The sequence below is a fragment of the Crinia signifera genome, chromosome 2 (genome assembly GCF_055691185.1).
Source record: "Crinia signifera chromosome 2, ASM5569118v1, whole genome shotgun sequence".
Taxonomy (NCBI): Eukaryota; Metazoa; Chordata; class Amphibia; order Anura; family Myobatrachidae; genus Crinia; species Crinia signifera.
Genome location: NC_139218.1, coordinates 188,013,192 through 188,085,280, shown reverse-complemented (window position 1 = coordinate 188,085,280; position 72,089 = coordinate 188,013,192). Strand labels below are relative to the sequence as shown.

Sequence of the window (72,089 nt, the reverse complement as noted above, 5' to 3'; positions counted from 1 at the left end):
GGTTAAATAATCACTTCCACCCTTTTGCTGGTATAGGTTCAAGTCGTGCACTTGGTACAGCGTTCTAGAGTGTGAAACGCTTGGACGAAAGCCCCCAATTGTTAATACAGATATTTATATAACCAAAGAACAATAAGTGTAATGCGCAGTTTACGTACTTATTCCGTAACTTGCGTACCCTTTATTCCTAGCTACGTGCGAACAAAACGTAGCGTACCTTTTCCGTGTATTGTACACGCTGAATCAATAGCAGTAATGGGAAATCCCTTCACAGTACTTAGTCTCTAATCTGCGAATACCTTTTAAGGACAATGTCCGTGATATACGTTATCGCTAGATGCGAATAATAGACTAGACCACGATATAACATGTGAGGAGATAGATTCTCCAAAATAGTGTATTTAGTCCCTAGCGGACAAAAGGGGATTACAGAAAGAAGAAAATACAGGATTACACGTGATACAATTATCTAACAATAACAAGTATACTTTAAAACACTAACAAAGGAACAGAAACAGATACAATTATAATCAGCCACATTACACAGAACAGAAATACAAATGTTACCGTCATGGAATAGCGCAGCGCAGTCCGGTCGGAGCTCGCTATATTCAAATAGAACTACAGTATAGCCCGGTCAATGGTGAGGGGATAACAGCAGTGCCAAAGTGCCCGAGCCAGCCCAGGGTTCGCTATCTTTATAGGGTCAAAAGAGGGAGGTCAAAGGCCATTCCTATTGGTCCAGTGTTCGAATGTCCAGTCCTCAGTGATTGGGGCAAAGTATTACACCTGGTTTGGATTGGTGCAGGGGGAGTGTACTTTGGTGTCCTTTGTGTGTTGGCATCGTCGTCGGGGGTCGTAAACAGCAACAAGAACCGGTTATAACTGGATTCCTTTGTCTCACACAGTTTAGCAGAAATAGTCCTTGAAATATGGATTATGTCCGTAATTATCAGACCATATGAGTTGCGAAGTTTTCACAATGACCGGAGTGCTGCGCATAAGAAACGGAACATAACGATACTAAACATTATACAGACATAGTGTGTATTGCTGATTAAAATATGTGTAGTGCTCTAAACCTTTAATTAACTATATTTTATTTGGTGTAAGTATGGTATTATGAATTTATGTGTATTAGTATGGCTGCGCTTATGATCCACTTTGTTACACAGACTCGGGTATTTATACTTTATTTGCGCAACTCTGCGAACCAAAAGGCGGCCATACTATCCTAAAATGGCGTGTGTGCAACTCGACTTTAAAAATTTATATACATTTGGTCTATCTATAATACTTTAACTGACCCTGCATATACTGGATCACCTAAGTGCCCATCTCTGTGCTTTGCTCCGCCCCCTCTGGAAATCCCCTTCTGAAAATCCTGCGTTTGCCCCTGGACTTAAAGGCAGGTAGGCAATGTAACAAAGCAATGAAGAAGGCAAGTTAGATGCTTGGTTGCATAGGGAGAGGTATCAGCAGTAGAAAGAAAGAAGTAATAATGCCACTGTATAGGTCATTGGTATGACCTCATCTAGAGTACTGTGTTCAGTTCTGGAGGCCATATCTCCAGAAGGATATAAATACATTAGAGACTGTACAAAGAAGGGAAACTAAAATGGTGCATGGCCTACATCACAAAACATACCAGGAAAGACTAAAAGATCTTAATATGTATACTTTGGAGCAGAGAAGGGAAAGGGGGGACATGATAGAAACTTTCAAATGGGATGCGGTCATTTGGTCTACTGCATTATGGTCGACAGTCATTAGGTCGAATCCATTAGGTCGACATGCTAAAAGGTCGACATGACTCTAGGTTGACATGGGAAAAGGTCGACATGATTCTAGTTCGAAAGGTCATTAGTTCGACAGGTCATTAGTTCGACAAGGTCATTAGTTCGACATTGTCTATGTCGACATTCACAAGGTCGACATGGAGTTTTTCACTGTTTTTTGAGCCAACATGTGCCGACAGGCGGTATTTCATGCCCTACCATCCACTAGGGCGTGGTGGGAGAATAAAATAGTGTGCCGAGCGTAGCGAGGCACCGTGCCCGACGCATAGCGAGCGCAGCGAGCGATGCGAGGGGATGCAGTGCACTTTAAACTGTGTCCATGTCGACTGTGTTGACATTCAGGTAAAAAAACAGTAAAAAACCCCATGTCGACCTTGTGAATGTCGACATAGACAATGTCGAACTAATGACCTTGTCGAACTAATGACCTGTCGAACTAATGACCTTTCGACCTAGAATCATGTCGACCTTTTCCCATGTCGACCTAGAATCATGTCAACCTTTTAGCATGTCGACCTAATGGATTCGACCTAATGACTTTCTACCATAATGCAATAGACCAAATGATCCCAACCCTTTCAAATATATCAAGGGCTTTGACAACATACAGGTGGGAGAGATTCTTCACAGGAAGAAAAGCAACAGAACACGAGGACATGCACTGAAACTCAGTGGCAAACGCAGGATTTTCAGAAGGGGGTTTCCAGAGGGGCGGAGCAAAGCACTGAGATGGACACTTAGGTGACCCAGTATATGTCGGGTCAGTTAAAGTATTATGGATAGACCAAATGTATATAAATAATAATAATAAAAAAAAATATATATATATATATATATATATACATACAGGGGCATCAACAGCAGTGTAGACCCCTGGGCATAGCAATGTATTGGGGCACTTACCGATCCTCCAGCGGTAGGGGTGGGGGAAGCTTTGCCCCGGGTGGTAGGGGGTATTATATCAACTGCTCAGCATGTAGGGCCTGGATCAGTAATTTCCACTAATTACCCCTTTAGGGAGATGGGGTGATGGGGTGGGAGAAGGGGGCATTGGGCTGAATGAAAAGTCCCTGATACATAACTTCCAGGGTGGTAGAGGATGTTTAATATGCAGAGGAGGGGTGTATAGTGGAGTGGGCTTATTATTCATAATTTTCTGGTGGGAGGACAGCTTGCTTGACTGCAGATATCTCCAGTTCCCAGAAATAGATTTCTTAGATTTTAATGGAATTAAAAACTAGAGAATCTCACCTACCAAATGGTATTGGGGACTAGGGGATCAGAATTCAGGAGGCAGAGCAATCTGCCAACGAGTATATAAAACTACATACCAGGTGTGTGGAGCTGGAGCAGTAACCAGCTGCTGGAAGGCTGATATCTCTGATTTTGGGAACAGTAGAGACAAGCTACTAGTGTCTATCAAAGGGGGAGAGTCCCAGCTTTTGGAATATACCCTCAAAAAACCTCTAAGTCAGACAGAACCTGAAATATCTGACTGGGAAGAGCAATTAATAGGCTTGGATGGGGACCACTGCTTTGAAGTCAGATATCTCCGGTTCCCAAGGGCCGATTTTTAAAATTCTTATACCCATGGAAAGAGGGGACCCTCAGACTCCTGGGGGGTTTCTGGGCACTCAGAAACCCCCCCTGCGTGCGCTACTGAAACTAGAGGGAGGAAGATTCAGGGGAAATTTAAGGAAGAATTACTTCACAGAAAGAGTAGTAGATAAGTGGAATAGCCTCCAATCAGAGGTGGTAGAGGCAAATACAGTAGTACAATTTAAACATTCTTGGGATAGGCACAGGGGCGGATCCAGGACAAAATGACAGGGGGGCACCATGATAAAAAAGGTTTGGGTGGGGGAGGGGCGGTGTTAGTGGTGCCAGTGTACATGCTAAGAGAGCGGCAGGAGAGGGTGGGAACGGAATTAAAAATAGGCCCTGGCATTTAAAGTACGCAGGCCCACCATGGTGACAAAAGTGAAGGATGTAGTTGTGCGCGCGCCGAAGGCGTGCTCCGGAAAAGGGTGTGTGGCCACTCAACAGGGGGCGTGTCAACACCATATACAACTTCTACACATTATGCAACAAAATACTAGACCCCATTATACTTGCCCCTTACACATGATGCCAAATTGAATGAGCCAAAATTCAAATAATGCCACATGGATTGTGTCAAAATTCACATAATGCCACATGGATTAAGCCAAAATTCACATAATGCCACACGGATTGGGAAAAAATTCACATAATGCAACACGGATTGAGCCAAAATTCACATAATGCCACACGGATTGAGCCAAATGCATAAAATGCCATACGGATTGAGCCAAAATTCACATAATACCACATGGATTGAGCCAAAATTCACATAATGCCACACAGATTTGGAAAAAATTCACATAATGCAACACGGATTGAGCCAAAATTCCCATAATGCCACATGGATTGAGCCAAAATTCACATAATGCCACACGGATTGAGACAAAATTCACATAATGCCACATGGATTGAGACAGAATTCACATAATGCCACACAGATTAAGCCAAAATTCACAATACACTTCATAAACAGGGACATTGTCCACCAAAGGCTCGCATTAAACATTTACATCATAATGTCCATTACACGTTAAGTTACACACCATTAAGTCCATTATGTGTTATGCCAAACACCATAATGCTTATTAAAAATTATGCTACATAAGTGCTGCTTCTCTACATGCTCATTGCCAAGGGTTCCATGCTCATTGCCAGAGGTTCCATGCTTGTTGCCATGTGGGATAACATGCTCATTGCCAAGGGGGAATACATGCTCGTGGTAAATGGGGGACAGCAGAAGTGATAGCCACTGACAGTGGCAGAGCCTGGCTGTATTCAGAGCACTGCAGGTCCCGGCTATTTGAAATAATACCCCTTTCACACCAGAAAATGCATTCCCAGGTTGGCCCCTTTTACACCAGCCTAGTCCCTGCATTTTCTGGTGTGAGGGGGAGAGAAAACCACCCCTCCCCCCTTTAACCAGTTATCTCATTTAACCGCCTTTATCTCCGGAACCAACTGACCCATTTACATGAGACAAGTATTATATTGAAGAACTTTTGAGTGGGATTTTGGTCCAGTGAAACTGGAACGTTTGGTTCCAGAGTAATTTGCCCTCAAAGAACATGAACAGCCATGAAATTACATTTCAAAAATAAAAAAATCGGTTTACACGCAATATCTCTGGAACCGATTGACTGATTTGGACCAGCCTGGTATCATATTGAAGGCCCAGCGATTTGGAATTGAATGAAATCAACCACAAGCTTCTGTGATGCCAGGGCGGGAACTGGTAGCCGTCGGAACCGGGTGGGGGTCGGAATTGATGGGTCCCATATTATCCTATGGGGAAAAAACGTTACAGGTATGCCAGGTGATATCTCCGGTTCCCGGGGGGCTAGAGACACTGGGCTGGGCTCGTTGGAAAGCCCTGGTCCTCAGCTACAAAATAAATGATAGGGGGGGCACGTGCCCGGGTGCCCCCCCCTGAATCCGCCACTGGATAGGCATATTGGTATCCTTACAAAAAATAAGGATCAAATATGGTTTGAGGTAACATGTTTAAAAAAGGGGCAGACTAGATGGGCCAAGTGGTTCTTATCTGCCGTCAAATTCTATGTTTCTATAAAACCAGCATCAGGCCCCAGGGCCGGTCCTGGTTCCCAAAAAACGGGGGACAAAACGAGTAGGGGTCCCCCGTATTTTGAGAACCAGCCCCAGGCCCAACCAGCCAGCAGGGTAATGCCACAGCCGGGGGGAGACTTTTTATACAAGTCCCCTCAGCCAAAGTATTCATCCCTACAGACCAGTCAGCCTGGACAGGGGTCCTGGGGGAGTGGGGACCCCCCAATGAAGGGGTCCCCGCCTCCAGAACTTACCTGCCCAGGCTGAAGTCTGGTGCTGTCCCCGGTACCCCTGCATGTGGGTACCGGGCTGTTTAAAGTGTAAAAAATAGAAAAAAACATGTGATTTGCCTTGGAACTATGAGTCCCAGCAAGCCTGGAACACATAATGGGACTTGGAGTAATCAGGCCAATCAGGAGCCGATAGGCTGCTAGGCGGCCAATAGCGCTATTTGGGGGGAGGAGCCGCAGGATGTAAACAAACTTATCCTTCGTCCCTTCTGTCTCTGTGATGGCTCACATATCTGCCTCTTTTTTTTTTGCCAAGTACGTGGATGCCTACATGGATAGAAGAGGACTGATCTATGCCTAGGAGATGTAAGTGTGCTTTTCCTCCACAGGTTCCTTTAAAGGATTTCTACTGGACTTTAATCAAGATAGATAAATATGTATGAATGGGCTATGTGTGAAATAAAGCTTTTTTTTTCTTGTGTCAGTGTGTTTTTATTTAACTATTGGTTTTGCTGTGGAACTAAGGGCCTTATTCTAGTTCACACTTTCTGACAAAATCCTTCTTAGATGTACAAAACCATGGCCCTTATTCTGATCGGTGCGGCTGGATCCGATTATGCGGCCAGGACCGTGCGTGCGAAACCCCGCCTTCCATACGGATCGCCAACTCCATCCGTACGCGGTAAGAAGCTGTCTGAACGGACCGCACGTGTATTTTTCACGGAATACGCCTCCTACATCTAAGGGAACCTCCCCCATCATTCGATGGTCGCAGAACATCGAATGCAGGACCGAGTGCTCCACCAGCTCCCGCAACCTCAGACCACACGGACATTTTTCCGTGCAAAAGCAGGGATCTGGGCGGGCAGCTGACATCCGGCGATGTCATATGTCCGCCCCCTACACGTGCGTCACGACTGCATTACCATACGTACGCCCAGCGTTTGCATGGGAACGCCCATGAAACGCGGGGCGTATGCATATGGTAATGAGCCCAAATAGCCCTTCACGCCCCTCTCCACCCCCTGTTCGGAGTGTTCACATATCATGCGGGATTTGGCCGTACGCCCCACTCGCACATGCGCAGAGACGCCTCTGCACATGCGCAGACACAAAACATCGGCGGCACGAACGCACGCGGATATTACCGCACCGATCAGAATAAGGGCCCATGTGCACTGCAGGGGGCAGATGTAAAATGTGCAGAGAGAATTAGATTTGGGTGAGTTATTTTATTTCTGTGCAGGGTAAATACTGGCTGCTTTATTTCTACACTGCAATATAGATCTCACTTTGAAGTAAAACCCCACCCAAATCTAATTCTCTCTGCACAAGTAACATCTGCCCCAACTGCAGTGCATATGGTTTTGTCCATCTAAGAAGGATTTTGTCAGAAACAATGAACTAGAATAAGGCCCTAAGAGTCCCAGCAAGCCCATTAATGTGCCACATGCAGGGACTTGTGGTTCTCCAAGTTCCAGTATGCGTTCCAGGCTTGCTGGGAATCATAGCTCCACAGCAAAACCCAACCTAATTTCATTGTTCCCCTGATTTTTGAAAACCAGGACCGACTCTTTGAGCCTGGTGCTGGTTACGTTACTGTGGGGGCCTGATACGTGCAGGCTTTTGCCAAATATGCCAGGAAAATACACTTCATTTGGCCGGCAATTAGCGGCAGTATCCCGCTAATTAGTGGCCGTATTGAATTTTTTTTTGAATGGTGATTCCTATATGTATTCTTCCGATGGTGTATACATTCGTCTTTTTAAATACAAATACGAATGTGCCATGAATAGGAATTATTGTACTTTCAGGATAGTAAATCCTGAAAATACGAAGACGCCTAAAAAAATATATCGTATTTTGCAGTGCAAATACGATTTTTTAGACGTATTTGCCTTAGTAAATTATTCCCCTAGTGTCTGTCTCAGGCAGGGGAGATTGTTTGATAGATTCCTGCCATCTGCTGCCCGTGCGGCTGTTTGGCTGATTGATGACTGCTGTCCTCTGCCTGCCTGGGTACCTGAGGTTAAGGAGTAATGGGGGGACAGAGACATTCAAGGGTGACTGGGGGACAGAGAGGTGATTGAGGGGTGCAAAGTGGATGGATAAGTACAGGGGGAATTCAGAGGTGCAGGGGGAAAGAGACGTACAAAGGGGGCTGGGGTTGGAGGGGTGCGGGGGGGAGAGGTGCAAGGGTGACTGGAGTATGGAGAGTTGCAGGAGTGATGGTAGGGTGCAGGGGGGATGGGGTGACAGAGAGTTGTCCCGTCTCGATGTGTGGAGGAGCAGCGGTGAATAGATGGTGTGCACTATTCAGAGAGGCTGGGGGCATGGCCAGCAACTCTCAGAGTGCAGAAAATGGTGGACGTGGCCTCTCAGGAGCACCACGATAGTAGGTCATGCCTCCCAATTTCGGCATGCGCAGATGTCCCTTCTCCTTCTCCTCTATCTCCAGTGTTGGGAGGTATGGATGCGGCATATTGGACATTGCAGTGTGGCATAATGTGTAAAGGGCATTTTTCGGTTATTATGCAGATTTTTTTTTAGTAGCTCTTCATGCAGATTATTTTGTCTCGAGTAGCTCACGCCCTCTGCTCTACAGCATGAATGCAGAAAGAAGGCCATAGGTTTATATAGGGTAACGCTAGCTTTTGCTGGCATTACTTTACTAAGCCCCCTGATGTTGGGGGCTTAGTAAATATGGGAATTTCACCCAGAGTCAGAAAATGGGCTTTTGTCTTAATTTTACCCTTAGTTCAGTACATCCCACCTGTATCTCTGCAGATTCATGACCACCATTGCACTTGTAGGGTAGTGGTGGGAACTCACCACTCCCGAAATACATGACATTTGGCAGATTCTGCTGTACTGTACTGGCCTCTAGCATGGTGCCACCATTCTAGAGGCCTCTGTTGGGCACTGACACAACAGCTGATGGGACCTGGATCTCAGAGTTTTTTTTCCAGGCCCACAGCAATGTCCAGGGCCTCCACCATACTATGATACACTTAGAAAAAGGCTGAATGCACTATTTAATTGCATTTGGATAGTAGAAAATCCTGTAGTGGTAGAAATCATCTATAATTATCTCTTGTATGTCAGTGTAAGGACACTTGCAATTAAAAAAAAAAAAAATTTCAGGAGATAAAAGGGCAAAAGGTCAGTACATGGGGCAAAGGTGGGACAGAGATAAGGGAATGGGGTGAGGATCTCATCCTATCAGTGACCATTAGACCGACCACAAAAGTGCATCAACTGTGCATTGGAATGGACATATAAATCAATAACTGTATAACACCTCCGTGTTGCCCAACATTTCCAACCTTAATGATTTATGCTAGACTACAAATCTCTGCATTTTACTGTTGAGGTGGATTTGTTACTGAAATTCACAGCATCTTGCCCCTAGAGGTACCCATGTGTCCCCATGTGTCCCCCACTCAAAGTCCTCAACTATATTTAGAACAATAATAAACACATAAAATAAGAGCAATAACCTTAAAAAAATAAACATGGGACTTTAAATAATAAGCCCCTGATATCTGACAAGTTTCCTAGCAAATGGTGATCTCTTTACAGACCTGATAGTTGTAACTCCAAGGTCTTATTTATACCTGCCAGACGCAGTGTTTCGTTAATCATTTACCTTGTCCAGGTGAATAGTTCCCGGGAATTAACACATTAATCTCAAGTAAACAATCAAAACATTAAAAAACATACATTTTAATCTAAAGTCCACTTAATTATAATATGTATTGCAAACTTTAATATCATTGGGGGCCGATTCAGAAATGTTCACACAGGTCCGAATTTGTCCCTGTCCCCTATGGTGGCGGTCTGGGCATGAATGATTATGCGCATGTACAAACCCCCACACCGAGCACCTTCGGAAATGTTTTAATTTGCCGGGGCACTCGCTGCCTGAGTGACAGGCAAGGGACTTTCTGACGGGCCCACCCAGCATTTCATGGGCGTGCCCACAAAAGTGGTGGTCGCACACATAGAAATGCAGGGCGGGCCCAGTCGGAACACAGATATGCCCCTGCCTGCTTGGAGCATGTGGATGACATCACATGATGTTAGCGCCCACCCCCAATTTGGCTAAAACCATTAATTTGAAAAGTCAATCCTGGCGTACTTTTGCTCCTCCGACCAGCGGCTTCTCCTGGCATTCAGCTCTTCCCCCATGTCTCTTCCCCCGGCAGTGTCTCATTTTCATCAGCAACCATCTCTGTGTGTACGGAGGGATTCGGTATGATATACCTACAATCAAAATCCCGACGGTCAAAATACCGACAAGGTCAAAATACAGACATTTAATATATACACAGGTCAAAAAGTATACACAAGTTATTCATATTTTTTTGGTCTGTATGTTGACATAGGTCGACATGAAACCTGTATGAGTGTACCGCGCCCCTCGCATGGCTTGCTGCGCTCACTATGCTGCGCGCACGATGCCTCACATGGCATGATATTGTATTCTCCCTCCACGCCCTAGTGGATGGTAGGGCATGAAATTCCGCCTGTTGGCACATGTCGGTGCGACATGGACAGTCAAACGTAGTACCGCGTCCCCTCGCATGGCTCGCTGTGCTCGTCAAGTTTCGGGCACAGTGCCTCGCTGCGCTCGGCACACTATTATATTCCCCCTACATGTCCTCTGGGATGGTAAAGTATGAACAAGTTAAATGTCGGTATTTTGACTATGTCGGTATTTTAAATGTCGGTATTTTGACCGTCGATCAATGGTTGTCGGTATTTTGACCGTCAGGAATATGATTGTAGGTAAATTGACTGCATTCCGTACGGAGCTATACTGTATCAGTACAAAATGGTAGAGTTATGTTAATCCTAAATGATAAAAGGCTAACTGTGTTCCTCACCTCTATGGGGGAAATTCAAGTGTTGTGCATGCTGATGATCATTAGATGGTGCCCAACAGAAGAATTCAAATGCTGGTCCATTCGGCGCGCATGGTTGCTGTAGCTAATAGTAATTTTATGTTGTTCCGTAATTTTTACATGTTTGTGACTAGTATAGAAAATAATACTTTCAGTATTTTCTATGTAACAAAAATGTATGCAATTTACTCAGGCTATGGTTGGGATACAGTATATCAAGCATTTAATTTTGGATGGGATATATCCCAACACTGATCACATGCACATTGGTGGTAATAATGCCTGTATGCATGTACAATTGTGATTAAATATGACTGCTCTTCCAGATTATGTGTGAGCTGGAGTGGACACTGGGAGGGATCTTATTGGATCATGCTCAGTGAAAAATGCTAAAGAAACCCAAAGGCTTCTACAATATTAATCATTGGTGTTGCTTATTGGGGGAGTGCAGATAAATCTTTGAAAACAGTTTTTTAGCAGTTTGATGGCATTTAAACTTTAATATATCCCGCCCTGTGTGGACTAGATAATATCCTTACACGTATCAGCTGCATGGTTGCACGGACTCTGTGAGCAATGCCAACAAACCTAAATAATATTTTTAAGTCACTTAAATTGGAGAAGCTATAAAACTCACGTGAACTGTTGAAAGTCTGATGGTCATATACATATTTTAATCTTTATCATATTGACTATACAAGGACCTTTCTAGGAAAAATGTAAAAATAATTCCCACCCTCACCCCCCCTTCATCATCTGTGCTGCATGCTCATTGTTGGCAATATATTGTAAACAATGAATGCTAGGAGCAGGGGGTGGATGACGTTACTGAAAAAAAGGGGTATGGTCAGTGCTGGAGGGGGTGTGGTCTTGCGGGGATGCCAGTCATGGTTGGGACGTGGCCAGTGCTCTGTGAGCTGCTAGTCATTTCTTGAGCTTTACTGTCTCTCTGAATAGACCCTGTGCGTATGCCGCTGGGGTTGGCACAACAGGAGGCAGAGCTACCACATTACTGGCAATACAAAGGGGGGGCTGAGTTACAATGATGCAACTTAGTCAAATTTTGGAATCCCTCGTCCATTTTCACCTGTAAGTGTGACGGGACTGTTGGGAGTACAAGCGGGCCCTAGGAGACAGGGCCACCTTTAAAGGGGAGGGCCACCTAATTTTCATTAGCCTTGTGGGACTCCAAACTTGCCTACAGGTGACTGGGATGAAGTTATGGCACTGGATTAGAGTGAGGAATAGAGGTGAGCTAATCTTTCAACATGACCTTTCTCATTTCAGCTTAGTTTCTGGCTTTTTGGCTTGGCTTCTATACACCTAGAACCATCTACTGTAAAAATCTCTCTGGAATGACTACTGTGAATGTGAGCGAGGGACGATGACCTTTGCCTTTTTGCTGTGCTAATGTTCCCTTATGGCTCATCAGCCAAATTTCATTAAAGTGGGTACACAGATTGTTTTAAAAATTGTAAGCTATATCAACTGTGATATTTGTTTGAATTAAAATGAAAAAGTGATCATAAAATAAATAATTGTTGAGGCATGGATCACATACAGCTGAGGAGTGCGAATTGTGGTTTGGGGCCCAAATTGGCACTCCCGAATGTATTATAGGATCCATGGTTGTCACTAGTGCAAAAAAGGGAACTGACTCTTCTGAGGTGCATGAAAATGGCAATTAAAAAGGATGGGCACTATTAGCATATTAGCATAAGGATATTAAATGAATTTAAGCCACACCTACTCTGCTATAAGAGTGAAAATGGGTACTTTTATACAGATAATTTCCTTTGACGTTATAAGACACGTAATAAAATTTATTGGAGTTACCAGTATTGCAATATGTACTCAGATAAAAACTGTTACCATTTGTGCTTGCTCTGGGAATTTTGCCATTTGCAATTTATCATTGACAGTTTTAAACTGTTTCCAAGCTAATGATTTTCTCATTGCCATGCGTTTCTCTCGCATGATATCATCCTCCTTATAACACTTGTGCTGCAAGCCTTGATGGAGCTTTTTAGATAATGCCTGTGGTGATAGATGGACAGATATCTGTAATTTATTTAGTGTTGTTTACTGTGTATTTAATATTGTCTACAGTTTTCTGGACTTTTACAAATTGCACCTGAACTAATACACCTTTTTGCAGCGGTTCCCAGACTTGTACTCAGGTGATGACTGCCAAGCCAGAGTGTAATTTTGCCCTATGCAATGTACACAATTTGCTGCAAATGAAGAGCGAATGTCTGGCGAATCGCCGTTTGTGATTCTCCGTGATTCGTCAGTGGTTTTCAATGGGGTTTTTAGTGGAATTCGCCCAGAGTGTATTCAATGCTAGGATGGTGAATTGCTTTCTCCCTGATTTTTGCCATGATTCGCTGTTTTGCATTCGGCATCTTTTTTAGGTGAACAGGAAAGTGATCTTTTGAAATAAAGGGTTTTGCGGGGGAAGTTTGGTGTCAAAAAATCTGATTTTTTTTTCTAAGACGGGGCATGCTATTTGTAATCATGTGCTTAATGCACATTAATATATATTTAATTTTATTTCAATTTTTTTTTTACTTTTGTTTTCTTATACACTTTGGCCAGCAGGGGGCCGGGAGCCGAGAGCAGCTCATAAATATTCATTTATTCACTGCACTCTGGTCCCGATCATTACATATGCACGATCGGGACCAGAGTGCAGCGGCTGATGATCCCAGCCCCCTGCCAGCTCTGGGGGGACTCTGCCAGTGTCCTGGCAGCCCTCCTTAGGCCAGTATTCAATGCCTCAGATTCGCCGTTTTTTTTCAGTGAATCTGGCAATTCGCTGGGTTTACGGCGAATTTTCTGTTAGAAAAAACAATTCGACATATTCAATGGAGGCAATTCGCCACAAATGAACAGCGAATGTCTGCCGATTCGCCGTAAATGATTCTCCACAATTCGCCTGTGATTTTCAATGGGGTTTTTAGTGGAATTCGCCGACAGTGTATTCAATGCTCAAATGGAGAACTGCTTTCTCCATTGATTTTCGTCATGATTCTCCGTTTAGCATTCGTCATCTTTTTTAGGTGAACTGTAATGTGATCTTTTAAATTAAAGCGTTTTTAATTTTTTTTTTGGTGTTAAAAAATCAGAATATTTTTTCCTATGAAAGGGCATGCTATTTTTATTCATATACTTGCAGCACATGAATATATTTTTAATATATATATATATATCTTTTTTAAACAATATATATATATATTTTTTTTTACACATTCGCCAGCAGGGGGCCGGGAGCCGGAGCCGCTCATTAATATTCATATATTCACTGCACACTGGTCCCGATCATTACATAGGCACGATCGGGACCAGTGAGTGCAGCGGCTCCGACCCCAGCAGCACCCTGCAAGCCCTTCTGCTGGGGGTGAGGTGAGGGGAGGGAGGTGAGGGGACGGGAGGGGGGAGAGATATGCGGAGGACAAGCTGACAGGGACGGCTCCAGCAGTAGCAGACCTCTGGCTCCAGCAGCCACAGCATGGTGATGTCAGTGCTGGGACTGCTTGAGACGGAGGCTCTGCTGCTGCTGGACCTGTCCCCAGGCTGTGCGGAGGCTCCCGCCTGCATCAGCGCGCTCCCCCGCCGTGACACCAGTCCCTCCCATCCCCCTGCAGACTCTAGACAGGCATGGAGCATCTGCGCAGGGGGATTCGTCACTCTTGACACTATTCGCCGTCAGGGGCAGCGAGCCCCTGATGCATTGAATAGTCAGGGCTGGCGGCGAATTGAAGGGGAGAGAAAAATCATGGCGAGCGCACTGCGAATCAAAAACAGGATTCGCTGCCATGCGCTCGCCATTGCATTGAATACTCCCCTGAGTGTCAGGCACAGGCAGGGAGACTTCCATCCCCCTGCCTGCTGCCGTCTCCCAGCTCACTGTGGATTCGCCGCCAGGGGCTCGCTGCCCCTGACGCGTTGAATAGGGTGACACAGAGGGCTGGCAGCGAATGCTCCAGCCCTCCGGAACCCTGCGAATGTGCAGCGAATCCTAAACAGGATTTGCTGCACATTTCGTTAATGTGCATTGAATACTGCACAGAGAGAGAGAGAGAGAGGGAATGCAGAGAAAGAGAGAGAGGGAACGCAGAGGCAGGTATTCAATACTTTAATTCCCCTTGTGCAGCGAATCCTGTTTTGGATTCGCTGCACAATCGCCGGGTTCTGGAGGGCTACAGCATTCGCTGCCAACCCTTCCTCACCCCCTATTCAACGCCTCAGGGGCTTGCTGCCGCTGGCGGCGAATTTTAACCCCCTGGCGAATGCCGCAGGGAGCCGGAGGACGACTGCAGGCAGGGAGATGGAAGCCTCCCTGCCTGCGCCGGACACTGTGGAGGTGAAGGAGGGCTGTCGGGGACACAGGGAGAGCCCCCCAGAGCTGGCAGGGGGCTGTGTTAGGGAGCCGCTACACACTGGTCCCGATCGTGCATATGTAATGATGTAATGAATAGAAAACAGGCAAATTGCCATATTCGCTGAAAAAAATGGCGAATCAGAGGCATTGAATACTGGCCAGAGAGGGAAGGCAGAGAGAGAGGGAAGGCAGAGAGAGAACGCAGATAGAGAGAAGGAACACAGAGAGAGAGAGAGAGAGGGAATGCAAAGAGAGAGAGGGAATGCAGAGATAGGCCAGTATTCAATGCCTCTGATTCGCCATTTTTTTCAGCGAATCTGGCAATTCGCCTGTTTTGTGGCGAATTTTCTCACAGAAAAAACAATTCGCCCTATTCAATGGACACAATGGGGAGTATTCAATGCAATGGCGAGCGCATGGCAGCGAATCCTGTTTTTGATTCGCAGTGCGCTCGCCATGATTTTTCTCTCCCCTTCAATTCGCCGCCAGCCGCCAGCCCTGACTATTCAATGCGTCAGGGTCTCGCTGCCCCTGACGGCGAATAGTGGCAAGAGTGACGAATCCCCCTGTACAGATGCTCCATGCCTGTCTGGAGTCTGCAGGGGGATGGGAGGGACTGGTGTCGCGGCTGGGGAGCGCGCTGATGCAGGCGGGAGCCTCCGCACAGCCTGGGGACAGGTCCAGCAGCAGCAGAGCCTCCGGCTCAAGCAGTCCCAGCGCTGACATCACCGTGCTGTGGCTGCCGGAGTCAGAGGTCTGCTACTGCTGGAGCCGTCCCTGTCAGCTTGTCCCCCGCATATCTCTCCCCCCTCCCGTCCCCTCACCTCCCTCCCCTCACCTCACCCCCAGCAGAAGGGCTTGCAGGGTGCTGCTGGGGTCGGAGCCGCTGCACTCACTGGTCCCGATCATCGGGATCAGTGTGCAGTGAATATATGAATATTAATGAGCGGCTCCGGCTCCCGGCCCCCTGCTGGCGAATGTGTAAAAAAAAAAAATATATATTGTTTAAAAAAATATATATATATATTTAAAATATATTCATGTGCTGCAAGTATATGAATAAAAATAGCATGCCCCTTCATAGGAAAAATATTCTGATTTTTTTAACACCAAAAAAAAAGAGATGACGAATGCTAAACGGAGAATCATGGCGAAAATCAATGGAGAAAGCAGTTCTCCATTTGAGCATTGAACACACTGTCGGCGAATTCCACTAAAAACCCCATTGAAAATCACAGGCGAATTGTGGAGAATAATTTACGGCGAATCGGCAGACATTCGCTGTTCATTTGTGGCCGTAAACCCAGCGAATTGCCAGATTCACTGAAAAAAAACGGCGAATCTGAGGCATTGAATACTGGCCGCAAATGAAGAGCGAATGTCTGGCGATTCGCCGTTTGTGATTCACCGCGATTCGCCGGTGGTATTCAATGGGGTTTTCAGTGGAATTCGCCAAGAGTGTATTCAATGCTGAAGTGGAGAACTGCTTTCTCCAGTGATTTTTGCCAGGATTTTCCATTTTCCATTCTTCATCTTTTTTAGGTGAACTGGAATGTGATCTTTGAAAATAAAGCGTTTTTTATTTTTATTTTGGTGTAAAAAAATCTGATTTTTTTTTCTGTGAAGGGGCATGCTATTTTTATTCTTATTTTAATTTTTTTTTTTTACATTTTTTTTTACACATTCACCAGCAGGGGGCCGAGCCGGGAGCCGCTCATTAATATTCATATATTCACTGCACACTGGTCCCTATCATTACATATGCACGATCGGGACCAGTGTGTAGCGGCTCCCTAACACAGCCCCCTGCCAGCTCTGAGGGGCTCTCCCTGTGTCCCCGACAGCCCTCCTTCACCTCCACAGTGTCCGGCGCAGGCAGGGAGGCTTCCATCTCCCTGCCTGCAGTCGTCCTCCGGCATTCGCCGGGGGGTTAAAATTCGCCGCCAGGGGCAGCAAGCCCCTGAGGCGTTGAATAGCGAATAGCGAATGCTGCAGCCCTCTGGAACCCGGCGATTGTGCAGCGAATCCAAAACAGGATTCGCTGCACAAGGGGAATTAAAGTATTGAATACCTGCCATAGATAGAGAGGGAACGCGCAGAGAGAGAGAGAGAGAGAGAATATGTAGAGATAGGGGGAACGTGCAGAGAGAGAGAGGAACTCTATAAAACCTTAGACTTTAGTGCATTTGTTGATTTCAGCTCGGCATTCAACACTATCATCCCTCACATCCTAGAGCCAAAACTCCGTTCACTAGTAGTCCCAGAACCTACATGCTCCTGGATCACTGACTTCCTGAGTGAAAGGAAACAGGCGGTGAAAGCAGGCGCATTCATGTCAAACACATGCACAATTAGCACCGGTGCCCCTCAAGGATGTGTCCTCTCCCCCCTGCTCTTCTCCCTCTACACAAACGACTGCACCTCAGCAGAACAGTCAGTAAAAATGATAAAATTTGCAGACGACACAACGGTTATCGGCCTAATCATGGATGGAAACGAGTCGGCATACAGACGGGAGGTGGATCGGCTAACTAAATGGTGTAGCGGAAACAACCTTGACCTCAACCCCCTCTTCCTGAGGCAACTCAAGAAATTCAACATCCCGCAGGAGCTGCTGCTCATCTTCTACACTGCCATAGTAGAGTCTGTCCTTTGCTCCTCAATCACAATCTGGTTCGGAGGAGCAAACGAGAATGACAGACGAAGGTTGCAAAGAGTGGTGAGGAAGGCAGCAAAGATCATTGGGGCGGAGCTCCCCACTGTCCAAGAACTATACCTAGCCAGGGTCAATAAGCGTGCAGGAAAGATCTTGGCGGACAAGCTACACCCTGGCCACAACCTGTTTGAACCCCTTCCGTCAGGCAGACGTTTTAGGTCCATCCCAGCAAAGACGACAAGAACTACAAAAGGCTTCTTCCCAATAGCTGTCCACCAACTAAACCGTATTGAACGTACCAAGTACTAAATACTAACTCGAACTGTTCTAGATATATGTGAAATGTATGTGATGTATGTTTATGCCTCTCTTCCCACCCCCTTTGTGTTTCCTGATTGATGCTGCACTATTACCACAAAAAATTCCAAGCATACGCAAGTATACCTGGCCAATAAAGATGATTCTGATTCTGATTTACCCCTAAGTAAAGGAAAACTAACATGGACACTTTAAGGATATCCATGCTTGAACACAGGTGACTTAATACTCCAGACTTATTTAATACCTAGAGAAAAAAGAACAAAACTGGACAAAGCTAAAGTCTTAATCAATTCATTAATTAATAATATTTATTAAAAATAAATATATACAATAAAATAGAATAAAATAAAGATAAATAATTGATTATTACATATCTGTCTTTGTGGGCACAATTAATGATAATATAAAACAACAAAATCAACACTTATAGAACTTAAAACCTAACCTCAACCTAAATCTCAAATCACCATGCCTAGATATTAGTAATCATTTTAATAAAGCAATCAAGTGGGTATTCCTAAAAAGCCAATTAATATCATATTTTCTATCTGAGGAAGCCACTGAGGCCTACAGCAGTCGGGGAAACGCGTAAGAGCTTGAATTATACCACTCATCTATGCACAGTGAGACTGACTTTATTTACCTTCAGAGATTACGGTACCTATACCAGTGCTCACTCTGAATAAAGTTGCACAAAAAGGCATTCAGCGCCAGCAACTGGGAGGCACAGAATAAGTTACTCCATTATAACCTGTAAGGCTTCTCCAGGAACCACCAGCTTTTGCTGGCGATTCCCCCCACAGCGCTGCCATTGCGGAGGAGCAATAGAGCATACAGAAATGCGGTAAAAACACGATAACGAGGTTTTTTTTCCCGCATTTCGGTGTTAGAGAATCACCCCCCAAATGAGCCATTGTATGCATTAAATAATTGCTTTTTTTGGGAATATCCAATTGATTGCTTTATTAATATTATTACTAATATCTAGGAATGCTGATTTGAGATATAACCTATTGAGGTTCTAAGTGTTGATTTTGTTTTTTTATATTGGCATTAATTGTGGCCACAGAGACAGCTATGTAAGAATTTATCTTTGTTTTATTCTATTTTATTGTATATTTTTATTTGTAATAAATATTTTAAAGATTGATTAAGACTCTGGGTGACATTTATTAGAGATCGATGTTGGGTTTTTGGCGATTTTTATCCCAAATCGACTACTTAATGGGTGTCGATTTGCGGCATAAATCGCACTTTTTGCCGCTAATTCGCACTTTCTGAAGTGGCAATTTACAACATCGCATCCAGATGTTTTCCCATTGAAAAAGATACAAATCGCTAATTTAATGTCTGCCGCATTGGAAATCGGCAGCAAAATGCGATTCCCCCCCCCCCCAAAAAAAATAGACCAAGTAGAGGGTGGCGATTTGCTCAAAATCACCAGCGTTTGAGCATAGAAAAGGTTAAATCTCTCACAGGTGACCCACATAGCACTTACTAACTCCCCTACATATACCCCCACATGATTAAGGACACCTGTGAGGCTGTTTGAGATGGAGATTTTGCAGAGTGGACTGGAGGTGCTAGTGTGTGAGCTGGGGCGTTTGGAGGAGCTACGCAGGAGGGATGATGCTGCCCACAAGATCCAGGTACCCCGACCACTCCGTGCTTCTCGTCGGTACCGTGCTAGGGTGTACCTGGACTCCCTCTCTGATCAACAGGTGGTGGACATGTTTAGGTTGAACCGACAGAACCTGTTGAACTTATATGAGCAGGTGAGAGATGATTTGGACCCTTGTGGGGGGGGCCAACTATGCAGTGTCTGGGCTGCAGAAATTAATGTGTGCCCCTCAGTCTGTGAGCTCATGGGCCTTGGGGGTGTCACAAGCCACTTTCTCTACACATTTTTCTCAAGTGTTAAATGCATTAAAAAAGCTGTGGCGCACATATATCACATTCCCACGTTGTGAGTCCGAGTGGCAGGACCTGAAGGTGGCATTCTATCGGCTCTCAGCATTTCCAAATGTGCTGGGAGCCATAGACTGCACCCACATTGGGATTCGGGCCCCGCACGTGAGGGAGCATGTCTATGTGAATCGCAGGGGCAGACATTCCCTCAATGTGCAGGTGGTCTGCGATGCCAACCTCAGAATTCTCAGTGTGGTTGCAGGCTACCCCGGGAACTGCCATGATGCCTATATCCTGCGGCACTCAGCTCTCTGGGACCGTTTCCACAACCACACCATGCCAGAGGGCTGGCTACTTGGTAAGTCACTTACCACTGTTTACATGCTGTTTGCTTACCTATGTCTTTCCCTTTAACATCCATGTGTGTAACCTTATATTCAAGAGTCATTTATGTTGTAATTGTTTATACCAGCCCAAACAATGTAGTATAGGCTGCTACTATTATGTGCAAATTACCCACATGATATGTGACCACACAAATCCCTTTACACGTTAGGTGACTCAGGATATGGGTGTCATTCTTGGCTCATGACACCTCTGCGGAACCCACAAAGCCCTGCACAGCACCGCTACAATGCTGCACATATTGCTACCCGCAATGTAGTGGAACGCACCTTTGGGGTGCTGAAAAGCCGATTTCGGTGTTTGGACAGGTCAGCAGGTACACTGCTATACCACCCTGCCAAAGTGGTTTTGGTTGTCCAGGCTTGCTGCATGCTGCATAACATAGCTTTGGGTCAACCAAATTATGTAGATGTGGCCACTGCAGCAGTCGTGCAGGAAGCTCAAACTACTGATGTTGTAGTGCAAAGTACACGGAGGGGGGATGTGGTTCGTACACAGATGATACTTCAGCATTTCACAGGTAATTTTTGTGTGTACAATGAATACTAAAGGGGAACCTGTAACACACATACATTGATAACATTACATTTTTCCCTGTCCATGTTAATTGCCCAGAAGCAGACCAACAATAATGGGCAACACCTGCAAGCTACCACACCACAGCATACTTTATGCCTGGCAACATGATAACACCTATAACAATGTCAAGTAAGTACAGTACTGTAGTTTTCTGTGTGTAAAAATGTTTGCAAATGCAAATTAACATAGGCTTAATGGATGGAGGTGACATGGATCATTGATCTGAGGTGGTTGAAATGTAGCAAAACAAGTGGCGCCTACATACAGTATGCAATTCCCAATGCTTATCCCCTTCAAATGTGACTATTTCCTTAAAATCCCATGACAAACAAGCACACACAACCCAAAGTCCCGTGTCTGCTAAAATGTCACTAGTTGACAATACATAATAGAACAGTGTGGGTAATCATTTGTAAAGAATGACAACAAGTTTGCTGGATGCAAATAATTTTTACTTGCTGAAACATTTAGGCATAGCCCATACCATATAAAAATTGAACATGAACATTCACTGCATGAGTGAAGGAAAAAAAAAAGAACATGATACACATGTAAATGCAAACAACATGAATCATTTTTGGCTACAGGCCGGGTATTAGCACCCTTACCACTAGTGGCACCACCATCCCTAGTACGGATACTACGCCGTGGGGGAGTAGTGGGGGACCCACTCATGGGTCTGGAGGACACACTACTACTTTGGGTAGATGTGGTTTGGTGCTGACCTAACAAACTAGTTGCACTGAGGCTGAGTTGCGTTTGTAGGGACATCAACGCAGTTGTTTGCCCATTAATAGCTTGGGTCTGTTCAACCATATTGGCATTTAGTGCTCTAAAATTAGTAGTTTGGCCCTGAATGGCTTGGCCAATTTCTGATAAGCGTGTGTCTAATGTGGAGACAAGACAAATTTGTGTCCCTACATTAGCACACACACTTTAAGAAATTCGTCTTATTTGCAGAGCTATGTTACGCACATACCCCTTAATGGTTTCTAGTTGGGTGGTCTGCACCTCCATAAAAGCTATTTGTTTCCCCTTGAAAAGATGGATGGATTGCGCCAACTCCTCAACTCCTCCGCACTAGTGGGGGTGTTGGTGGATGCAATTATTAGTGGTGTAGGAAGGGTGCTGGTAATCAGAGTCCCATTTAGTTTGCACTACTAAATGGGACTCTGATTATCAGCACCCTTCCTACACCACTTGGAGTTGGAAAACCAGCAAATATATCCTTCACTTGGGACACTCGTTTTACAAATTCCAGCCGACCAGCCCACAACCACTATCCGAGGCAAAGCAACATCGTAAAAGCACGCCACCTCCTAAAAGAAGCCCGGGAACCATTCTGTGGAGTATAAGCGGCAACAGTCCTCGAGTGTTCTCACCAATTTGGATTACAAAAATATTCATCTAGGACTACCACATCCTGATGGGATAACTCCCTAAAAAGTCCTATCCACACCTCTCCAAGGATTTGGGTGACTATTGTATCATTGTCCCTATTTTTAATCTAATTTTTTTTATCTAATTTTACATTTTTGCAATATGGTATAATAAATGTATTTTCTATCATATATCCACACCTGACCATTTTATATTTATTTTATTTAAATTTATTCCATTACAATTATATGTTCTAGCGCAATCACCCACTATTTTGCTCTCTTGTTTATTGTATTGGAGGTGACTCCCCCAACTTTAGATTGCTGCTGCAAGCCAAGCACACTCATATTGAAGCGCCTTAAACAATTGATATAGATTTCTATATCTCCTCCCTCTCTTGTGTCTGCTGACTGCATTTACCGCGGAGGTGATATTGTCCCACATCCCCTTCTTTCTTGCCACACTTGTGCGGTGATGGTGAGGACCAAGTAGGCGGTCATACAGGGGCAGGAGTGCACGCACCAGGGCCATATTCTCCTCATATGAGAACCTGACTTTCCTCCCACTAGCTGTACGAGCTGCATCATCCTCCTCCTCCTCAACATTTTCAGGCTCACCCTCTTCCTCCTCCTCCTCCTCCTCCTGTCCTGCTTCTTCCCCCAGCACCTCCAAGTCTGCTTCATCTTCCTCCTGCACAGGCCAGTCCACCTCTGAAAAATCACCCTCTTGCAGCTCCTCCTCTGTGTGCCTGGAACTCTGTTCCTCCTGTGAGGACACATGGCTTGTGCCTGCTTCCTCCTCATCCTCCATAGCCACCTGCTCAGCTTCCACCATGTGGCCTCTCCCTGGCGCAGCTCTTGCTGGGAGCATGCTGGCTCTCCCTGTCCTGCCTCTGGCAGTGCTGCCTCTCACTCCCCTACCTCTCCCAGTGGTTGGGGTATTTGGGCCCAAGCTGGCTGTCCCTCTGCCTCCTCTGCACCTTACCAATCCTCCTCTCCTCTCCATCTCAAACGCCTTACTCCCTTTCAAAGGGTAAAATGGCGTCTGCGCCCCTTTATATAGGGGGTGTGATGCGTATTGCAAGGGACTAAGGTGGGCCAATAGGTTAGCATGTTGTATGGGCTGATCAGGTGTATTGGTGTAAATTGCATTCCGGTTGGCCGCAAATGTGCACATGACCTAAACCGGAAATCGCACTTTTATGGCGTATTACATCGACTCAATTCGCACTATATCGCCGTCTATCGCCATCTATCGCACTTTTCATGCGGCATTACGCCAGCCATTCAATACGCGATTTCTGGAACAAAAATGCATATTAAAAAAACGGCGATACAGGGCGATTTGAGCAGAAATCGCATTTTCCTAAAAATGGTAAACCCAATAAATCTCGCCCTCTGTGTTTTGTTTTAATATTTTTTTGAGCAATCACTACCAAAACAGCGGCATTTGTCTAGAGCTATTTATAACAAATTTATGGTCCAGTATGATCACTGAAAACAATTTTGTCACCAGGTTTGCAGCGCTAGACTTTTTTTACTATTATTTAATAGCTCATGAAGGGGATGTTTAGGGGAGATAACTTGGAGAGATGGCAAAAAACACAGACGTGTCATGCTCATTTTTAGGGTCTAAATCTGCCTTTAGCTTTGATCATGTCCTTAAGAAAAAATGGCACCAGCACCGCTACTGCTGTGGTCAGTTTGTGTAGCCATAGATATATGTGAGCAGTTGATGTTTCTCGTTGTTACATCGGTGCTCCATATATGTTACTGAGAAATTTGTGATGGCTCTGGTGTATATCTCTATCCTAGCTTCACTAGCGATGTTTAGGAAGTCCATTGCCCATAGGATCCCAAATGGGGTCTCCAGGCAACCCAATGATCCAGGTTTTAACAAATGTATGGAAGAACATTAGCACTGGCTTGGTAGTGTAGATACAAAATTGAAAAAAAAAAAAATTGTGGTTCAGAGCATTTCGGATAAGGGATACTCAACTTGTATATATTCTCACACCCACACTCCTCCATTCTTTCTACTTGTATCATTTATGATTTCAACACACTTTTTGAGCAATTTTTGGCGGGGCAGTGGAGGTTCCATGGACAGCAGCACTGCTTTCCACATGCAGGAGCAGGGGCAGGAGCAGGGTAAATCCGGAGGCTGGGCGCACCTGCAGCGGCTGGGGGCAGTGACCTCAACTCCGTGACAAAATCTGCAGGTTCCCGTCACCTGGATACAAGAACATGAAGGGAGGAGGAGAGCCTCAATTAGTCATAGCTCCACCTGCAGAGCAGAGCTCCGAGTGTCGGACACAGAGGGGGAGGCCAATCAGCATCAGCTTGGTGCTCCCCCTTGTTTCCTAGTGCTCTGCTATCAGGTGGCACTGTAATTGGACTGGGAAGCACAATGCAGCATGGATAGGACTGCTGTCACTGGTTATAGCAGTCCACACATGCTGCAAGAACCAAGTGGCGCTCAGTAATACATAATACAAATAATCGAATAATAAAACACAATAAAAATGTAATACACATAACCTGCCTAGGGGTTAAATCAAAGCAACATAATTACAATATATTGCACATATAACTAAATATATATATATATATATATATATATATATAGGAAGAGATATAGGCCGCGCTAGTCCTTCCAATATTTTCAATATATTTTCAGACTGTACGGTGCAGCTTCTCCGATGGCCGATCCCACGGCACAATACAGTACATGCGAAGAAATAGGAGATACCCACAATGAGCAATAAATTCAATTCCTTTATATAATAAAACAATAGCTCACGTACAGATAGGTTTTAGTTTGACTCAACGTGGGAGAGACTGCACCTATACTACTATTTATGCTGGCAAGCTGATCACTAAAAACCTATCTGTACGTGAGCTATTGTTTTATTATATAAAGGAATTGAATTTATTGCTCATTGTGCGCATCTCCTATTTCTTCGCATATATATATATATATATATATATATATATATAGGTAGAACAGGAGAGAAATGGGAAGGAGCGCTTCCTAGTGTATTAAAAGAGTATTTATTGAACATAAAAGGAGATACAGACTCCAGGAATTGAATTTATTGCTCATTGTGCGCATCTCCTATTTCTTCGCATATATATATATATATATATATATATATATATATATATATATATATATATATATATAGGTAGAACAGGAGAGAAATGGGAAGGAGCGCTTCCTAGTGTATTAAAAGAGTATTTATTGAACATAAAAGGAGATACAGACTCCAGGGTACATAACAGTGATGCTCGTACCTAAAAATACAACACTGGTTACCACACGGCTTGATAATAATCAATCAGGCAAAACAGCTCACTCGTATGGGCGACCTCCGTATCCTGGGGAACTCCGAAACGACAAGCGCTGGATTGCGCTGCAGAAGCGGGGGAGTCCAGTGGCAGGGGCGACCGTCGGGAGAGCACAGCTGGTGGAGCGAGGTAGGCCACGCCCTGACGTGTTTCGTCACTGGGACTTCGTCAGTGGACGACCCGGCACTCACCCTCCTTGAGTAATTGCCCCGGGTGCCTGTGCTGATGAATGGATGCAGTGGGAAGAATCCGCGTCACTACAGGGGTCTTGGCAAAAAAGTCAGTTTAATGAATAAAGTGATACATCATGTGGTAAATGGGTCAACGTTTCAATACCATTTGGTATTTTTTATCAAGACCACACACGCTACACTATGGGTACACACTCGCCCAGCGGCGAGATAACAACACAGCGCACGGTGGCGCAACAACTGATATAAATAAATACCGGCATCTCATCTTCACTGAGTCCGGGTGTCACGTGCGCACAGTCCAAGACTGCTGACGTCATCCCGGCGACGTTGCCAAGCAACAGGCCAGAGCGGCGTCCCTGGTCGCAATTCAGACTGTGCAAATGAAGGCAAAGATACGCGCATACAAAACGATGACAAATATGAGAATATAGGCCAGCTCCCACAGTCAGGACCTGCCGAGTTGACGGCTAGTACACACTCACACGGAGGGCACACACCACTGACAGCGTCCCGACTGAGTTGCCAGGCAACAGAACAGGACGCTGTCCCCGGACTTAGGTCCATCCACAGGGGGGCGGCAACAAATAATACACATGATACTGGTATGTAAAGGATGTGGAACCCCAGGACTTCACAGGAATGTCTGCCAGCTAAACCTCTCATTGAGGCCTCCTGGTCTCACTGTTTGTAGGCAATAAATCCATTTAGATTCAAGACGAAGCAGGCTGCCATCACGATTTCCCCCTCGAAATGAGGTGGTTATATGGTCAATAAGGATAAATTTGATGTCTGCAATGGTATGGAATCTCTCCAACCAATGGCGGGCTACTGGTTGATCCGATTTTTTAGACTGTAAGGCATTATTAATAGACGATCTATGTAGTGCCATCCATTCCCGTATGGTTCGGATGGTTTTGCCTACATAGAACAGTAGTGAGGCAAGTGAGCACAAATTTGATGGAAAAGGTTTGTTCACGATGTGGATGTTTGAATGACTTGCACACCACCAAGTTCTTACAGGTGGTGCATTTGAGACATCGGTAACAGCCAGGTTGTCTTTGTAAAAAGTTGGGTTTGGATACTGTACTGGTAAAACCGGTGACATCGGTATGCATTACATGATCTTAAATGTTACGACCCCTGGTATAACAGGATAAGGGACGTATGGCACGAAAACAGGGTAAACTGGGATCGGTCTTGACGATGGGCCAGAGTGCCTTGGTGCCACTATATAGTATGTAAAGGCAATTAACACTTTCCTTTGCTAAAACATAAATTGTGAAGGACAGTGAGCAGGTAATGTCCTGACTTTGCTGAAAAACCCATGAAGCATTAATAGATACTAAATAAAAATATAATGCAGATGCACTGTGGTCAAGGTGTACTGTGGGCACACACCTAGTGCTGTCCATATGTCCTTTGCTGACACTTTCCCACTGACAATAGAATAAACATGCTGCTCCACAGCTAACAAAAAATGGGAGGGGAAGAGAAAAGGTCAGTTGTTTGTGGATGCACTCCTGATCCTCACGGATCAATATTCATTGCAATAAATTGTTTCATTCAGATAAAACCGTGGGGATTCCTGTTGTCTTTATTTAATTGGTTCATTGACAAGGAATTAGCCCACAAAAATTGCGAAAATTAGAGGTTAAAATATCCCAACATACAGACGTACATATAGTGAAGAAGAATAAAGATTCGTGTTGGAAAGAGTTAAAACGTGTAGGCAGAATCTAATAGGATGATGTTAATTTCAATATTTTTATTGGGTGGTATTCCCTTATAACTTAGGTACTATTTGGGTAGTATTCCCCTATACCTTGTGTGTTAATTTGTGTTCCATACCGCACCGCTTAAATAGACGGTGGCAGCTCAATTGTCTGCCCTCGGTTTAGATCCGAATATCCGTGAATATTTCAATATATTATTATACATACAGCTTTCAAGTTTTTGGAGTTCCTGTGTTGGTGTAATTTGGCCGGAGGTTCGGCTCTATGTCACACTTATAGTTCCCCACGGGAGGCTTTTTGGCAATTTTATCTGTAATTTGGCCAGTAAATTGGCTCTATGTCACAGTTATTCGCCCCTGATAGAAAGGCCTTATAGTGTATACTCTGTGAATTGTTCCACTCAGATAATTGGGTTTGTGATATGGCCTTAGCTTTGGCTCTATTTCACATCTGGTTATTATATCTCAGTGGTCATTTTTGGCTTTACATTTGGCCTTATATAACACTTTTTTTGTTGGCAAATTTCATTTGTGATTTGGCCAGGAAAATGGCTCTATGTCACAATTATTTGGCCTTTAATGAGTATGCCTTATAGTGTATATATTAGAAATTCATCCATATCAATGATGAGTTTAGATTAGTGATATGGCCTTGATTTCGGCTCTATCTCCAACCCAGTTTTTATGAGTCTTTGTGGATATTATCGGCCTTACATTTGGCCTTATATTACACTTTGTTGTTTTTACACAGGTATGTTTTTACACAGGTATGTATCTTATTTCCCAGGGGGGATGGTGTGAGCGTTCCTCTAGTGTGATTTGGCCACAGATTTGGCACTATGTCATAGATTTTTTTACAGTACTCCAAAAGAAAATATTTTTTAAAGATATATAATGAATCCACATTCAGCTGTTTGTGTCAGCTTTAGGATGGGGATTTGGACATATAATATGGCCTTTCATTTGGCTCTATGTCCCATTTGAACTTTATTTCGTTTTTTGTGTTCAGTTTTGATTCTGTCTGTTATATATCTTTTTTTGTTGTGTGTGGTTTGGCCTTCTCTTGGCTCTATGTCACACGTTAGTATATTTATTTTAGCTGCATAAATATAATTACTGTTTTTCACATATTCTTTTTCACAGTAAATGAATTAGGGCAACAGAAAATTACCTCTGATAAACAGAGTGTTATTTTACTTGATTATCTGGCTACTAAATAGCTGGTTGGTATCTTGTTCTTATATGTTAAGATGGAGATAATTGTATATATATAATGATACAATCCTTTGTATCTTTATGTTTTCATTTGATACATTTTATTTTCAAGATACGTTTCTGAGCTGCCACTGATTGCTACTGACATCTACTGGTGGTTTCTGTTAATTACATATCTCTGTAGCCATTGAGATTTTATGTCAGAGAGTTCAGAGCAATCAGTAGTTATTGCTGTACTAGAATATTTTGCCTTAATTGTAGTGAATGAGACAGTCCCTGTGCTATGGTCTGCACAAGTGGACTGTGGAAGCAGGTAATACTCCCTTCACTTGCCAGCGTACAATTACAGCACTAAAATTTCACAGTCTAATAAGCGGTGGATATAACATATTGTTCAAACACACAATATCATCCTATAATTCTGCCTGCCACGGGTCTAGGACACGTGTTTCGCATTAGGTGCTTCTTCAAGCTAGCCAGAGTGCCTTGGTGCCACTATATAGTATGTAAAGGCAATTAACACTTTCCTTTGCTAAAACATAAATTGTGAAGGACAGTGAGCAGGTAATGTCCTGACTTTGCTGAAAAACCCATGAAGCATTAATAGATACTAAATAAAAATATAATGCAGATGCACTGTGGTCAAGGTGTACTGTGGGCACACACCTAGTGCTGTCCATATGTCCTTTGCTGACACTTTCCCACTGACAATAGAATAAACATGCTGCTCCACAGCTAAGCCTACTTTCCTAATGGCTCTATCTATATCATCTGGGTTAGGATCTGCTCCTGGGTCTATTGTGACCTTCCACAATTTTTCCAGCTTCAGTTGCATCTTCATGGCAAACTTCCATGTACAGTAGTGTTGTTTTCTGAACCTTTCAAGCTTCCTGGCATTCTGATAAGGAATCTCTTCTATTTCCTCTTTCTCTTCCTGGCTGCTTGGTGACATGGCCTTTACCATCTTTACACATTTATCAATAGGAGTGCTTACTAGTTTTGCATCTGACATTCCATACTTGGCAAGTATTGCCTCAATGTATGTCTGTTGGTCAATTGTAACTGTCTCTTTTATTAGGTTTTGTATAGCCTCATGCCAAACAAATGATTTGCAGGGCTTAGATCCTTTAACTTGAACCTTTGTGTTAGCTGGTGTTTTACATTGTGCTGTTCTTGGCCTGCCAGTAGTAGATCATCTACATATACATTATGATGAACAACTTTTCATCTATACTGTAGTCTTGTGATATAATGTAGGCAGTGATCAGTCTCTGACCTAATAAAATTCATTTCTAATAACACAGCATCCAATTTCACATACCAACAATGACCTCTTAGCTTGAGGCCGTATAACGACTTATTTAAAATGCAAACTTTTCCTGCTTGGAATATATTCTCTTCATAATATATTCAGGTGGTTCCAACCTCCATGTAAATCTCCTCAACTAACTCTCCATTCAGGAATGCAGAATCAAAATGTAGCTGGTATAGCAGTAAATCATGCAGTGTAGCAATAACAATCACTAACCTTAAGGTGCTGTACCTTGGGACAGGTGATTAGATCTCTCCGTAAATGAGTCTGGGCTTTTGGGTATATCCCTTAGCAACAAGGTGGGCTATGTAACAAGCAATTGCCCTATCTGCATTTAACTCCTTGCTAAAGACCCACTTGTTCTTGATTGTTTTACGGTTGCTTGGCCTATTAACTACAGTCCATGTACTGTTTCCATCCAGACAGCTCTGTATCAATTGCTGACTTCCACTCTGTCCTATCACTGTCTGACTTTGCTTCCTGTATGTTTTGGGGTTCACATTTCTCACTGTATTTCTTGACTGGAACACCTTTGTGGCTCCTCATTGAACTCCTGTTCCCTGATTGGTTGTCCACTCTGACAGTCTCTCTTTCAGACACGCTTTCTGCTGCCTGTACATCCAATAATATATATTGTTTTTCTTCTTGCTCCATTGCCCCATTTAGTGGTGCTGTTTCATGAAACATCACATCTCTGGATTTTAGAAGACATTTGCTTGTAATATCCCAAAGTCTGTATCCTTTCTTCACAGTATACGAGCATAATAGGTACTTATATGTTAGTTGGGCACCCACTATAGTTAGTACGCTCATACCCCCACTATCCATGTCGGCATGGAGTTGATTTTATATAGTGTGGCGAGCGCAGCGAGCGGACGCGGAAAACTAAGCAAATAGCTTAGTGGGCGCCCAACTAACATATAAGTACTCTATAATACATTGTATTTATTTTGGATCTAACTTTCTCTTTTTCTCCTTAGCATAAGCTTTGCTTCCAATGACACGAAGATGACTGACACCTGATTTTTTTACTGGCCCACGGCTGAAATGGCGTTTTACTTTTTTACATTTACTGTAGGTGCATGATTTTTAAAGTATACTGCAGTAGACACTGCTTCTGCTCCAAGTCTTTTTTCCAGGCCGCCTTCGTCACTTAGCATTGTCCGTGCTCTCTCAACAATTGTGCGGTTTTCCTGCTCACTCACGCCATTTTGTTCAGATACGTAGGCAATTGTTAGTTTATGCTTTATGCCATATTTTTTAAGGAATGTGGCTAACACTCTGTTGTCATATTCTCCACCATTGTTGGGGCTCAAGACCTTTAATTACAGACCTGTCTGAGTCTCCACCGGGTTTTTGTATTCCACAATTTTGTTGACAACCACCTTTTTCTTTAATAAAATATGTGTTATTCTTGTGACGTCATCAATGAGAGTCATGAAATATCTGTAGGCACTGATTGATTCCACCTCCATTGGACCACATACGTCGGTGTGCTCTAGAGCTAGTGGTGTCTCTGCTCTGTTAACTGACATTGGAAAAGGGTTACTCATGGTGATCCCTGTTATGATTCCATCTAGCAGATTCTGGATGTTATCATATCCCAGATGACCCAAACGCTTGTGCCACAGCTCTATTGATTGGTTTGCATCAATGGCCATCATTGCAGAACACGCCTCAGTGTTCAGGACATATAGTTGGTTGCACCAAGTTGCTAAGGCAATTACAGTCCCACTTTTCTTTTGCACCATACACTTGCCCTTTGCAAACTAGACACTTTAACCTTTTTTTCTCTAGGAAGCTGATAGTAATGAGATTACTTCCTAAATCTGGCACGAATAATACTTCTTGGATATCTGTAAAAACTTTTTTTTCCCCTCCAATTCTTGTCACAATTTTTTATGCAGTAAGGAATTTATTTACAATCCCTTTTACTGTAGTGGGTTCACATTATGTTAAAGAACTGAACCATTGTTGATTGCAACTGAAATTCCTAGAGGACTCCAAGTCTATGTACCAGCAATATTTCTTGGGACTATCTGCTATATTCAGTACTGACTCATTTCATTTGTCACGCTCTTTCTGGGCACCACTGGAATTTCTCATGCTACAATTTGAAGCCTACAATCTGAACACTTGGAGCCAGATTCTCTAAGCTTCAAAAGTGATAAAATGGAGAGTGATAAACAGCCAGCCAATCAGCTCCTGTCTGACATTTTTCAAACACAGTCTGTGGCATGGTAGGTAGGAGCTGATTGGCTGGCTGTTTATCACCCTCCATTTTATCACTTTTGAAGCTTAGAGAATCTGGACCCTGAACTTAAGTTTTCTGGACTTTGTACCTTTTGTGAGTAAGGCAGAACCTTCAGCCATGGTCTCGACAGGAATACGTTCTTGGAACTGTAGTAGCTTGGCCCTTGCAATTTCTGTTGTCAGCTTGGTGTCATTTGACTCCAAAGCAACTAGCAGAAAATCAAATTCTGGCATCAGATTCTGTAACATCGCAATCACCACTTCCTTGTCCTCCACCTGTGCCCTCAACGGATGCCAACTGCTGAGCTATTGACAGTATCTTATCAATATTGTCATTCATGTCCTTGCAGGCACTCAATTTCTCCCATATAGCATGCATCTCAAACTTATCCTTCTCATCACATCTCTGTCCTCATACGCCATTTGCAGAGCTGTCCACATGTCCTTTGCTGACACTATCCCACTGATAATAGTATAAACATGCTGCTCCACAGCTAAGCCTACCATCCCGATGGCTCTATCTATATCATCTTGATTAGGATCTGCTCCTGGGTCTATTGTGACCTTACACAATTTTTCCTACTTCAGCTGCAACTCCATGGCAAACATCCATTTAGTGTAGTTCTTTGAACCTTTTAATTTTGCAAAGTTCATGCTGTGCCCTGTGCTATGCATCTTCTCAGCATTTTAATAAAATGTCTCTTTAAATTAATCTGTTGTACTTTTGTTCTGTTCTGGGCTATCACTTAAACACACGGGGCCCGGCCCATAACCTGCTGGCAGAGTGTTGCGGTGTTTCATAGTGATGTTAAGCCACACAGATGATAGTTACCCATAACACTGGTTTATTAGAAGACAAAGACAACACCAGTAGTTAATGCGGAAGATGTTCTGCAGCGACAGTATCTCACTCATATGTATGACAGACAGTGAATGTGCGGCACTTATCGGTATATGCCATGCGGCTATGATAAGGTAGCATCTCTGGCAGTATGGGATGGAAGGCTGCATGTCCTTGCAGACTGACTCCCGCTGAAAGGAACACACACCGCCCACTGCTTTCAATTCCGCTCAGGCAATGCGACACATGCTACAGGAGGAACTTTCCAGCACACTTTAGAGCAGGGCTGGGCAACACCGGCCCTCCAGATGTTGATGAACTACACATCCCAGCATGCCTTGCATCAGTTTCAGCATGGCCACATAGCAAAACTAATTCAAAGCATCCTGGGATGTGTAGTTCACTAACATCTAGAGGGCCGGTGTTGCCCAGCCCTGCTCTAGGGGGAACTGTGTCATCAGACTCCCTGATACCCCAGCACTAGAGGGAAACACTAGGATGTGCACTGTGTAGTGTACTCATAATGCATACACAGGAGACAAGGTACTGAGTGCATTATATTTCAACATTTCAAGAATGATAATTTATGACATTTGTATGAATCAATCACATTTCAAGTAATGGAATTGGTTGACACTGTAAAACAGGGGTGTGCAATTATTTTAGCTGGGGGTCCGCTTAACACTTCCAGTGAATATTTGAGGGTCACACATAAAATATCTTGTATATGCAAGCTCCTCTCCAGGGGCGTAGCGCCAATCTTTGCGCCCCCCTCCCTAAATTTAACGCTGCCTCCCCGTTCTTACCCTGGCTCCCCCGCTGCGTCTGTATTCGGCCGGGAGTCGCAACCGCATATCTACTAATCTGTGTTCCGGCGCCTGGCTCCTTGAGTCAAATGTCCATTACAAAATGGCCACCTCCTTACAGCAGACCGTTTGTAAGGATGCTAGAGGAGGCTGCCTCCTCTAGCATCTTAAAAAACGGTCTGCTCTAAGGAGGCGGCCATTTTGTGATGAACATTTGACTCATAAGGAGCCAGGCGCCGGGACGCAGATTAGTAGATATGCGGTCCCGACTCCCGGCCGAATACAGACGCGGCGGGGGAGGCAGGGGACGGGGCACAGTAAGGAGACGGGTGGAGGGCAGTGGCCGATGCCAGCACCCGGTGCCCACGCATCCCCCGCTCCCCCAAGCAGCAGGGGCTGCCTTACGCTATCTACGCCACTGCTCCTCTCTCTCCCTGGGCACCGTTACTAGCTCCAATCCCCCTCTCTCTCCTGGACCCATATAGCAGTCTCTATCCCCCTGCCTCCTCTGGACCCATATAGCAGCCCATATATGCCCCAAAGTGCCAGCTACATATACCCCCAGCACCAGATAAATATGCCCCGCAGTGCCAGGTACATATGCCCCACAGTGCCAGCTACATATGCCCCCCAGCGCCAGATAAATATGCTCCACAGTGCCAGCTACATATGCCCCCCAGTGCCAGATAAATATGGCCCACAGTGCCAGGTACATATGCCCCACAGTGCCAGCTACATATGCCCCCCAGCACCAGATAAATATGCTCCACAGTGCCAGCTACATATGCCCCCCAGTGCAAGATAAATATGGCCCACAGTGCCAGGTACATATGCCCCACAGTGCCAGCTACATATGCCCCCCAGCACCAGATAAATATGTCCCACAGTGCCAGCTTCATATGCGACCCAGCGCCAGATACATATTACCCCAGTGGCCATGCAGAGTATGCCCAGTGGCCATGCAGAGCTGATCAGCCAGGCTTTAAAGCCAGACTGGGCCATCAGGCCATTGGCCTTTTTGGCATTTGCTAGAAGTGCCATATAGCAGTCTAGCTCTGGCGTCATGAATGGAAAAGTCTCTTCTTTTGAAAAGAGCAATCCACACACTGAAATAATCTAAGAATGGGCAATGGCCCTATGGCTCCTTTATTTCCTTCTTCGTAGCTCCTACAGAAAAAAGTTTATCTTTATGTAGTTTTCAACCAGTAAAGGGGTTCAGTGGAAAAGATTCATATGCCACATCTAAATTGGTATTGCTTTTTTGCTGCCTTTTAGCCTCTAAACACAGTGACACAGGGTAAATTGGTGGGCCTCATAGTCCGATGGCCCACCCACTACTCTAGGGATCGGGTCCCAGATTGCGCGCTTGAATTATACATTATACCAGTGGTTCCCAAACTGTGTACGTAGGCACCCTGGGGTACCTCGGGATGTTTGCAATGGTTCCTCAGGTTGGGGGTCCATTACCAAAACAAAGTATTTATGCTCAAATTGAGAGGCAAAACCAGTGCTGGTGGCTGTCAATCATAAAATGTGTGGACAATTAGAACCACAGCTATGTTTACCACCACATAACTGAACCTGAAGGTGACAGCTAAGCACAATTTACTTGCCCCAATTAGACACTGCATCTAGTAGCATCTGCAATCCAGCATGAACTCCAATACCTTCTAACATAGGGCCTAATTCAACATGGATCGCTTGTTAGAGAGTAAGCAGTTGCCCGCGATCAAAATGTTGTGAATGCATCGCAAATAGCGGTCCTTTTGTAAAAATATAAACTAAACTGAATGCTGAATTAAGCCCTAAATGAACAACGCAGTGGCTGCATAGACAGGGAGTAGTTTAAACATGATAGGCTGGGTGTGCAGCCTGAGGGTCATGTGACTCGGGGACCCTATCAGATCCTAGGTTTGGCTGGTTAGCTGGGAATATTACCTCAGGAATGGGAGGAGTCTGCCTCTTTTTCCTGAGAAATCTGAGTGAGTAAGACGTGTCCCCTGTGCCTGTTAGGCTTTAGTGTGGCAAGTTTTGTCAATTATCCAGTTTATCAGAAGTTAGAGTGCTGAATTACAATGCCTAGGGCCAAGCAGTCACCCGCTGTATGCCCTAAGCGTACCACCCGTCCCCCTGCCCGTTTTGACTGCCTCACCTGCTACTTTGGCTGGCACTCCGGCCCCCTCCGCGGGCTCCGGTGGTGACAGCGGCGATGCTGCTGGCTCTGACAGGGCTGCAGCGTCAGTGCTCACTGCCGTGACGCGCGAGGCAGGGCGCGGGCGAAGGTCTGCTCGTGGCGGTCGCGCAGCTTTAGGCCGCGGACGTCCCAGCGGTGGTGAGGGGGCTTCTGCGAGGGCTCCGGCACCTCGTTCACGGGTGGGCAGGGGTAGGAGAGCTGCAGCGGCGAGGCGCGCTGCGCCCGATTCCCCCCATGTAATGGCGGCCGTGAGTGTAATGGCGGCACCGTCGGGGGGGCGGGGCAGTTCGCGGCTTGCGACAGCAGAGGTGCAGGAGCGTCAGGGGGGTGAGGCTGAGTGGCCTGTGGCCCCCGTGAGGGCGCAGGGTGCCGGCAGGCCTGGCACTAGCGTGAGCCCCCAGCACAGGCCATCTTGGGAGCGCGCTGACCCTGGGCCATCACAGAGGCAGCATTAAGGCAGTGAGGGAGGCAGTGGGCGTGACAGGGGTCGACCCTCCAGGCACGCTGGGCTTGGTGCTGAGGCGCACGGGCGCAGCAGCCGGGGGAGAACGTTAACCCCTGCTTTTGACCCTAATTTATTTTCTGCGGCGCTGTCTTCTGTAGCAGGGGCACTGGCTCCTTTGGTGGATGGGATTCCGGGCGAAGCAAGGGGTTCAGGATCTAGCCGGCGCAGGTACTCAGGGAGAGAGGCTATACCGGGTTGCGCCGCATTTGTGCAGGCTTTCAGAAGTTTGGGTTCCACACCAGCAAGAAGGGAGCGTGCCCACTCCAGCGGCTCGGCCTCATATTTGCCCCCTCGCAGGCATAGGAGTAGGCGCAAAGGGCGTAGGAGCCCCCCTGGGTCCCCTTCTTATTCCCCTACAGCTGCTGCTGATGAAGGCGACTGCATAGAGGATGATAACCGCGTGGATGAGGATGATGATGATGGGGATGACGATACATGGGCAGCCCAGCCCGAATCGTCAGGTGAGGCTTACTCAGATGAGGAAGGTAACGAGGGATCGGGATCCTCCTCCGGGGGCTCCCATTCTACACATTATTCTTCTTCCTCCTCGTCCTCTTCTGCTGCAGGCTCAGAAGTGGGCAGCACGGCTAAGGTGTGGAAGCAGGCGGCGAAATATGCTAGGAAAGAGGCCAGCCGGCATGCTTGGCTGGGTAAGCGCAAGCGGGAGGCACGTATTTCGCGCAGGGAATGGAAGCGCAGGAATCTCCCGGCGGTAGTACACTGCGATTATACCGCAGTCCTGCGGGGTCTCAGGGACAGCTGCAGAAAGAAAATTGAGAAAGGGGATTTTGTGGATTTGTTCAGCTTAACTGACGAATCAAAAAAGGCATATAAGGCGGCTAAGTCCAAATCCGGGATAGGTGCTGAGGCTTATCGCTCATACGATAACTGGCTGGCAGGCTTTTGCGTGTTTGCAGCGTGCTACCTTGAGGACCGCCCGGAGGAGCATATGAATGTCATTAGGTACATTCATATGATCCATGACATGCACATGCGTTATGGTGGGGTTGCATGGAGGACATATGATGAGCGCTTTAGACGCAAGCAGGATTGCTTGCACATAATGGACTTTGGTTGCAAAGACGTTGAGGTCTGGATGGAGATAGCCAGAGTCCATTCTGAGGTTGGGGCTGAGGCTCACCCTCTTCCCACGGCGCCGGCGCAGGTTCATGGACAACAGCGAGCTGCTATTGAGCCGTCAGGAGCGAAATGTTTTCTGCCAGGGGGTAAGTCATTCACCCCTGGTTCCGCAAAGGGCAAATGCTATGCCTTCAATAATTCCTTTTGTCAGCAAGGCCAGCGGTGCAAATACAAGCACATATGCATTAATTGCGCTGGCAATCACCCGGCATCTACTTGCTTTCGCGGTAGCCGCCCCTCAAGAGGGGCGGGAGCTCAGGCCGCACCCAAGCATGCTGTCGCAGGCCCCGCTCGCTCGGGCCCCCACGCCGGTACGGGTCGAGCCCATGTCTCGGTGGCTTCGGCAGTACCCTGATAAGGAGGTGGCGGATTTCTTGTTTAATGGTTTTTCAGTTGGTTTTGAGTTACCCATACAAGGGGATGTTAGAGGTGGGTCTTTTAGGAACCTGCAATCTGTGCGAGCGCTTTCTGTGATTCTTAGAGAGAAAGTTGACAAGGAAATTGCTCTGGGACGCATGGCCGGACCTTTTTTGAGCCCCCCGTTGGACAATTTGATTATTTCACCAGTAGGTGTGGTCCCAAAAAAGGTTCCTGGTAAATTCAGGCTGATTCAACACCTGTCCTATCCGGATGGTTTCTCTGTTAACGACTCCATCCTACAGGATTGCTGCACGGTTTTTTATCAGTCCTTCAAAGATGCTCTTGAGATGGTTAGATCCTATGGCCAGGGGGCCCGCATGGCCAAGATTGATATAGAGTCAGCCTTTCGGCTGCTTCCACTGCACCCAAATGCATTCCGGTACATGGGCTTCCGCATAGGGGGGGAGTATTTTGTCGACAACTGTTTGCTGATGGGATGCTCCGTCTCGTGTGCGTATTTCGAGAGGTCCAGTACCTTTTTGCATTGGTGCGTGGAAAAGTCGGCAGGGGTGAGCGGGATCGCTCATTACCTGGACGACTTTTTATGCGTTGGTCCATCGCATTCTGATCAATGCATGGATCTTCTGCATACTGTCCGTTCTCTCTTCGGTGAATTTGGCGTGCCAATTGCCGAGGAGAAAACGGAGGGCCCGGTGACGTGTTTGTCATTTCTGGGTATACAGATTGACACGGATCGGGGCCTTTGCCTCCTACCCCAGGACAAAATAGCCAAACTCAAGAACATAATCGAACTATTTAGCTCATCTCGCAAAGTAACGCTGAAGCAAGCGCAGTCCCTATTGGGGCAGCTTAGCTTTGCATGCCAGGTTATCTCGATGGGTAGGCTGTTTTGTTGAAAGTTAGAGCGGGCCACAGCTGGGGTTGCTAGGCGACACCATTTGGTACGCCTCTCAGCTGAGATTAGGCAGGACCTCACGGTTTGGTCCTCCTTCCTTGAGGATTTTAACGGCGTTCACATATGGTTGTCCCCGGTCGTGGACAACTAGAGGATTCAGCTTTTTACAGATGCGGTTGGATCTTCAGGCTTCGGTTGCTTCCTCAGGGGAAGCTGGTGCGCGCAATCCTGGCCTGCATCCTGGTCAGAGAGCGGCTTGGTCAGGGACATGCTGCTTCTCAAGCTCTTTCCTATCATGGTCGCGATGGAGTTGTGGGGCCCACGGTTGGCTAACCGTAGTGTCCTTTTCTGGTGCGACAACTTCAGCGCGGTGCATGCGATTAATAATCAGAAGGCAAAGTCGCTCCAGGTTCTTAGGGTCTTAGCACAGCTGTCCTTGCAATGCCTCCGTTTCAACATCCGTTTCAAGGCTAAGCATGTTACATAGTTACATAGTAGTTACATAGTAGGTAAGGCTGAAAAAAGACTTGCGTCCATCTAGTTCAACCTGGTATAGATATCCATTGCTGATTTGGTAGGTTCTGGTATTTCACAGACAAATTATATTTCTTATTTGTACCCATGAATGTTTTTCTCCAGTAAATGTTTGTCCAACTTTGCCTTGAACGCATTTAATGAGCCAGCCGTTACCACCTCTCTGGGAAGAGAGTTCCAGAGTTTGACTGTTCTGACCGTAAAGAAATTCTTTCTACTAGCTGCATGAAATCTTTTTTCTTCTAATCTATACTCATGCCCTCGCGTCCTAGATTCCTTTCTAGTAGAAAAGAGGGTGCGTGACAGTTCCTTATATTGGCCCTTGATATACTTGTACATGTTGAGCACGTCTCTTTTCTAATGTAAATAGTCCCAAATTGCTTAATCTCTCCCCGTAGCTTAAATTCTCCATTCCCCTAATAAGCTTTGTTGCTCGCCTTTGGACTTTTTCTAATTCTATGATGTCCTTTTTATAGTGTGGGGCCCAGAACTGTACTCCGTACTCTAGGTGAGGTCTCACCAATGCTTTATATAGTGGCATAATTACTCTCGAGTCCCTAGTTTCCATTCCCCTCTTAATACATGCCAGAATTTTGTTGGCCTTTTTTGTAGCTACATTACAATGGGCACTACATCCTAGTTTGCTGTCTATTTGGACTCCTAGATCCTTTTCAAGTATGGAATTACCCAGTTCCTCTCCGCTAAGGTTGTAACTTGCACACTGGTTGTGTCTCCCAAGGTGCATAACCTTGCATTTATCTACATTGAACCTCATCTTCCATTTTTTTGCCCACTCATCTAGAATTGCAAGATCATTTTGAAGCATGGTGACATCTTCTGATGATTTGATGACTTTGCTAAGTTTTGTATCGTCCGCAAAGATGGATACATTGCTGAGTAACCCTATCCCAATATCGTTAATAAAAATGTTAAACAAAATGGGCCCCAAAACCGAACCCTGGGGCACTCCACTTAGTACCGGTATCATATCTGATACAGCACCATTCACAACCACTCTTTGTTCTCTATTACATAGCCAATTCCCTACCCATCTGCAGATATTTTCACCCAATCCTAGGTTCTCCATTTTATTAATCAATGTCTTGTGTGGGACAGTATCAAATGCTTTAGCGAAATCTAGGAAAATCACATCTACAGAATTTCCATTATCGAGGTTTTTGCTAACCTCTTCATAGAACCCTAGAAGATTAGTTTGGCATGAACGATTTTTCACGAACCCATGTTGGTTAGCACTGAGTAGATGGTGATGATCTAAATATTTCTGGATACCATCCCTTAAAAATCCTTCAAATAGTTTACCCACAATTGATGTTAAACTAACGGGTCTGTAATTAGCGGGATCTTCCTTTTTTTTTCTTTTTTGAATATTGGCACTACCTCTGCTATTCTCCAATCTTTTGGTACTATACCCAACGATAGTGACTTGCTAAAGATATAATGTAGGGGGGTAGCTAGTTCATCCCTTAATTCCATTAATACCCTCGGATGTTTTGAGTTTGCTTAGCCTCAGTATTATTTCCTTCGGTGTGAAATCCACAATGAGATCTGGCTTATTTGTCCCGTTTGTGGTAATTGTTCGTTCCACAGTCTGCTCTCCCTTAGTAAATACTGATGAGAAGAACTCATTTAACAGTTTTGCTTTTCCCTTGTCCTCAGTAACACTTTTTCCACTAGTATCAGTTAGTGATGTTATGTTTTCCTTAATTAAATGTTTACTATTTATGTATTTAAAAAACTTCTTTGGGTTGGTTTTGCTTTCAGTGGCTATGCACTCTTCATATAATATTTTAGCTGCTTTGATTACCCCTTTACAAGTTTTGTTTGATTCTTTGTATTTTGCGAACGCCTCCTCATTCAAGTTATTTTTATAGAATTTAAAGGCTCTGGTTTTATTGTTGATAGCTGACCTTACTTCTTTGTCCAAGCATGGTGGCTTTTTTTTTGTTAAATTTACCTTTAGTTACTTTAGGAATGTATTCAATAGTTAGTGAATCAAGCACCTTTTTTAGAGTATCCCACATTTCCTCTGCATTTTTTCCCTCCATAGCCGTTTCCCACCCAATTCCTGTTAGGGCTTCCCTGAATGATTCAAAGTTTGCTTTTCTGAAGTTTAGTATTTTTGCAGATCCTTTTTGATGTAATTTACTGAAGTTGATTTCCAGTGAAACCATATTGTGATCACTGTTCCCTAATTGTTCAATTACTTTTGTGTTTGAAACTAAGTATGTGTTATTTGTTAAAACTAAGTCCAAGAGTGTCTCATCACGAGTTGGAGTTTCCACCGTTTGTGTAATAAACTGGTCTTTAAGTAAGCTTAAGAACCCATTGCTTCTTGCTGATTTACCTGTTTCGTTTTCCCAATCAATGTCGGGTAAATTAAAATCCCCCATAATTAATACCTGCCCCTGATTTGATGCTTGTTTGATTTGATTTAAAAGAAGAGACTCTTCCCTTTCGTTTATATTTGGTGGTCTATAGCATACCCCTATTATAAATTAGTTTTTTGTTTTTTTTGTTTTTTTGTTCCTGGCATCCATAACGAGGTGGCTGACGCGCTGTCGCGATTTCAATGGGAGCACTTTAGGCAGTTGGCTCCCGATGCTGATGCTGTTGGGGTCTCGTGTCCACTTTATGTTTGGCAGGTCATCAAGCCGGACTGGAGGGGCTAGCTGAGCTGTCGGTAGCGCCCGCTACTCTTAGAACCTATCGCCGGGCATGGTCTGAATGGGAGTCCTTTGCTGGAGGGTCTGCGCAGCCAGGTAGGCGCGGGCAAAAGCTCCTGCTTTCTTTCATTTGGAAACTATACAGCGCAGGCAAGTCCAGGGCGGCAGTGTCTCGTCACTTAGCGGGCATATCCTTCTTCGCGCAGCTGAAGGGTTTTCCTGATTTCACAAAATGTTTTTTAGTAAGGAAAGCTATGAAAGGCTGGTCGCGCGCAGCTCCTGTTGCACCGGATAGAAGGCGTCCCATTGATTTCACCATGCTTAATTTGCTATCGGAAAAGGTGAGCAGCATTGCAGATTCAGCTTTTGAATCTTTATTATTTCGTTTAGCCTTCTCAATGGCTTTTCATGGGGCTCTGAGAGTTATGGAGCTAGTTGCTCCATCAAAAAACAAAGAACCCACTCTCCTGTTGTCAGACGTACGCATAGACAAACGGGCTCTTTGGTGTAGGATTAGGCGCTCAAAAACCGACCAGGCCACAAAGGGGGTTTGGGTGCCAATGCATCCGGTGGTACCGGCATTAGTTTGCCCTGTGACCTTGGCTAGTCAAGATGCAATGGTAAGACCTGACGCGGCGGGCTCTTGGCTCCTGCACTATGATAGTTCCCCTCTGACGAGGTACCAATTTAGCTGGATGATGCGTCGCTGTCTGAGCGAGCTGGGTTTTCCCCCGGGAGACTTTGGCACCCATTCCTTCCGCATAGGGGCGGCTACATCCGCAGCTAGGGCTGGCTGGCAGGTTAGCGACATCAAGAGTTTAGGTAGATGGCGCTCGGCGACCTATAAGAAATACATTAGGCCACACCTCCTGCCCTGATGGACTGTGCGTGTCTGGTTTCCGTCTTGAGTGGATGAGCTCCTGTGTTACCCTCCCCTTAGGCCTTCCTACTCGGGGATTAGCTACGCTCTGTTGTTGGGCCAGCGTCCTGTGTTACCCTCCCCTTAGGCCTTCCTACTCGGGGATTAGCTACGCTCTGTTGTTGGGCCAGCGTCCGGAGGTTTCACGCTTTCTTACCTGACTGACGGACTGAATTCGGCTTTACTAATTCGGCTAATTCGGCACCAATTAAGAGTCCCTCAGCAGGTCCAGATGTTTTTTCTCCGGCCGAGTAATCCCCTCTTTTTCCTAACCCTATGAAATCCTTACCTTCCCATGTTTGGTCCTATCCCTTTGTGTCTGGAGTGGCTTCATTTAGTATTGAAGCAGTGCTACCGCACCAAATTTGTGCACAACCAAATTTTTTCTTTTGGCAGATCCTCCTAATAATTGCATTTACCTGTCCTTGAATAAACAATCCTAACTCCGTTTTACATATTTCTCTCCATATAGGTGTGGGCTACGATAACCGCAGGGTTTGGGTGGTAGGTCACTCTTATGTGCATTGGGCTTCTAGGCTTATGGCTTCCGGTGAAGGACCTATGTTGGATTGTTGTCATCTGGTGCGCTGGTTGGGAGTAAGGGGGATGTCCTGGCGCGAGCTAAGGGCTTTCCTCCTGCTGAATGTGAAGCTTTTTGGCTTACCCGAAGTGTTGGTGATCCATCTCGGTGGTAATGACCTCGGGAAAATGTCCCAATTGAGGCTGAGGTCAATAATTTTGGATGATCTGGACGCAATCAGGAATGCCTGGCCTAGATGCACCCTGATTTGGTCATTTGTAGTGCCCCGACTGTGTTGGAGAGGGGCGTTGGATTGTGTTGCAATTGACGAGTCCAGAAAGAAGTTGAATGCAGCTGTTGCTCGGTGGGTGCTGGAGTTTGGTGGTGTTACGGTTCAGCACGAGAGGATCAGGTTTGGTTATCAACATCTATATAGGCCTGATGGGATTCACCTAACCAAGGAAGGTCTTTGGATCTTTGTGGAGGATCTGTTATTGGCAGTTGTGTCGGTGCTCTAGATCGTTGGCGGGCGGGGCCTCGGGATCGAGATCCCCGCTTTGGCGGGAAAGAACGGCTTGTTGATAGGTTGTAAGACTTTCACTAAGTTATGTTTGCTGCGTATTGGTTGGTTTCGGTGCGCTCGCCTCTCATTGGCTTAGGCCTTTCGCTGTATCACCCGCTCGGGGACAGCGTCCCCATCCGGCTGGGTGGGGTAGTCATGGTAATAGGAGGAGTGGATACCGTGTTGAGTTAGGCCAACCTACGTATGCTAGTTTGGGGTGGAGTTTAGTTTAGTTTAAATAGCCGTTCTTTTCTGGGCCACCATTAAATTAATTAAAATTAAATAAAACAAACATCAAAAATTAGCTTAAAGAATTATAAATAAATTCAGCTAACAGTTTCTGCCAACCTACGTCTCCGAGTCTTTATTTCTATTAGAGTGTTTAAGTTTGATGAAATTAAGATATGCATGCCGAAGGGGCACACATCTGCCATTACAATGTTTAGAACAACGCAGTGGCTGCATAGACAGGGAGTAGTTTAAACATGATAGGCTGGGTGTGCAGCCTGAGGGTCATGTGACTCGGGGACCCTATCAGATCCTAGGTTTGGCTGGTTAGCTGGGACTATAGATTGTAAGCTTGCGAGCAGGGCCCTCCTACATGTTGACTGTCTGTAAATACCCTGTTTTGTTGTATCAATATCTGCTATTGTAAAGCGCAATGGAATATGCTGCGCTATATAAGAAACTGTTAATAAATAAATAAATAATATTACCTCAGGAATGGGAGGAGTCTGCCTCTTTTTCCTGAGAAATCTCCCGCCCTCCCTCCCTCTTTATTCATGGCTTGTTGGGTGGGTAAATTTTTTTTTGTCTTAAACGCGTTAGCTGTAGGCGGAAAAGAACGGCTTGTTGATAGGTTGTAAGACTTTCACTAAGTTATGTTTGCTGCGTATTGGTTGGTTTCGGTGCGCTCGCCTCTCATTGGCTTAGGCCTTTCGCTGTATCACCCGCTCGGGGACAGCGTCCCCATCTGGCTGGGTGGGGTAGTCATGGTAGTAGGAGGAGTGGATACCGTGTTGAGTTAGGCCAACCTACGTATGCTAGTTTGGGGTGGAGTTTAGTTTAGTTTAGTTAAATAGCCGTTCTTTTCTGGGCCACCATTAAATTAATTAAAATTAAATAAAACAAACATTAAAAATTAGAAACAGAAAATTAGAAAATTAAAAACAGTTTCTGCCAACCTACGTCTCCGAGTCTTTATTTCTATTAGAGTGTTTAAGTTTGATGAAATTAAGATATGCATGCCGAAGGGGCACACATCTGCCATTACAATGTTTATAGCAACACCATAATCTAACTTCTGTGTTAATTAGAAAAAAAATGTTAAACCAGATAATGTAGTATATATATATATTTTGCACAGTATACATCCATATGTGCAGATATTGTATATGGCAGAAATCCTTCTACCACAATAAAATAACCTATGTTATAAATAGGTGTATACTGTATTTAAGCTGATTGTAATATTCCCAAAAATACAAACATGTAAATATGTAACATAGTGGTGGTGCAATTTGTATTTCTTCTTTCAATGCAAGGGTTAAGTTCTTTCTTTTTCTACTCCACCCCTCATTCCCTCCCTTAGCAATAATCCCAGCATCGATAAAATGTATTTCTTCACATGCAGAGAGATATCCTATCAGTGGGAGGCACTGGCAGCAGGCAGCACCCTCTCCACTCACCTGGTCCACAATGGAGGGGCGTGGGACTGCCGAAGATGATATATAACCATTGGGATGAGGGCAGGTGCATAGCATTCAGCAGCTGCTTAGCATACAAGATGCTGGGAACGAGCATAATAGCTATGTGCCTTGCTGCAACAGGTGAGTACTTCTAGGCTCTGATCTTACATTAACTTTCACTTATCCCACTGTATTACAGCCAGTGTAAGCAGTACTAGTGCATTTTACAGGTAGACTTCTAGTATTAGCTAGAACTTTATAGTTACTGTTATTGCTATTCACACATTGCGGATTAATATATACTGTATTGTTATCGACCTACTGTTACGTTATGTTACTTAGCTAGGACAGTTACAATTGCTATAAATATATGTACTGAAAAATACTTGATTCTCATTATTGGTTATTTTTCTTGTGGAAAACATATAATTTCTGATAGTTTTGTGTAAGGGATCTTGTTTTGTTCTGCTCCTTTAGCATGCTGTCATATTATAATAATCATCATCATCAATACTTATATTATCATTACAATCAAATATAATACTGTCCTGAGCTGCAGAAGAGAGTGGCTGTGCTGACAGAGTACAGGACATACTGTAGCTACTGTAAGTATAGGGTTTCTGAGGTCAGATCGGGTCTCCCATCGATTGCAAGCTGTGCAGACAATGCTGGGTGTAATTGCAGCACAGCAGATAATCATACAGAGGGTTCCCTAACTGGTGACTCCCTGTAAAAGAGCTCACACTCACTTGCATGCCACACACATACTGTATTATCTTGCCGTGGTGCGCATACTTGAGGTAATTCTGATGGGTCTCCACATAAGAATTAGAGGCTATTGTGTCTGAGTTGAAAGAAGATTATCAGGAAGTTGTTTCCCAGAGTTATCTACAGCAAGATATGACCGATGATACAGTGATAAGCTGCTGCCATTTTTTTGAATTAATTATTTAATTACTCATTAGTCTACTTGAAAACATTCCTGCACAATGATTCACATCTCTGTAGTGCATGGTGCCGCTCAATGATCCAGTTAATACCTATACAGTATGAAAGATTGTGATGTCATGTCTGTGGAGTGGTGCACTTCAGGTGTTAGGTAACCCTCTGCTTTATAAATCCATTATGTGTCAGGTCTCTGGAATGCAAAACGTACTCTGGTCTGGCAGCGGAACAGCCCTGCCAGAAGCTGCCTGTGGAAATGCATATCAACAGCAAAGACAAAGGCCCTCAAAAAGCTTGTTTGCTAAGATATAAATATGCTGGGCTAAAGCTTGTTATGTATACATGTGCGTAATCTCTTTTACACAAGTTAAAGAACTGTTTGTTGGTTTTGCAAGTCATGTAAGTAGGAAGACCAGCTATATAGCAGCAAAAGGAGCCCTGTCAGCCTTATCGGGTGTTGTAACTTAATTGTCAGTTGTCCCTGATTCACTGTACTTGGTTATTATCACATGGCTATCAGGATTAGTTTGCATAGACAACTAAAACTGTTACTGCACTTAGCACCCACAATGATACAAACACTGACAGCTCATTTCACATAGTAGTGTGGTATGTATAGTAGTTTATGATGGCTGTAAACTATCTTTTTACAAGGAATCACTTATTGACCCAACAAGCTCATACTGAAGAGAAGCAGATTTTTAAGTATAAAACCTGATCACATATGTCACAGATATATATATACATAGAGAAACATATAATTTGATGGCAGACAAGAACCGTATGGCTTGTCCAGATTGCCCTTTAGGTTTAGGGTATTAGGCTCAGGAGTTAGAGTGTTATTATTTTGACAAAGCTATCAGGAACACCACCCCTCCATACATCTCGAATTTCATATCAGCCTCTTTTCCTCTTAATATATACATATATATATATGTATTATGTATTTCACCTTGACAAAGGGGCGTTCGGGCCCCGAAACGTTGGTGTCCTGTTCACTCAGTTGTTTACCAATTTCCCGTGGAAGGCACAGAGGTAACTGCACATAGGGGAGAGTGCCGTACTGCCTACAAACCAGTGTATATATATATATATATATATATATATATATATATATATACATACAGTATATCTCTTGCCATGCATCATCTCTGTTAACCTCTCATTTTCTTCCATGCCCAATCAGACTGTCCAACAGCCATGGCTGTAACTAGGGTGGTGTGGCTGGTATCGCTGCCACAAAGAGCGCATGATGCCCTGCCCTGGTGGTTCTATGTGGCATTATTTATCTAAGGGCCACTGCTACTTTGTGGCATTATATGTATAAGGGGCACTACTTTTGTGTGTATTTTGTGTTACAATGAGTACTACTGTGTGGCCCATAAGACTGCAGCCCTTTGTCCCTGTTTAACATATGTGGGGCACTAATGCTCTTTCTGGCATATGGCACTTAAGCGTCTAGTTATGGTGCTACCAACAGCCTTCATATCTACCGTATAAACACTTTGTGAAATCCTACCTCTTTATTAGAGGTTATTATTGTACCACTTATACTACCAAAACCATAGCACCATCACAACTATCTGAATCTTAGCCACACTTGCTCCTCTAGCTTCAGCTTTTGTTCCCTCTTCTAATTAGAATGCACCCACTCCTACTTGAATGTAAATCCTCAGCCCTTGTGTTTACATTGCACATCCTGTTTTCCTCATTGTCCAGTGCTAATAATAATAATAATTTATATAACATGAATAGAGATATGCCAGCCCAGCATAATGTCCCTGGAAATTGTATTCTCATGTGTTAGCTATGCAAAATTGGCAGACAATTCGGTATGTAGAGTCTAAACATTATACAAATTATTAATAATGATAATAATATTAATAATGACATTAATGTTAATAAACATTTCTCCATACCAACTGACACAACTGTTATTCTGCTAGTTTTAAAGGTCTCCTCCACCTCTTTTTCCCCTATACTTTATATTATTTATTTTTCTACCAATACAATAAGCGAGTGGTGCTGTGCTTTATGTTAGCATTTTATAAATAAAAATAACTAAACATTTTTGGTAACTAATGAATATTATTTATATCCAAATGAAACTTGATTATGGAGGAGAAATAACTCGAAATCTCTGTATTGTTCTTTAGTAACTAGCACCGTGTCTTTCCCCGATATATCATCTACCATACCACCAAACAGTCACTCACGGATAAAGAGATGTTCCTGCAATAACTGGATGGACAAGGAGTGTATATATTTTTGTCATCTGGATATAATATGGATAAATACAGGAAGGTGAGTACAGATGACTATTGTACCATGAGGATAGGCTTTATACCCTGGATTGTTGAGACAGTAAGGCTATAGGGCCAGATGTACTAAGCTTCAAAAGTGATAAAATGGAGAGTGATAAGCAACCAACCACTCAGCTCCTGCCACACAGTCTGTGACATGGCAGGTAGGAGCTGATTGGCTGGCTGTTTATCACTCTCCATTTTATCACTTTTGAAGCTTATTGCATCTGACCCATAGTCACATAAAGCATATCAAATAAAGAAAAGTAGGTCTAGGAGGATAACCTTGGTGATCTAGAGTAGATGATCTATTCCAGGCTTTCCCAACCACGGTCCTCAAGGCACACCAACAGTGCAGGTTTTGTAGATATCCAGGCTTGAGCACAGGTGACTTAATTAGTATCTGTGGGATTCTGATTAAACCATTTCTGCTGAAGCCTGGATATCACTAAAACCTGCACTGTTGGTGTGCCTTGAGGACCTTGGTTGGGATTGCCTGATCTATTCTATGTATAAGGAGAGAATCCATGAAAACCCCCATTTTTCCTGGATTTATCTGAAAACAAAAAGGATTTCAAATGATGTAGTAGATTAAGGGTCAGATGTATCAAGCTTCAAAAAGTGATAAAATGGAGCGTGATAAACAGCCAGCCAATCAGCTCCTACCTGTCATGATACAGGCTGGGTTTGAAAAATAACAGGTAGGAGCTGATTGGCTGGCTGTTTATCACTCTCCATTTTTCACTTTTTGAAGCTTGATACATCTGACCCTTTATCTACTACATCATTTGAAATCCTTTTTGTTTTCAGATAAATCCAGGAAAAATGGGGGTTTTCATGGATTCTCTCCTTATACACTTATGAAGCTTGATACATCTGGCCCATAATATGAAAAGTGTCATGGTGAGAATAAAACAATGTTCTATAAATATCATGGGGAAGAGTGGATCAGTTTCAAATAAAATACTCTTCTATGAGAAGCAGAAATGGCTGTCTAATGATAATTGCAGTAACTGGCAGGAACAGAGCATGCCAAGGGCTCGTTAGTTTGCATTGTTTAGTCACATGCACAGTTTTCTCCATTAAATTGGGCAACTTCTTAGCCTGGTTTGTGAGGATTTACCTCTAATTCATACAATGATTTTCTGACAAAATTACAGCTCTTAGGTGAATTGCTTTATACTGTATGAGTGGAAGTCTTTCATATTATTAAAGCATTTTTATTTGATACATCTGTATTTACAGTCAAACCCTGCCTTATGGCCTAGGAAGCCCAAGAAGGCGTCGGAGGAGAGCAGCTACACGGTGTCAGTGTGATAACATGAAGGACAGGAACTGTGTCAGCTTCTGCTACCAGAATGAGGCACGGTGAGTGTGGGGATACCGTTATATCCGTATTTGTGACTCTTGTCTTGTGGAAGGACCCTGAAGGTGCAACATTCCTGTTATATAATGGGCACCTGACAGATACATAAATACATTTCTGGTTGCTATAGTTTTTGTATATGATTGCACATTTTAGCAACATTATTTACTCCCATTTCTGTGTATTTTTATTTTGAAGTACAAAGATTAATATAAGAGATAATTGTAAAGTGCAATGAAACCTGCTGCACTGTATACAAAAACTGTTAACAGATAATAAATAAGTCCCCTCTTCTTGTATAGCTGTGCCATTATGCTGTTAGATAATGGTCATCTCAAGCCCCGTACACACGGGGGAGATATATTGCTCAGCCATATATTGCTGAGCAATATATCCCGGCAGTGGAAATCAGCTGGTCGCAGGAGCATGTTCCTGCGACCAGCGATCACTACAGGGGTAAAAACGGGAGCGCACCCGGCGATATATCGCCGGTGCACACTCTCATCGCAGGCAATATGGTCGCCAGCGACCATATTTCCAGCGATTTCAGCCCCTATCGCCCCCGTGTGTACACAGCATAATTCCCTTTTCTCTTCTGGAGATTTTGAATCTGCCAAACTTTACTAAAGCTAAACCAGAAATTTACAAAACCTCACACATTACCTGTTACCAATTGTTCACCTGTTAGGAATAGGAACCATCAAATTTAAACTGCTGGAATGTGGTGGTTCTGATAGGCGAGATGGCTCAAACAGCATGATTTATTATCTATAGTATCTGGCCAAACGGCAGATGAGGAGGCTCTGTATGTTTATTAGGCGCAATGACATTAGTTAAGATTATAAAATTGCAAAACTTAAACAATTATTATTTTATGATGTGGGTGTCATTTAGACTGGCAGAAAATAATAATTACAAATAACAATTAATCAAAGAATATATCCAATTAAATAAATATCATGGTTTTGTTGAAATTATTAAACATTATTTTGGACCCTTAATATAGTACAGGTTGAGTATCCCGTATCCGAATATCCGTTATCCGAATTATTCTGAAAACCATACATTCCAAAAAATGGAAAAATTTTTTTTTTTTGCTAAAAACTTACTGGTGACATCTGTAACAGCACTACTGTGGACATGATATGTAACTGATACTATATATGTGCTACACAATGATTGCTTGGCATTCAAATTCAGTGCCTGAGATAATACACAAACTTTGTTTCATGTTTTGAAACCATGTTTTTTGAACAAATAAAGTATATTTGTGTGCATTTCATGTGGTTGGTGTGTTTATACAGCATAAATGCAAGATACTTCAAAATACATCATTGAAATATTAAAATATTCCGAAATACGGAATAATCCGTTATCCAAAATTCTGCTGGTCCCGAGCATTTTGGATAAGGGATACTCAACCTGTAATGAAATAATAATGCCCTTTAAAGATAATTATTATTATTATTTGTTGATTAAGATGGGAATTCTATTGAAGATGGGATGTTGCCCATAATAACCAAACAGATTCTATTAGCGAACACAACCCCTCACATGGTACAGAGGGCATTTAGCAGTGGGGGTTGCTTTCGGCCGGGCGGCGTGCCTTGCTGAGTCAGGCCCATAATGAGAAATGATCTTGGCTATTGAAGGATCATAAACCATGTTATTTAGGTTTGCTGTATTTAGGTTGTATTATCTGTATATTTCCATCACTGGCAACTAGACATTTGTTTTCCAACTTCAGCCCTAAAAATGTTTATATATGATCAATAAGCACCATTCACTGTTACCCTAATCTCTTACAGCATATTTCTTTAACATTAAATTGAATATTTTTCTTCCGATCACTATAACAATAACAATAAATATAACCATCAACTGCATACCATAGGGCAGGCATGTCCAAACTATGACCCTCCAGATGTTGTGAAACTACAAGTCCCATCATGCCTTGCCACAGTTTTGCTATTAGGAAATGCTAAATCTATGGCAAGGCATGCTGGGATGTGAAGTTTCACAACAGGGCCACAGTTTGGATATGCCTGCCATAAAGCCTATATCACAGATAAGTGTTTAAAAGTAAGACAAAAGTCTCAAATAGTAAAGCTTAGCATGTCAGTTAGGGTGACACTGCAGTGATATTACAGGGAACTGTCCCATGTGTGATGCCACCAATTTATGAACCCCTAGAGAACTTTCGGCCTGATTCAGACCGGTTTTCTATCACCTGTGGTGAAACACCTTTCTTATCAATTAAGTAGCTCACCAAAGGCAATCATACATTACCAGGAAAGTCCAGGAACAGAGTATTTTCTCCTTTAGGGTGAGGGTCAGGTAGGCAGGTATGATGTGCAGAGCCTCATCATAAACGGAGTCGAATTTGAATCAGACTGATTGGGTCTGAATCGTCCATTTGTGTTTTCCTAACAGAATTCAAAATGTTCCGTATCCCTTCTTATTCCTGAGTGAAACGCTCTGACCAGCTTTTTATACAGTGGCTCATTCTACTACATTGAGGAACAGTCAAAGACTGACAGTTTCTGCATAAATGGAAGTTTTACTATAGTAAAACAGAGCACAAGTGCACAAATCTTTGATATTTAGGCATTTATGCTGCTCCGTTAAAAAAATTTCATGACAATGTACTTTTCCTTTACTAATACAGCATGAGCCTGAGTGGCGTCGGTAAAAAAACACCAACAATGCCAGCTTTCCTGTATTGCTCCAATTAAACATGTGCAATAAAGCAATAAAAAATACATGTGTTAACCTTATCATTTTAGTGACAGGGAAATGTGTAACCAGTCCCAAACAATCTTTTTACAGTATTACATAAGCAAAAATATGCTGTAACCATGAGATAGCATTCAGAAAGCAAAGCTTGTGTACCATCTTCAACATACTGTATCCACTAAGAAAGGGAGCAAGTGTAATACCTTTTTTTCTGTGTCTATAATAGCATTACTGATCCAAAACCAAGAGCAGCGGAGGAAATGTTACCAATAAACCTGAAGAAGTCTCAAGTCCACCTTTTGCATGTTCTCCGGTAAGATGCACAAGGTGTAATCACTAATACCATGTAATCAAGTGGTATAATGGCCAACATGTCATGATTTGTAAGCTTATTGTATAAGCAGGGCCACCTTTCCGCCTTATCTGTTATCATACCGCCTTGTTTTGATCCTAATTGTAAAGTGCAATGAATTATTCTGGAACTATATTAATACATTCTTAAAAATAAAGATAATAATTCATGTATATTGCATACAAACTGCATTATTACTGCTGTCTGGTAACTGCTATCTCTGGGCCAAGTTAATGAATATTTGCATTAAAGACCTAAAAAGTGGGCTTTTATTATTGCTGCATACTGCAGCACTATTGAATTCCATTTTGGGGCTACGAAAAGAGCCCCTCTTGGTTAAAAATTAAATTATATAGTGATTGCTTATTAGATTACCTAGCACCCTCAAGACGGCATATAGTTAATGGAGCTACATAAGCAATGTTTTGTTCTTTAGGGACAAACACATGGGTATGAATGTTTTTTTGACAAACAAGAATAGAGGTAAATCATGGGAAGCTCCAGCACAGTTCAAAATTCAAATAGGGCAGCCACAGCAATTGCCACCAACTGCCAATCAAAACATTCACTACCAGTTGGTGTTTCTCCCCTATTTGAATTTTGAACTGAGCTCTGGAGCCACCACTGGCAGTAATGTAGAAGCATTGACTGCAAAGGAAAGTTTTATAAATGGCTGCCTCCTTCTGTTTACTTTTGTGGCCTCACCTTAAACTTAACTTTTACCTTCTATACCTCCCCCAGTTTATAGGAGCTGGAAGGGCAGAGCGCCACAAATTGCTCTATAAAAATTGCAGAGATAAGAGGTATAAACAAATGTGAAATTGAATTCCTTTGGAGTGGATTTCAAGGACTTCATTATTGCAGAGCAAATCTTGGACTATGCCTGTACAAAAAGGGCACACCGCTATTGCTTGGCAGCTAAAGATGTCCAGAGTAATATCAGATATCCTGACAAAAGATTATCAACGTAACAGAGGATATGAAAGATAGCAATATTATTGCAAGCAATTGAATCATCCGTATCAATACTAAGATGCATGCAGTATTAGCTCTATACCCTTCTTGAACTGGTTTACAAAATATAAAAGGGTTTTTGACTATTACCTATGTTAATACTTTCTTCTTCCACAGAGATATTGCCACAAACAACAAGAAAATCATGTATGCCAGGAAACTCATCTCATTCACTGCCTCTAAACTGCCCTCAGACTATGCATGGAAAAGAAAAAGATAAGATGCAAATCATTCAGCTACAGTAGGAGAGATGATGGAGAGAGTGAGGTCTTGCAAAGCTTATGGAGCTTTCGATGCATCTGGTAAAATCTGTACCGTACAGGAAATCTTGGTGTAGAAGACCAACTAAGGCTGTTCAGCCATTTTGGAAAAGCAAAGGAACAGTTTCCTATGATAGAGGAGAACATTAAGCTTCTAAATATGGATGTACTGGACTAAGGAAGTACCAGCATCTATTGAGCTTATAGGAGCAATGACTGACAAATCTGTTAGCATGTGGAACTTGACATTAAGCTTCAAAATAATGATGTACTGGAATAAGGAAGTATCGGCATCTATTGAGCTTGAAGGAGCAATGACTGACAAATCTGTTAGCATGTGGAACTTGTACTCTTATTTTATGCTTCTGTTTTCATGAGGCACAAAACAAACTGCAGTCTGCTACTGGTGGAGTAGAAAGTTTTCTATACACTTGGACAAATGACATCATACATTGGGTAGAGGAGGGAGGACTTTATCAGGGTATACATGCATTTGACATGCTATAAAAGGAACACAAATGGTGAAGAATGAAATACAGCACTCCCATCATTGTAAATTGGGTATGATGTTAATACCTGTGCCTTAAAACACCCTGCACTACAAATATACAGCTTTGTGTGTGGTATGGAAGAGTTCAGACTCTATTATTATGGTTTACATTTCTAAAGTTAGGAACTTGGTTCAGAAATTGTAAATACCTCAAAAGAAGATTGGATTAAGTCAAATGGTCCTGGCCCTGAAAATGATCAATAATCTATTGTAATTCACGAAGGAGCTGTGATATGTGCTGTGTGGTTGGGGTGGTTCTATGTGGGTGGTCCAGTGTCATGTGGGCATGTACATCCATAACCTATCAGCCGTCAACATTAAATATGTAAAAGTAGAAACATTTTACAATTTTGGGAGGAAAACAGAAATACAATTTTAGTACTTTAATTATATATTTATTGCCAACTGTATGTGCAGTTTGTGTGGTCATTCATCATCATCATCATCATCATCATGCTGTCATGGTAATGTGTCTATTTTTCAGTGGAGGCCTGGGGCTGCAGTCCCGGCTACTTTACATTTAATTTGACTTTGAAATGAGAATGTACAATAATTTGCTGCAAATCAGATATATTGAGATTGTTAGATTTTGAGGACCATGAAAATACATTCACAAGGTAAAAAAATAAAAATACATTACTTTAAAAAGAAAGAAGAGCTGCAAAATGCACTACAAACTATGAAATTATAGGCGTATCATTATTAACCTTTATTAATAGTTGTTACAAGGGTCATCCACAGCTTACAAAGTACATATACGTATACAGTGCACTGCAAACATAACAAGACACAAAATGTATACTAATTACAGTACAGCAAAGCAGAATACAGAGTCCCATATGGTGATGTGGGGCAGTGTTTGGAGGGGCAGTTACTATGGTTCCCCTTGTTCTGCACTTCAGCCGGATTCGGTATGAAATTCCGACGGTCAAAATCCCGACAGGGTCAAAATCCCAAATGGGTCATAATGGGTCAAATGGGGAAAAAGGACTATTATATATATAAAAAAAACAGACAATGTGATACTTATAAAAACTGGTTTGATGTAGTGGAAGTTTTAAAACCAGTTAAAATATAAGATCAGATGTAAAATAGCTTAGCTTAGTGCAGAGGATAAGTACTCATAAGCTGCCCAACATGTTTTGTCACAAAAGGACTTCCTCCGCACGATATATATATATATATATATATATATATATATATATATATATATATATATATATATAACCAGGGGCGAATTTAGGGGTCAGGACACCCCTAGGCACAACATTTTTGTGTCCCCCCCCCCCCTATTTTAATGTAATCATATATGTATATACATTGTTATTTATATATTTCATATTTTTTTAAGCACTCTGGGCTGCTCACTGTACAGATGACCTGGAGGGAGGCACTTATTAGTACAGTGATTAGCAGTGTCTCCGTCAGTCTCTCTCACACTGCGACTAACTGAGTGCAGGGAGGATCTGCGCGCCACTCAGCTGCTGGATACGCAGCCAATAGACTGTGTGTGTGTAGAGTAGCCAATGGGCGGGCGCCGGCAGCAGTGAGCCTGAGCCATTTCCGGATACACAGGGGGACTGTCGGACCCAGCCACTAAGCGGTGATGTAATGTGCATGGCAGAGTGGGTGGGCAGTGGCGGGTGACGAGCGGCGCTGCCGCCAACATATGATAATTCATGTCTGTGGCGGCGCTCGTCACTCGCCGCTGCCCACCCGCTGTGCCATGCTGCTATTTAACAGAATGTCAGCCTGCCTGCCGCCCTTAAATGGTGCCGCCCTGAGGCCGATGCCTCACGGGCCTAGGCACAAATCCGGCCCTGCATGTCGACATAGACACCAAAAACTCATGTCGACCTTACTCATGTTGCCCTAAAGATTGTGTCAACCTTCGGTCAATGTCGACCATTCTTAGTGTCAACTTTGTCACTATCACCATTAGATACTATTTTATTGTATTATTAACTATTGAGCAGCTTTTTCAAACACAGCGCAGTGATTAACTCCATCTATTATCACATACACCAGGTCTGTCCAAACTATGGCTGTTGTGAAACCACAAGTCCCATCATGCCTTGCCACAGGTTTGCTACTTGGGAATGCTACAACTATGGCAAGGCATGCTGGGATGTGTAGTTTCACAACAGCTGGAGGGCCACAGTTTGGACACGCCTGACATACACAGTCTGCCGATAATCGCTCAGCTACGATATCATTGAATTTGTGACCAAAAGAGGTCACTGCAAGTTTTCACCAATGACTCCATCGTTCACTATATACCGTACAGTATAGCGTGTAAAACAGATGAAAGGCATCATTAACCATTAATGGAAATATGAAATCCCAGTCGCTATTTCCACCAGGTGGAAATAGCAGCTGGCAGTATTCAATCCCGGCCAGGACTCGCTTGCAACAGGTTTGCCTCACCATGGAGGCGGATCTGTATTGTCGGAAACAGAGCCTGGATTGCCGTTTCAGACTATCGTTGTGCCTTTTTCGCCGATGCCGGGACTTTAAGGGCTTTTACACAAGCTCCGGCTCCTGCCGGGCGGCAAAGCCCCGCACGTCAAAGTTTTCAATGGCAGCCTGGCAGCCGTCCCTTCCAGTGGTGGGATCCGTCTGCAACCGGTTGGCCGGGCCGTGGCCAGCCCGTGTGAATGTACAGAATCATGTCCATTATTAACTACTGTGAGCTTTTGGCCGTGCGGGTTTATGCCACCCGGCAGGAGCAGGAGCATGTGCAATAGCCCTATGACTGTCAGAATATATTCTGCCAGTTGGAAGAACAGATCCTACATTGAATAGGAATGGTAGGGACCCCCCTGCCAGCTCCCCGGGGGGGGAAGGGGGGGGGGGGCTTTTAACAGGGGGCAGCAGCGAAATTGTCCCGGGGGGGGGGGGGGGGGGTTCGGGCGGCGAAATTTTCCCGGCGGGGGGGGAGCAAAAGTTTTCGTTATGCCGCTGATGGGCGTCACTCTGGGACTTAGTGAAGCAAAGTGAAATTTTATTCCTTCCATTGCACATTGTTAAAACTTCTGGTCCTGACGAAGGGTTAATACCCGAAACGCCGTTGACCGTAAGGAAGGAATGAAATTTCACTTTGCTTCACTAAGTCCCGGAGTGACGCCCATCATTTGGAGGCTATATATATATATATATATATATATATATATATATATATATATATATATATATATATATATATATAAAGTACATGTATGAACACAAATACATTAAGAAAGCTAATGCGCAGTACAATACAGACTTACAATGAATGAATAGTTCTGCATTGTAAGCTTGTGAACGGGGCCCTTTTACCACTTTGTCTGGCTGATATAGAACACATTCTAGTTTTATTACTGTTTGAACCTAATTATAAAGTGCAACAGAATATGCTGGTGCTATATAAACAGTGCTATTTTTCAGCAGGAACTAGTAGGAACACAAATCCTGAACCTCTCATTAAATATGACCTCATCAGGAACCCCCCTGCCAGCTCCCCGGGGGGGGAAGGGGGGGGGGCTTTTAACAGGGGGCAGCAGCGAAATTGTCCCGGGGGGGGGGTTCGGGCGGCGAAATTTTCCCGGCGGGGGGGGAGCAAAAGTTTTCGTTATGCCGCTGATGGGCGTCACTCTGGGACTTAGTGAAGCAAAGTGAAATTTTATTCCTTCCATTGCACATTGTTAAAACTTCTGGTCCTGACGAAGGGTTAATACCCGAAACGCCGTTGACCGTAAGGAAGGAATAAAATTTCACTTTGCTTCACTAAGTCCCGGAGTGACGCCCATCATTTGGAGGATATATATATATATATATATATATATATATATATATATATATATATATAAAGTACATGTATGAACACAAATACATTAAGAAAGCTAATGCGCAGTACAATACAGACTTACAATGAATGAATAGTTCTGCATTGTAAGCTTGTGAACGGGGCCCTTTTACCACTTTGTCTGGCTGATATAGAACACATTCTAGTTTTATTACTGTTTGAACCTAATTATAAAGTGCAACAGAATATGCTGGTGCTATATAAACAGTGCTATTTTTCAGCAGGAACTAGTAGGAACACAAATCCTGAACCTCTCATTAAATATGACCTCATCAGGAACAGGGTTCCTGAACCTGTCCTCGGCTGAAATGCACTTTCCATAAAAAAAGTTTTCATTTAATGTTCCTTTTCAGTGCTTTATTTTCTAATAATAGATAGATGTTACATATATTTTATATCTATATATCAATGTTTTTCTTTCTCGCAGAGATCATGAACTTATTTTTACAGAAAAATAGTTCTAACAAATATGTAAGTTAAACATGTACAGCATAAATATAATACCCATGAACCACCTGTGCTTCTTTCCTACAGAGTAAAAGGTCAGTTTCCCGTCTAACACAGTGAAAACATTACAAATCAAACTATAAGCTTTTGGGGCCAGAGGGCATTTTCCCGCTGCACACCCTTCTAAGGCTATGTCACATGACGTACTATAGGAGTGTTGATAAGATATCTCACCTGAAGCTTATGAAGCGACATCTCTGCCTGATAATTTATGAAATAGCCATTATTATCAGCATGTAAAGGTATTTGATGGCGATTGTATTTATTAATAGATCATGATTTTATATATGTATAGATATAGATCATGGTTGTCAAACTTGCGGCCCTCCAGCTCTTGTGGAACTACATATACCAGCATGTCTTGCCACACTTTTAGCATTCCCTAAAAGAAAATCTGTGGTCAGGTATGCTGAGATGTGTACTTCCACAACAGCTGGAGGGCCGCAAGTTTGACACCCCGGATATAGATGAAGATTGAGTTATTTAAATTATGTTTAAATTATTCATTGTATGTACTCAATTATATTCTGTAATAAAAATACTCTATCCAGTGCTTTTGGTATGAATTTTTTTCACCCCTAGAGAGAGATCCAAAAGAACTACATTAAAGCTGGGTACACATTAGATGATGTGTACCCATAGCCAGTGCTATTTTTCAGCAGGAACCAGCAGAAACTCAGGGCCTTATTCTAGTTCACTCTTTCTGACAAAATCCTTCTTAGATGGACAAAACCATGTGCACTGCAGGGGAGCAGATGTAAAATGTGCAGAGATAATTAGATTTGTGTGAGTTATTTTGTTTCTGTGCAGGGTAAATACTGTCTGCTTTATTTTTACACTGCAATATAGATCTCACTTTGAAGTAAAACCCCACCCAAATCTAATTCTCTCTGCACAAGTAACATCTGCCCCACCTGCAGCGCACATGGTTTTGTCCATCTAAGAAGGATTTTGTCAGAAAGAGTGAACTAGAATAAGGCCCTCAGTTCCTGAACCTCTAATTAAATATGACATCATCAGGAACTGAAAATGTACTCTTCATAAGATAAGTTTTATTTTAATGTCACCTGTGACTGCCTTTGTTTCTAAATACAATATATACATCTATCTCTCCCTCCCTCTCTCTATTATATATGTTTTTTTTATTTATTTAATTGATCCACCCGCAGACCTGGAGTTCCTAAACGTATTTTTCCAGAAAAATAGTACTGCAAATAGCAATATCAGGAGTGATAGGATCTTGCAATGCTGGTGGAGGTGGGGGAGTGATGGTCATAATGTGGAATGGCCATCACTAGCTATATCCTCCATATTACTGCATGTACAGATGATGGAGGACACCACTATCGACCAAACAGCGTGCATTGTTAACAATATAGTGCAATCACACTGGACGATATGCACAAAAATAGCGTTAACGATGGTTGCTATCACGCAGATCATTTAATATACACATTAGGTGATATCGTCTATGAACGATATTGTTACTGATTTCCCTTGAACTGGCTGGAACTCCCTGAGCAAATGATATAGTGCATATACTTTAAACATTATCTTTAACTATATTGTTCAGTTGCCACAGACAGGACCCAGAGGCATGCTGTCATTGGTGATATAGTCAGGATTTGCATGAACAGATGACAGAAGGGGTCGTTAGCAACCCGCAGGGGTGCTCTTTGTTAATGATATAAGAGGTGATTCTGATTGACTTGGTATGCTGTGAAACTCACAGCTTACCAAGTCCTTATGACGCCGCCCCGGCGAATCTCTGCCCCCTGCCGCCATTTCCTCTCGCATGTGCCCACCCGCTGCTGGAGAAATTATTCGATGGTCACCGACCATCGAATGATTTGTCCAGGGCTTGCAAATATAAGTCAGTAGAGAGAGACATATTTGGGGGCTTCCAGCCGAAGACAAGGCAGGCAGCTGAGGTCATGTGACCCCGGCACACCTTGTCCAACCCACATCCCCATGGAAACGCCAAGCGTTTTCATGGGGACACCCATGGGAATGCCACAGGCCTCCGGGCCGCACTGCTCTGTGTTAATGGCACGTCGACTATGCAAGTCACCGTAGCCATTTGCACAGGGACCCTGCACATGCGCATAAACAATTATGTGCATGCTCAGTAAATAAAATCAGTCTGAATCAATTAGTATGAGGGCCATAGTGCATACATTAGCCAATATGCAAAAAAATATCGTTAACAATATCATTATCGTGCATATCGTTAACAATAGTCATCTAATGTGTAGCCATGTGTAGTTGTGCTTATCTTTCTCCTGTGATTAGGGTGAGGAAGAAGGGTAGCATAGAAATGGACACAAGACAGATCTGAAAGCAAATAAAATGGTTGTTATTCAGTGTATCGTTTCCTGTAATATAAGATGGGATAGTAGAAGAGCATTATAATGTCTCCACATGCACAGCAATCTATGCCCAATATTGCATAGGGATGAGTGGGTTCGTATCTCTGAGATCCTGCTATATAAGTCCAGTATCCTGTGCTGCTGTATGGCTCCTGGTGGCCTGTGCTGTGTTGCTGTATAGAGTAAGTCCAGCAGAGCTGCTGTATAAATCCAGCAGTGGTGTCCTGTGCTGTACTGCCAAATAAGTCCAGTAGTGCTGCCGTATAGATCCAGCAATATTGGATTTTGCCTTGGAAATGATTGCCCCTTAAAAAAAAAAGAGTTTCCACCGGTACAATGGGGGGGGGGGGGGGTGTCATGATGCAATCAAAATACATACTATCGGAAACTCCCACCAGAAATTAGCTAGCCTTGCCCAAATAATGTTACAAAATCGAAAGTTTGGGAACAATAGATGTGATAGCTGAGCTTTGTCACTATGTCCTCAGTGGCAAACGCAGGACATACATAACAGCAGTGTAGACCCCTGGGCATAGCAATGTATTGGGGCCCCTACCGATCCTCCAGCAGTAGGGGTGGGGGGAGTTTTGATGTCCTGCGACTGGTAGGGGGTATTATATCAACCGCTCAGCATGTAGGGCCTGGCACGGGCCTAGGGGCGGCACCTATTAAGGGCGGCAGCTGTCAGACTGTCATTGACAGCTGCCGACGAGCGGAACTGTCGGATACCATGTAATCAATTGCCGCACGTCTAAGCCAGAAGGGGGCAACTTCTCCATCGTCTCCTGTCCCTCTAGCTGCAGGAACTAAGGGCTCTAATAGGGCTGCTGCTGACCGCTAGTCACCGGCAGCAGGCCAGCAGCGTGTTCAGCTCCAGTGTCTTGTGAGGGAGCGTGGTGAGGGGGGAATGGAGAGGATGGGAGCACCGCGACTGAGCAATTAATGTGTGCACGCTCAGAGCCTGGGCAGGACTCTGGTTCAGCAGCGCTGACTCTGAGCACAGCGGCCGGCCACCGGGCAGGAGAGTGGAGACATGCTGAGCTCCGTGATGTGCCCCAGCAGGTGATTGTCTGACTGACAGGCTGTGCGTCAGTGCGGTATTCCAGCTGCTGTGAGGTGAGGAGCATTGAATGCTTCTGTGTGTACTGGATGGAAAGAGTGAATAACAGGTAGGGGGTGCAGGTGGGCAGGCAGATAGGCCTGCCATGAGGAGGAGAGGGAGACTTGAATAGAGAGGATATGGAGCTGATTAGAAGGGTTAGGGAATTGTCTGTCTGGTGCACAGTAGGGGTATGTAATCACACAGAAGGAGATCTGCCTGCCATAGTGACTGCCCTCAACTGTCTATCCCTCTATCCATGACTGTCATTTCCTCTGACAACTTTACAGTATCTTCCATTTTCACCTCATTTCTGACCACCGATCCCTCTGACAACCTTATCTTCCCAATTCACCTCCCTGACCATTGCTCCCTCCGATAACCTTTTCTTCCCTATTCCCCTTATTCCTGACAGTCGCTCTCTTTGACATTGTCTTGCAAATTAACCTGATCCCTGACCATCCCTCCCTCCGACAACCTTATCTTCCCTATTCATCTCATCCCTGACTTTTGCTCCCTCAGACAACCTTATCTATCCTATTCATCTCATCTCTGATCGTCGCTCCCTCAGACAACCTTACCTTCCTTATTCACCTCATCCCTAACCATTGCTCCCCCAGAAAACTTATTTTCCCTATTCAGCTTACCATGATTCCCTCAGATAGCTGTAACTTACCTAAACCCCTATCCGTAATCGTGACTCCCTCCAACAACCTTATATCTCCATTAACTCCCCCCTCCCCGACTGTGCCTCCCTCGGACAATCTTACATTATTATCTATATACCCCCTTCTATACCAGCTACCCTATATCCCCAATCCCTTTCCATGACTCGCTCTCACTATTCGCTGCTGTGTATAGAGTGGGCATGCAGGAGCGGAGACAGGTGAGCTGAGCTGCCAATCGCCGCACCAGAGCCCAGTGTGTTGTTCCACCCGCCTTCCCTCCACGGCCAGTCCAGACTAATGCCGGGGGGGGTGGGGGGTGGCCAACAATGTTGTGCCTATGGGCGGCTTGACCCCTAAATCCGGCCCTGCCTGGATCAGTAATTTCCACTAATTGCCCCTTTACTGCACAGATGGTGGGAGATGGGGTGGGAGAAGGGGGCATTGGGCTGAATGAAGGGGCCCTAATACATTACTTCCAGGGTGGTAGAGGATGTTTAATATGCAGAGGAGGGGTGTATAGTGGAGTGGGCTTATTATTCATAATTTTCTGGTGGGAGGACAGCTTGCTTGACTGCAGATATCTCCAGTTCCCAGAAATAGATTTCTTAGATTTTAATGGAATTAAAAACTAGAAAATCCCACCTACCAAATGGTGTTGGGGACTAGGGGATCAGAGTTCAGGAGGCAGAGCAATCTGCCAACGAGAATATAAAACTACATACCAGGTGTGTGGAGCTGGAGCAGTAACCAGCTGCTGGAAGGCTGATATCTCTGGTTCTGGGAACAGTAGAGACAAGCTACTAGTGTCAATCAAAGGGGGAGAGTCCCAGCTTTTGGAATATACCCTCAGAAAAACTCTAAGTCAGACAGAACCTGAAATATCTGACTGGGAAGAGCAATTAACAGGCTTGGATGGGGACCACTGCTTTGAAGTCAGATATCTCCGGTTCCCAAGGGCCAATTTTTAAAATTCTTGTACACATGGAAAGAGGAGACCCTCAGCTTTCAGCCTAGGGACCTTAGACTCCTGGGGGGGTCTAAGGGCCCTGCGTGTGCTACTGGTCCTACATATGCATCAGCAGACAGTAGCTGATCTTGGCTAGTTATGCTAAAATGTAAGACATGACACCAGCATCTCGGTACTGGCATCCATTCTGCACCACCATAGGACTACTCAGTGGGTCATTTATTGCAAGGTCTGCGACCAGGGGAATGTTTGTATGCAGATGCTGATATCTGCAAGGCCATCGGTCTGAGGCCCTTATTCTGGTTGACTCGCAAGGCTGCAAATTTGCAGCCTTGCAAGACCACCAAACCTCATCTGGTGATGTCAGCTGCCCCCCCCCCCCCCCTGCGTCACGGCCTCATTACCATGAGGACGCCCTGCATTCTCATGGGAACGCCCATGAATTGCTGGGCATTCCCATATGGTGATGGGGCTGCCTGGCGCCCCCTGCCCTTCTCCATCCCCTGCTCGCTGAGTAGGGTGCGTGCACCGGGCGAACAGAATGGGTGTACGCACTCTGTATCTGCACATGCGCAGAAATGCGCCTGCAGAGATGCAAATCGGTACTCCGTGTGAATGCACAGAGGACCTAATGAACCAGAATAACCCCCAGAGCCTCAATAGAGGCGGCTACAGCATAAGTATTTGTTACCATATACATCCCCCTGTGTATGGGATAGCAGCTGCAAATGCATTAGTATACATCTCTGAATAAGGCACATCGCATTCCCTCCAGAACACAATGCTTAGTCCAGTCTTTACTACTTAAAAACTAGTTGTAGTGAAGTGTGTTGCAAAAAGTAATTGAGGTTAAAGGTGTTTTAACATCAATTACTATATTCAGCACTTTCCCAGCAGCGTTTCAGCTGGGATGGTTGAATTACATTTATGTATTTATTTACTGATTTGTAACTTGTTGCATACCTTTGCTGTTCTCCTTCAGTCAGCTCCACAGGAGGTCCTTAAATGTATCAACCGCCTGCAGTTTAGAATAATAACTCCTCCTGAGTCATCAGTCAGAAAGTTCACAAGCTCTGGTAAACTACAGGTATTTAATAAATCATCTTATTCATCCTTTTAATTAAGTTGTGGGATTTTTCACCAACAAGTAAATTATTCTTGGACTACCTTTACACATAATTTACTTCCTGTCTCATGAGGTAAAAAATGGTTAAATAAAATAGAAAGCCTACGCTGTGTGAAATTAGTCACCTGCAAGACATAATGCACAAATTCTTAAAAATTTTCCCATGTCCCGGCTGGGGCCGTCAGTGTCCCACGGTGGGGAGAAGCAGTTGGGAGTCACCCCTGTCATGCGTGAATAGATGCTATTCATGCAGCCAGAGGAGCCAGGGGCATGGCCAGCAGCTCACAGAGCTGCTAACCATGCCCCCACAGTGGAGAAAATGGGGGCATGTTCTCATGTGTGCATTGCTTGTATAGGCCACACCTCCAAAATTTAGGGTGCACACCTTCGCTGTGCGCATTGTCCCTCTTTCTATCACTCCAATGCTCGGAGGTATGCTCTCTGCACAATTGATGTGCAGTCCTTGTGCACATGCATCAGACACAGACAAAGAACATACTAGCCTCTGTTATACTACTAGGCTATGCACACTATCTAATCATTTGGTAATCATCAATTATGACATCTTCATTTTAGGAAATAAACCAGACTACACACTCATTTCAAAACTTAGGAGGTTATTCTGGTTGGTGCGTAACTTTCCAAATTCTTTCGGAGCGGACCGCACGCCACGCTGTGTGGAAATTGTAAGAACAAACGCCCACAGGTCCTCCGCATTCGGACGGACTCGCTCTCTAAGAAGAGGTTGTGTTTTCGGACAACATCCAAACCGTGCGTGTGCGGTGGCCACACAAAGATTCTGCATGGTCTTACAGCGTCAGAACGGACGGGAACCTGGCCGTACGAACCAATGCAGTGTATTTCCGCAAAACTCACGACTGTTATCTGAACTCATAAATCTGTCACATGACACACTTATGCAATTAGGCAACCTCATTAAAAAGTGTTTGTTTGTAATTGGAATCAATTAATTCCTAATAGATACTTTACATTACTACCACTTTACATTAACCCTTACATCATGTGAAGTGCTATTCATTCATTGTTACCCCTTTACCTAGGTTTTATGTATGCATATTAAATCATAATTGCACGTCAAATGCAATATTCTACAATGTGCTAATTATTACTAAATTACATACTAAAGCAAACTTACCAACAGTGTGTGTGTATTTTGTTGTTTGGATAATGTTATTTGCTCTACAATTATAGTACATTTGTGTATTGCAAGTATGTGCACACTACAATAACATACATCTTTATACAGTATTTACCTTTTGCAAGTGAAAAATATTGTAAACAATTTACACATATACTGTTTAATGTCCAAAAAACACACACACAACTTCTAACTGTCAACATCAATTTATTTATTTATTTATTTTTTTAACAAATTATTTACAAAAAGGGGTATAAAAATATTTTAAAAAAATTACAGGAGCAGGTCTGTCAAGTCCTGTAGGTCCGCCGCCAATAGCTGCAGGTGGTGCCTCATTCGAAGGAGGGCCCCACGGACACCCTCATCTACTTGGCTAGGGTAATCTGTGGGCATGTTAAAGGGGGTACAAAATTACTATGGCTATTCATTAATACATTTAACATAGTCATACATAAATCCACAACATTAAAGTTTACATCTATATATATATATATATATATATATATATATATATATATATATATATATATATATATATATTATGGAAGTACATTTATTTATATATGCAAAGACTAATCTATTAGATATGCAAATCTAATTTATTCATGTCGCACGCAACCAATAATTGAATGTCCAGATTTATAACCAATGAATATTATTTATGAATGTAAATTGATGAAACTGTATCATGGATTACAAAATATAACAATACAGGTATTATACATAATAACGATTATTATTATGCTCCAGCATCCTTAAATAAAGCTAACCTCAGTGTTATATACTGTGTATGCGAATACAGCGCGGGAGGGGGCGTGGCTATGAAGCAGCCATTTTAGAATAACTACTTGTCGGCCATCTTAGCTAGAACACATGTTAGTCTGCCACATGGGATTCCGCCATCTTAGATTCCACTACATAGCACACAAAAGAAACCTTAGCAAAAGACTATTAACTTCCGCCTGGCAATCACACATAAACTGACTGTACGTTCATTTGTCTTTCCACAACATTTATTCCAAATTACCTCTAACCTGCATCATGCGATACTCACAATCCTGACTATACTTGCACATCCATCAAACACACTATCCCTGCAGCATCATGCTAACAACACACAAAGCATTCACACTCTTCAATGCAAAGAATCCAGACAATAGTGGACTACCCTCACAGCACATGTTATCTTACAGTTGCATCCGATTATCTAGATAATCTAGCCAGTCAATATACTTTAAAAGCTTTCAGTTTTACACCCACACATGGACACACTGTGGCTAGTCCAAATGTTAGCCGTTTACTTACACAAAAGACTCACTGCAGGCCAGAGCCTGCAGCACATGTCTACACATTCTGCTTACATAGTAATAGCATTCACCATGCTCACAATTCATAACTACAGGCTAGCTAAAAATCATCCACACAGATCACCTTCAACTACAGACAGAAGCTTTCTTTGTCCAAACCATAGGTAAACATACACTGGGCATATGCACATGTTAATATCTGAAGACAAACTAAGAATGGAAGTTAACTACTCTTAAACTCTCTAGCATAATCCATATACCATAACCGGGGTCCTAGTACACAATATATCGGTCCTACAAGTTTATACATTACTCAAAGCCATGTGTCCAATCTTATCCAATCTTTTTCCAGGACTGTTGCACTGCATCTTGACTGGCTCAGGTTCCAAAAACAACTAACTTAAAACTGTATTTTTACTTCCCAAGAGAACTTTCTAGGGGGAGGGGTTGATCCTATTGTCTTCCCCTGGTATCACTAGCTTTTGTTTACAGTATCCGATGACTGGCTCAGGTGCTTTCCAGAGAACCATTCATTCACCTCCTTTCATTTGCCTACAGACACGCCCCCTGATACTGTATTTCCTGGCTGACTTACTGGTGTAAGGGAATGCTAATGACTTCATTTCTAATGCTGGTTTTTCCTGTGACTAACTTATAATTTGTTATAACATGTGAGTGCAATATGATATGGAATTCTAATAACTGTCATCTGACAGTTATTATAATTTCGCACATTTAGAGTCCAAACATGACATTTATGTGAATCTAAAAATATGTAAATTAATATTCGATCTTTTCCTTACTTATGAGATATAAATAATATTTATCTCAGACTATATTAATTTAGTGGGCATGGTTATAATTATTAATTATGGAAATTATATGCTTGGAAAAATTAGGCATTGACAGTCGTCCATTTGACAGTATATATAAAACTGTCACATTAATAATGCATAATTTCCGCATTAATTTTCATAATTCATAAAATTTCAATATTTTTTATAAAAATATTTTTCATTGATAAAAAAAGATTTTTTTAAAGGGTGGAACTTATGTGTATGTGTAGAAAGAAGGGGATGTATCATTTTTGCGCAATGGCTTAATCCGAGATTAATAATAAATGGGGGAGTGCATTTACTTAACGCCGGCATGTCCAGACTATGACCTCACAATAGTTGTAGGGCCACAGCCCAGACACACACGACTGAATGATACATTTGGGGAATGTATGTGTAGTCTATGTGGGTGTAGTGTCCCTGCATAGGTGTTGTGTTACCTACCGCAGGGTGTACAGGGTTGAACAACCTTCATATGTCCTACAAAGGATGCTGGGAAAACATTGATGAACAATCATAACGAACAATTTGACAGAGTATTATAAAGATTTCCTGAAAGAGTGGAGAACAGTCATTTCTCCTTGGGCAGTAGGGGATTAAAAACCTGAATAGGGTCCCAGGATAAAAACCTTCTACGCCTTTTGGGTCATTCCTAGTGTCTCTTGACATTAAACTAAGGGCCAAAAAAAGTCTCTAGTGGGTCTTCTGCTCATCACGACGTGGGGTCGTCTAGGGGTCATCATTCTCTTGGTCGGCTTGTGTATTTCGTCGGCTCTTGGGGCTTTCTAGCTGGGTTCCTGTCTAGTCATCTGTCGGTATCCAAGTCGTCATCTCGAGGACCATCGTCTGTCTACGGCTGGGCTCATCTCTTCTTATCCATTGCATCTGTAGGAAAAAGAAGTATCAATATCTTTGCATTTCTACCTATTTTCCCTACCATCCGTGGCTTCTTGTATTCCATCCGATCCACTTGTAGACTTCCGATAGTTCTGTCGTCGACTTGTTTCCCTGCAGAGACATAAACAGAAAGAACCTCCCAAGCGTTAAAAATATCCCGCCTCCCACATCAGGGAAGCTTCTACACTCTAGAGTGCTATAGTTTAACCCTCGCCTTACTGTCTTTTGACACTAGGTGGCGCTCTAATTTATTTAAGGGTATTTCTACCCTGTACTACCAAACCTCTTTCAATTTAACCTCTATACCACTCCATATATTACAAATACAGTTTTCTGAGCCAGATAATCTGTGTTCTTCTTCGGAAAAATGTGACTAGAGGAAGTCTGAGATATTCAGCTTCAATATTTGATCTCTCATTTTCCTCTTCTCTGTCTAATCACTAGGGACTATCAGTTACTTGACATCTGGACCTAACACTATCAATATCTTGAGATTTTTAAATCTCATTTAAAAACACTGTTATATATATCTCGTTGTCTAGGGGATGAAACTTTTTCAACGTTAGGTCCATACGCTCTCCATGCAATTAGGAGCAACAGGGGTTTCCAAATTCAATGCGTCACATTTGACCGGGTCCAATCACAGCTCTTTCTGGCTTAGCTAAACAACACAAAGAAAAACAAGTCGTTAGACATCTTACACGACACATGTCTGATTCTGCGAACCATCAAAACAAACAATAACAATCAAACAAACAAAAGAGAGTACGTATAAACTAACTTCCATTTCTCCTTATCTCCTTACCTGATTCCTAAGAACCTGGACTGACAATTACACCACATACAAGTCACCACTAGGTGGCTATTAACTTTTTAACCACTTCCCTATGCCTATGTGTTCACATACATATGTGTCATGGGAACTATATGTCATGTAATGAACAAGCATGTTTCAAAAACAAATTTCCTTATACGTCATTACCCTGGTACCGAGGGCGGATCGTATGCAGTACTCCTTTGAGTAGAACATGTTATCTTGTTCTCTACCTTTCCTCGTGTTCTATACCTGTATGTCTTACCATAGTCTAAACCTTCATGTGTTCGCTGTAATATTGTGTTCTATTCTTAAATCTTTAATCTACTTGCTGAAAGGGGAGAAAGAAAGTTTTGGGAGTCTTTCTAGTTACCGTTCTTCTTGTGCGACATCTCTGCTTCTCTATACCTACAGCAGTTATTAACCTGGGGATGTAATTAACTTCAAATACAATTTGGCATTCTCAATTTATCTTGTTACCTAATACTTATTACCTGAGTCAGTGTGAAACCAGTATACCTACTTCTCCAGCTGTCAATTTGGCGTCAACTGTACATTCTCTTACCACTTGGGAAAAACAAACAGCATCCTCTCTGGCTGTTTGACTCCGCCTTACATTCGACTTATCTCGTCTCGGGGACGACAGCGGTCTTGACTATTACGTCAACACTTACTAATCCTTAACAAGGAGTTGACACAGGGTATAGGTTAGTCAGTTTCACAATTTCATCAGACACTTTAGAATAACTGGTCCCATTATATACGAATGGGGGGGTATTGCTATTCTGCATTAACAGTCTAATTGCATCTTTGTCATCACTTTTCCTATTGCCATTTTCCTATACCACAGTTTTAAACAAACACTATGCCTCCTCTTACCTCGCGTTGATGAGAGCAGACATTATTTTCAATTCTTATTGTGTAATTCATCCGGTTCGAAGCTGCCAGTACCTGGAAATTCTACTATTTATATACTTCATCTTGTGGTGAGTTACTGCATTACTCACCTG

The 72,089-nt window shown here is 43.5% G+C and overlaps 1 protein-coding gene across 1 annotated transcript; it reads left to right on the top strand.

Annotated features, from left to right (window-relative positions):
- The first annotated feature begins 45,994 nt into the window (after window positions 1-45,994).
- On the top strand, window positions 45,995-55,878 carry LOC146058469 (endothelin-2-like). Its single transcript, XM_083170759.1, has 5 exons — window positions 45,995-46,101; window positions 49,062-49,209; window positions 50,454-50,576; window positions 53,537-53,623; window positions 54,794-55,878. Exons 1-5 carry the CDS (start codon window positions 45,996-45,998, stop codon window positions 54,894-54,896), a joined length of 567 nt encoding a protein of 188 aa, XP_083026885.1. The 5' UTR covers window position 45,995; the 3' UTR covers window positions 54,897-55,878.
- Window positions 55,879-72,089: the final 16,211 nt, after the last annotated feature.

Bases quoted from the DNA above. Each gene is read 5' to 3' on its own strand.
- LOC146058469 (XM_083170759.1), top strand. From the start codon at position 45,996: ATGATATATAACCATTGGGATGAGGGCAGGTGCATAGCATTCAGCAGC. The intron at 49,210-50,453 runs GTGAGTACAGAT...CTGTATTTACAG, and splicing joins ATATGGATAAATACAGGAAG to TCAAACCCTGCCTTATGGCC. The intron at 53,624-54,793 runs GTAAGATGCACA...CTTCTTCCACAG, and splicing joins CACCTTTTGCATGTTCTCCG to AGATATTGCCACAAACAACA.